The sequence below is a fragment of the Nomascus leucogenys genome, chromosome 22a, assembly GCF_006542625.1.
Source record: "Nomascus leucogenys isolate Asia chromosome 22a, Asia_NLE_v1, whole genome shotgun sequence".
In the NCBI taxonomy this organism is placed as follows: Eukaryota; Metazoa; Chordata; class Mammalia; order Primates; family Hylobatidae; genus Nomascus; species Nomascus leucogenys.
In genome coordinates, this window is record NC_044402.1 from 64,423,295 (window position 1) to 64,484,242 (window position 60,948).

The 60,948-nt window shown below is 41.9% G+C and overlaps 1 protein-coding gene and 1 pseudogene across 3 annotated transcripts; one reads left to right on the forward strand and one right to left on the reverse strand.

Moving 5' to 3' along the window:
• Positions 1–5,856: 5,856 nt before the first annotated feature.
• Positions 5,857–6,264, forward strand: LOC100590331 (annotated as a pseudogene).
• Positions 6,265–15,870: 9,606 nt separating this feature from the next.
• Positions 15,871–45,012, reverse strand: TFAP2B (transcription factor AP-2 beta). Of its 3 annotated transcripts, XR_004027957.1 has the most exons (10): positions 44,953–45,012; positions 44,390–44,526; positions 41,246–41,272; positions 39,544–40,002; positions 34,781–34,841; positions 27,204–27,423; positions 25,395–25,513; positions 23,198–23,339; positions 19,029–20,395; positions 15,871–17,782 (listed from the first exon to the last, which is right to left on the reverse strand). XR_004027957.1 is itself a non-coding variant. In XM_003254168.3 (9 exons), the coding sequence occupies exons 2-9, from the start codon at positions 44,468–44,470 to the stop codon at positions 20,095–20,097; spliced, it is 1,410 nt and encodes a 469-aa protein (XP_003254216.3). In that variant the 5' UTR covers positions 44,471–44,526; positions 44,953–45,012; the 3' UTR covers positions 15,871–20,094. The 3 variants fall into 3 exon arrangements, 2 of the variants coding, with proteins under 2 accessions (XP_003254216.3, XP_003254215.2); XM_003254168.3 differs by having other exon boundaries at positions 15,871–20,395; XM_003254167.4 differs by lacking the exon at positions 41,246–41,272 and having other exon boundaries at positions 15,871–20,395.
• Between the last annotated feature and the right edge of the window lie 15,936 nt (positions 45,013–60,948).

The following is a 60,948-nucleotide window of genomic DNA, read 5'->3' on the forward strand; positions in this document are numbered from 1 at the left end:
ATTCTTTCATGATCCACCTAAATTATTGTAGTCAAATTGATAAGTCAAATTTACTTTCTATTACGATTTGGAGGACTCTGGTGTGGCAGGATGTCCAATGGCAACTAGAAGACTTCCAGAAGGTCAGGTTAAATCTCTTTAGTTGCTTATTGCTGAACAAGCCTATTAACTTTCCTCAACAGCCCTCTGCTTAACTAATTCTAAGTAGTTCATAATATATTAGATAAATTGTTGTGGGGAATTAAATAAAATATATGAAGGCACACTATAAACTGTACAAAAGCTAAACAAATATTAATTATTGTTTTAATTATACTTTTCAACGAAAGCTTTTCCTTCAAGTTTATTCAAGGCCCCAGTCAAATTCTGAAAATATCAGTTAGAAGAAAATACACAGTCTCAAATGGAATGATAAAATGTCAAGATACTGAAGGTTCACTGGATATCCTCTATGTATATCCTGGGAGTCCTCATCTGAAAATGAAGATCTGGTTGGCTCAGTGATCTATTTACAGGAGAGGAAGAGGAAGAGGAAGAAGGAAATGGAGATCTACCTATATATTCAGAGACACACACACATAGAGGGAGAGAGAGAGAGAGAGAGTGTGTGTGTGTGTGTGTGTGTGTGTGTGTGTGTGTGTGTGTATCTTGGCTCCACTTACTAAATCTCTATCAAAAAGAAGAAGAGAAGGGGGATAAGGAAGAGAAGAAAGAAGACTATAAAACACAATATTCCTGCTTCTGGTACCATTGACTAAACACTCTGAGGATTTATTGTAAAAGGGACCCAATTCTAATGCTACTTCTACAGTGTTCCTGTTCCTGATGACCCAGTGTCTTCTGATGAATGTTAAGTGTTAAGTTGCTTGGTTTTTTTCTCCTAAACAAAGAGGCCAAATGCATTGCCAGTGCTTTGCTTTCTTTAATGCCACTATTGTGCAGGGATTCACTCAGCAAGCTAGAGGAATAACATGTGGGTGTTGAATACAAAGAGGCAGCAGATTCCAAATGCAGCCTCCAAACGACAAGGCTGTCTCCACACTCTGCATGGCATGGAATAAAACTGTGTTTTGTCCAAAATTTAAAAGCCTGACCTGCGGGTCCTTAGAGGAGAAAAAGACTTTCTGCAAAGGTGACATCTGGATTCTCTCCTTGCTTCTGCTGCTACTGCTGTTTTTACCACCATTTTCTGTATTCCCATTTCTTTGCTGCAACCGTCAAATTTTAAGTTTGAAAATATTTTATTCTGCCCTCCTGCATGAAATAGTTGGAGGAGGGAAAAGCTTATGATTTCTCAAACGGATATAGTCCTCTTATTGTAAAAGGGTTTAAAGGCCCCACCATTTCTTCCAGAAATTTTAATAAGCATATAGGAATAGCCAGCTGGCTAATCCTAGGAATATCCCTCCTCCCTGATCATTTTATAGAAAGATCCTGTGGTCAGGAAATATAAAGCTTTCAACACATTGACCACAGCTAGGATTATAGCCTCATATGGTAGAGATTTTTCCCACTGCCTTTTTCTGGGTCTTGTCAATATCCAGCCGTCCTCTCAGGGGTGTTGAAGTCACCTTCACCCTTCTCACCGGGGAGAACTTCAAGATTGACTGCACTAATGAGGGAGTCTGGAATTGAGACATTACATGTAAATCCATCACTGTGATTAAACTTAGCACGCACACTGTGTGTGCTTGGTAGTTTCAAAGAGCCTGGCTATTAAATGGCTTCATATTTTTATACCTTTTGGCACCCTCATAAAAGGACTTAAGGAAACAGAATTTTTCCTCCACAGCTACAGATGGACTAAGGCAAATCTATGCTAAGAAGCTATAAAATAAATTGAAATGTCTTAGGTTCATTGATAAATCAAGTCAGTAGCTCTGCAGAGTACTGTTAAATGTATAAAAACATATATATTAATAAAGTTATACATGTATGTAAAGACAGATATATGGGGCAACACCTATTAAATTGCAAATAAAGTAAAACCTCATTAATTCAGACTCACTTAAATCGGAATTTCTGATCTACCGAAAGTCTGGCTAAGCAGAAGTTTTCCTTTACCATATCAATGGACAAAAGACTTGCTGAACAAATCTGTAGTGTAAATAAAGTTTATAGGGAGCATATGTAGACTGTTTAAGAGAATACACTGTTGTCAGCATCCTCAAGTACTTCAGAAACACCCATTTACACACAGATAATTGAGAGTATAATTGCAAAGCATTCTTAAGTATTAACCAAAGTAGGCACTCTAAGGACCTCTAAAAGGAATCTGTAATTATTGCAGGTCCACTTCTTTTATATACTTGAAAGAGGTAAATCTTCATCCTTTTAAAAATATCCCATAGTTCAAATTTCCCACAAATGTAAGAAGCACACCTTTCTCTAGCTAATGCAAATTAATAAGCTGCTAAAACATATATTATGCTATAATACATTAATGTACTAGATTTTTTGTTTTTGCTTTTCAAGTATTTTAGCAAAATTTGGTATTTGCATATTTATGTGATGCCTATGGATGCATACTTATATTTATAGCAGTATGGGATGACAGAAAGAGCACTGAACTTATCAGCTCTGCCACTGTCTTGCAAAGTGAGCTTGAGTGTCAGCTTGAGCCTAGGTTTCCTCACCTGTAAAATCAAGAGAAGTGCTTTGGTAACCATCCTACATCTCAGACTTGTTGCAAGGATCAGATGATGTTATTTAAAGTAATGAAAGTACTTCATAAAGTGAAAGGCAAATATGTTCTAATTATTTTCTCTGCAATGGATACTTATCTTTGATTTAGAAGGAAATGAAGATGACATATATCATATTGAAATAACCAGTTATATATTTTATGTTCATTATTACCAAAAAGTGTACTGTGTCCCACTTGGGGTAAAACTGAAATTGAAGCAATCTACAAACATCTATTCATTCTATTTACCATTTAGAGTGCAGGGGTAGGCATTGAAATCATAAGATTTTTTTAGCAATTTGTAGGAATATTTTAGATTTTAAAAATCTTTGTGATTTAATGTGTCAAGTAAGCGGAGTTTAAATGAAAATCTCACAAACATACAAGTTCTAGAAAACACAGAATGGGTCAGTCCTAAGGGCAGATAAAACAGTATGTCCAAATCAAGACCTCTGTAGCTTGGATCATCTGCCTTCTTGTAGCCAACACCTAGCACAGTGGCTAGCACACACTTAACAATTATTTGTTCTACTGTGATGCCTCTTGGTGAGCTATTAGCAAACCATAGATAGATTTGCAAATGCAAGGACAATATACTTGCCCTCAAGGACAAAATACTGTAAATTTCATAAGGTAAAGGACTAGGTCTGTCTTATTTTCTGATGTAGCCCCAGATTGTAGAACTAGTGATTGTTCAGTAGAATGTGTTGGGGATTTTTAAAAAGAAGAACTTATTTAGGCTGGGCACAGTGACTCACTCCTGTAATCTTAGCACTTTGGGAGGCCGAGGCGGGTGGATCACCTGAGGTCAGGAGTTCAAGGCTAGCCTGGCCAACATGGCGAAACCCCATCTCTACTAAAAATACAAAAATTAGCTGGGCATGGTGGCATGTGCCTGTAATCCCAGATACTGGGGGAGCCGAGGCAGGAGGATTGCTTGAACCTGGGAGGTGGAGGTTGCAGTGAGCCAAGATCGTGCCACTGCACTCCAGCCTGGACAACAGAGTGAGACTCCATCACAACAAGAAGGAGAAGGAGAAAGAGAAGAAGAGGAGGAAGAGGAGGTGGGGTGGGGAAGGAGGAGGAGGAGGTAGGGAGGAGGAGGAGGAGGTAGGGAGGAGGAGGAGGAGGTAGGGAGGAGGAGGAGGAGGTAGGGAGGAGGAGGAGGTAGGGAGGAGGAGGAGGTAGGGAGGAGGAGGAGGAGGTAGGGAGGAGGAGGAGGAGGTAGGGAGGAGGAGGAGGAGGTAGGGAGGAGGAGGAGGAGGTAGGGAGGAGGAGGAGGGAGGAGGAGGAGGAGGAGGAGGAGGAGAACTCACTTAATGAGCAAGCAACTCCTAGAGGTTATGTCTTATGTAAGTTGACTAAGATGTGGTCTTTATACTCAGTCTATCATATGAAGTGACCAGGGAGACAGAATTTTATAGAACTATGGGGCAAAAGAGTAAGTGTCAAGTTATGAAATAAAGTGCTCTGGGAACATGCAGCACTGTTTTGCTATGCCAGTTGCACATTAAAATCATCTAGGGATTTTTTGAAGCAATATCAGTGTTCCAGATCAATTAAAACAGAGGATGGGGCTTGGGCACTAAGATACTAGTATTTTTTTTTGGAGATGAAGTCTCGCTCTGTCACCCAGGCTGGAGTGCAGTGGTGCGATTTCGGCTCACTGCAAACTCCACCTCCCGGGTTCACACCATTCTCCTGCCTCAGCCTCCTGAGTAGCTGGGTCTACAGGCGCCCGCCACTACACCCAGCTAATTTTTTGTATTTTTAGTAGAGACGGGGTTTCATCGTGTGAGCCAGGATGGTCTCGATCCTCTGACCTCGTGATCTGCCCGCCTCAGCTTCCCAAAGTGTTGGGATTACAGGTGTGAGCCACCATGCCCAGCCAGGCACTAGTATTTTTTTAAAAAAAATTAGGTGATTCTAATGTGCAGCCAGCAATAGAATAGTTGACAGAGAAGTTAAAAAGGAGTAATTATAACAGGTAGAGGAGTTAGGAAAGGACATTTTCTGAGGTGAAGTAATATTTATACTAAGTCTGTTTGTCTTTATGATTCCTGAAGTCCAGAAAAAATGCCAAATTTTTCTCCTTCCAAATTTTCAACAGCTCTTCTCTTAGAAGAGAAACGGATTATGATGACAAGTTCTTCCCATGCACTGCTCTTCCCAACCCTTTGAAGTTCTAAATCCCAAAGACTTAAAGTGGTACCCGAGAATCTTTAAAGTCCTAGACCACATCTCACTTCGGAAAAAGATTCAATATCTGGATCAATTCAAGATACTGAATTGATACAGATTCAATTCAACCTAGAGCAAGGTTAGGAAAAAAAAAGGAGAATAAGGACCTTGTGATTCTCAAGTGGATGAATGTTTGATATTTATCTAATTTTCTTCACTTCAAGAGTTCTTCACATGTGGGCAAACCCAAGGATGTGGATTTAATCAGGGCTAGTATGACTTGAGAAGTCAAAGCATTATCCTTATCTGTCATAAGTTTCAATCATGTTCATACTTAGTTATAATAACTTACACTCACTTTTATTTATAATAATAGGCGAATGACTTGGGCCCCATATTGAGAAGGGAAACAACAGGGTTCTTTATCTTATTACTCTGACTTTCCAATACCAACCAAGTTAGAGGAAAAATTTTTCCCTCTTCTTGCAAGTAATGCCAAAAATTGTGTACCAAAAGAGTATCCACTGTAAAGGATCTGTTTTTAAAAATAATTACTCAGGAGTAAACAGACAATCTACAGAATGGGAGAAAATATTCACAAATATCCAACAAAGGTCCAATATTCAGAATCTATGAGGAACTTAAACAATTTAATAAGCAAAAAACAGATAACGTCATTAAAAAGTGAGCAAAGGACATGAACAGACACTTCTCAAAGAAGACATACAAGCAGTCAATAAACATATGAAAAAAATGCTCAAAGCCACTAATCATCAGGGACATGCAAATCAAAACCAAAATGAGATATTATCTCATACCAGTCAGAATGGATGTTAAGAGAAAGTCAAACAACAACAGATGTTGGTGAGGCTATGGAGAAAAGGAAACACTTATACATTGTTGGTGAGAATTTAAATTAGTTCAGCCTCTGTGGAAAGCAGTTTGGAGATTTCTCAAAGAACTACCTCTTTTACCAAGGACTCGCCAACATGGGCCACGTTTGCACCAAAACCATGAAGAAGGCTGCCTGGGTCATCATAGAAAAGTACTACATGCACCTGGGCAACGACTTCCACAAGAACAAGCGCATGTGCAAGGAGATCACCATTATCCCCAGCAAAAAGCTCCACAACAAGATAGCAGGCTATGTCACCCATCTGATGAAGCAGATTCAGAGAGGCCCAGTAAGAGGTATCTCCGTCAAGCTGCAGGCGGAGGTGAGAGAAAGGAGAGACAATTATGTTCCTGAGATCTCAGCCCTGGATCAGGAGATCATTGAAGTAGATCCTGACACCAAGGAAATGCTGAAGCTTTTGGACTTCGGCTGTCTGTCCAACCTGCAGATCACTCAGCCTACAGTTGGGATGAATTTCAAAATGCCTCAGAGACCTGTTTGAATCTTTTCTGCAATGCTGTATTATTTTCAATAAATCTGGGACAACAACAAAAAAGAACTAAAAACAGAACTACCATTTGACCAAGCAATCTCATTACTGGATATATATACCCAAAAGAAAAATAAATCATTCTATGAAAAATACACATGCCCCTGTATGTTCATTGAAGCATTAATCACAATAGCAAAGACATGGAATCAACCTGGATGCCCATCGACAGTGAATTGAATAAAGAAAATGTGGTACATATACACTGTGGAATACTATGCCGCCATAAAAAGGAACAAAATCATGTTCTTTGCATCAACATGGATGCACCTGGAGGCCATTATTCTAACTGAATTAATACAGAAACAGAAAACCAAATATACTTCATATTCTCACAAGTGAGAGCTAAACATTGGGTATACATTTACATAAAGATGAGAACAATAAACACTGAGGACAACGAGACGGGGGAGGGAGGGAAGGCCAGGCACAGTGGCTCCCTGCTATATGTTACTTTTGATGAGTATAAGGTGGATCACTTGAGGTCAGGAGTTTGAGACCAGCCTAGCCAACATGTGGAAGCCTGCCTTTACTAAAAATACAAAAATTAGCCAAGCATGGAGGAGGGCGCCTATAACCTCCGCTACTCGGGAGGCTCAAGCAGTGGAATCGCTTGAACCAAGGAGGCAGAGGTTGCGCTGAGCTGAGATCACACCACTGCACTCCAGCCTGAGTGACAGAGTGACACTCCGAATCAAATAAATAAATAAATAAATAAATAAAATGGAGTGGGGAGGTAAAGTTTGAAAAACTACCTACTGGGAACTATGCTTACTACCTGGATGATGGGTTCAGTCATACCCCAAACCTCAGCATCTTGCAATATACCCACGTAAAAAACCTGTGCATGTAACATATAATCTAAAATAAAAGTTAAAATTGTAAAAATAAAAAATAAAAGTAAAAAGTTATAAGTTTAAAAATACTGTACTCCAGTCCAATTGGATCAGAATTTTTTAAGCTCTCTTTCCTTCAAAACTATAGAAAGATATTTAGAAAAAAATTGACACTAACATCTAAAATAGAAACCTAAGCTCTAACATCTATTGTAGAGGAAAGAGCACTTTGAAACCAAAGTTATAATTGCAGTTCTGTCAAGAGTTACATGCATGAGGTTGGACAAGCCATTCTTAAACATCTTATGATGTTAAAAGAACTCTTTCCAAGCTAATGTTGCATCCTATTTTAAATTCAACATATTAACAACAGTTTCCAAATGCATCCAAGGCAAGTGTATTAGTCTGTTCTCAAACTGCTAATAAAGACATACCCAAGACTGGGTAATTTATAAAGGAAAGAGGTATAATGGATTCAGTTCAGCATGGCTGGGGAGACCTCACAATTATGGCAGAAGGCAAAGGAGAAGCAAAGGCATGCCTTACATGGCACAGGCAAGAGAGCTTGTGCAGGGGGATTCCCATGTATAAAATCATCAGATCTTGTAAGACTTATTCACTACCACCAGAACAATAAGGGGAAAACTGCCCCCATGATTCAATTATCTCTACCTGGCCCTGCCCTTGACATGTGTGGACTATTACAATTCAAGGTGAGATTTGGGTGGGGACACAGCCAAACCATATTAGCAAGCAAGTGAATGTCCTGAGGTAAAAAAGTTAACATCCCTCTAGTATTTTCGGCATTGGTTTACAGATGCCAATATTAAAAATCACTTGAAATTTGGTTTCACCACTACCACCTTTGAACAGGAGCTTTTACATCTCATTCTAAGTATTTAGCACCCTGGCCATTCTACCTGGCCAAGTTATGAAGATCATATATATTACCTTTTTTTTTTTTTTTGAGACAGGGGTATTACTACGTTTCCCAGGCTGGTCTTGCACTCTTGGGCTCAAGCAACCCTCCTGCCTCAGCCTCCAGAGTAGCTAGGATTACAGGTGTGTGTCACCATGCCCAGCTATATATTACTTTTGATGGATATAGGTAGCCCATGTGGACTTTGTTGGTAGTCAGAAACTTTTTCCTACACAGCTATTGCTTATCTAAATAAAAAAGCCACAGCTCCTGCACTCTATTTTTTCTGCCTAAGTAAGGCTGTGTGTGGATAAAATGTTACTAGGCAGTAGAAGGAAACATTAAAAGGGTACTGTTATCATTACGGTTTTAAGTTCCATCATACTTATTCAAGGACTATAAAGCAATGGATTAAAAAGATGCATGACTAGAATAAATGACAAGACAGATCAGTCCTAGAGACACCATACTTTCAGGCCTGCCACTAATAGATCCAACAAGTGTATTCAATTCAACTGTACACTTACAGACCTAACCAGAGCCTGAGAACTCATGACCACTGTTGCCTGTGTAGATTCAGAAAAGGTGCTTCTACTCCCTCCATCCATATATATTTCATAAGTCCTCGTTTTGTATTAATGAGACCTTAAATATTACCTATAGGGCCCATAAACCCTTTGCTATATGCCCTGTGTGGCCAGGTGTTTACGGACCCAAAGACTTGTCAAGGAATCAGCTGGATAGAAAAGGAATATAACATGTGTTTGATTGGCATAATGAATTATATTATTAAAACAACCCAGGGTATGGATGATGGCAAGTCCAAAGGAGAATCAAAATCTCCCAAATCTTCCCTATAGCTGAGAAGGGCCACAAAGGACCTAACTGATTGATTATAAGGTTAGAAATTACATTTTCAAGTTCCCATCTGGAGGCATGTTTGTTTCTTGCTGTGTAAGTTTGCTCCTGAGTTCTTCAATGGCCTGTTTTGAAAGGGTGGAACTGAAACAAATGTCTCTGTCTTAAAGACTTGAAAAAAAAAAAATCATTGAAAACAATGTAGGGATATAAATGTCTGCGCCCACAGCCAAAATAAAAAATGCAAAGTCTGGGCCACCTTGCCTTTAATTTTCTAACTGCTGTTTTGTAAGGCTGTGTCATGCTTCTCAGTTCAAACACGCTTTGGCTCTTTATTATTCATGGACCTTTTTCTCAGTCAGTGGTGTTGAATAATAAAACAGCCTAGGATCAAATGGGCCAATTCTCCACGCCTGACACCAACTGCTACTGTTCGCTGGGCTCTGCCAAGCGTTGCCTCTGATAATGAGTGGGATTTGGTTAAACAGTAAATTAATGAATAATGAAATATCCAGGTTGATCAGTTAGAGAGCACGCTTGCTTTGCCCTAGGCTAAATGCTTGGGGCAGAAATTACTCTCAAACGGCACTTGCCTGGCTGCTGGTCTGGATAACTATTTTACAGCCTATTGCTTGACAGAATGCTGGGGAGGGGGGAGTCAGTGAGGGAGAGGAAAGGAAGGACAGAGTTATTAACAGCAAAAAAAAAAAAAAAAAAAAATGGGACAGAGGAAGAATAACCTAGTTATCACCTTGTAGGTTTCTAAACTGCATGTGTAAGAACAAAGTCACAAATATGACCTGGAGAAGTCAGAATTCCAAAATTCCCAACACATGTTTAACATCAAGGAGAAATGATGAGTGATAACAGTCTTCTGTGTGTGCACATATGTGATTAAATGTAGAATGATTCAACTGCAAACTCATGTTTGTGTATCCATGTTAGAGTGATGACATGCAGGGAAGCCATCCAGTATCCAGTTGACGGGAAAACTCTACCCTCATTTTAAGGTTTCAGACTCTGGTTACTAGACATATCCCCTTCTACAAATTTTAGAACATTAAAAATAGGATGGCTTTTCCAAATGACATCCATTAGGAAAAAAGTTTCACTGCAATTGTGATTCATTGAGATACATACAGAGAGATAGAGGTATAGAGAGAGATATTTTGTCACTTTTCAACCTTAACTTCACCCAAAAGTTTTAAGTTGTTATGGAGTTTTCTGCATGCATGTGTAATAGGTTTGCTCATTCAAGATCGCAGGTATATCCTTTCCAAGAGACAAGCTTTGGATCATCAAAAACCCACAACAGAGTGCCATAAGGACAACATGTACTGAGAAAATGTGTTATTTCACTGTTGACATTTGTTTTGGAGATACATTTCTCTAATTGGTCATCTCTGGAATATCTTATTCTTTCAGATGTTTGACCCTTTCAAATGGGCTTGAGATTAGTGGACTTTGCAGTTTTACACACTAAAGGTTGAAGCACTTTTCAAAAAATTGACAAACATGTAGTGAGTATTAGTGTTTTGTCAAGGTTGGGGTTTGGTTTGACTTAATTTGTTTTTAGATGGATGAAAGAGGGAAGTGCCTTCACAAAACTGATCAGAGAGTGAAAACATATTCCGGAACCTAATTTAATAGTCCTCACATCTGAAAGTAAACCCCAAACAAGGTTGAAGAGAGGCAGACTGTCTTCTGTTCCTGTGTATAGGTGACATATGATAGGATCGTTTTTTAAATGCCCACAGAGTAATAAAGATGGGGAAGAAACACATGAATTACCTATATCTTCAGAGTACATAATTAGTACACTCCATTCCTCAGGGCCTGAGAAGCAGCAAGGCTTAGTTGATGTTATTCCACTCATTTCATCCTGAAAAGCAGTGTCATAGACAAAGATTTAACCTCTGCACACTGGCACCCAACTCCCCCTCCCAAGAAAAAATAAAATGCTCTAATTGTCTTTATTACTTTCAGACATTGGCTCCAAACACAGATGTTCACTCCTGAGAATTAAAGGAAGGGTAAAAGGTCACAGGGACCGAGATCAGCTTGATCCTTCTTTAGATTATTTGGCCCCATTGTCTTGAATGGTCTTCATTTTTGAAGAAGAAAAGAATATTTAGATTGAACATAAAAGTGAACGCATCATTCAAGGGTCTCATTTCACTGGGAGGGCTCATGCCTGTGACCCCCTCTCCTGCCTCCCTAAACATAGCAAAAGGAAAAGCATGTGTAACAACGTATTTTTAAAAAGCCTTGCTTTTGCCCCAATCTTGATAGTTCCCCATCTTTAGGAATCCCTGGCCAAAAGAATTCTATATTGAAAGCAAGAGGAGCAAGAGCCTTAAAACCTAAAAAATGAGAAAAACAACAACAACAACAACAACAAAAATTCCTTCTGCTTAACATATGCGTCTCTCATAAAATTCACATTGGCAAACACTACTTTGTTGTGATTTTTATTTAGTCCTGATATTGGGGAGTTCCCAAATTGTGATATTGTGTGTATGAGAGTGAGTAAGTAGCCCTAACTATAGTCCCCCAAAAGGGCCTTTCGCCTAGTCACTTGGCAAATCATGTATCAGAGAGGATAACATTTACCCAAAATTCTTCCCAAGATTGATGCTTTAATCTCAAAAGTTAGCACTGGCATTTTTTGTATGTTTTTTATTTGTTTGGCGAGGACTAGCTAATGGAGCACTGAGGTTTGATTTGGTTCTATACTTGTTTTCGTTGCATTGCCTAGTACTTTCTCAGCCATTTTGTGAAACACCTACCTGACCCTTTTCAAACTTAAAACAAGCAGCTGACCGTTTAGAAGTAAAATCCAACGCTGTGTAGAAACTGTCTAAAGATCGGATTTCCTAAATCCGAGAAACTCGAATTTCGAGTCGCACTCTCTTTGCCCACGTAACCACCACCAGCCTTCCGCTCAATCAAGTGCTTCTGAGCTATAGGGCATCTGATTGAGAGTCCGGACGCTGCATTTCCAGTGTTCAGGGCCTTATGGTTCACATGGCAAGTGCTAGGGCTCCGTGACTGGACTCGATCCTCCACCCTATTCTACGCAGTAGACCTGTCTCGTTTGGGGAGTTTCCACACTAGAGAAGACTTGAATGACTTGCATGTTCAGTCCCAGTCTCAGAGAAGCTCCCCTTTCCACGTCTTTGTACCCCAGCAGTCATGTGCCAGCTTTTCTCCAGTCATTTGATAAATGTCTGCACAGTTCGGGACATGTGGCTGTTACAGGGAACAAACTGTGACACCCCTCCCTCCCCCCAAATTCTACGCCTATACGCCGTGGCCATGCCCTCCTCCCAGTTAGGCAAATGGTTGGGTGAGCAAGCGTTGGCTAATGACATCTGACAGCCACATCCTTGAAACGTTTGCTAATATCTCCGCGAACAGGCACGTTCGGGACGTTAACTGGTCGAGTTACAGATGACTGCCAGAGTTGCCCTCCGTGCAGCCTGGGCAAGTCATGCTTTGTTAAGTCCATTGGCCATTATGCTGATTTTAAAAATTTTAAAGAGCATTTTTATGCAGAGGACTCTCTCGACAGCAGGTGTGACCCCTATTTGGGCTCTGGACGCCTCTCGCCTGAGTCAACTCCAGAAGGCTGCAGCCCTTAGGAGAGAGGAGGAAAAGCAAAGAGCAGGGTGGACAGGAACTAATAGGTTTTCGAACAAGTGGGCGAAAAATCAGTACCTGACCTTGCTAGCTTGTGACCACCGTGGAACGTGTTGAACTTGTGTGACAAAACTGCTTCCTCAATCTGGGCACACGCAGCTTACAAAAAAAAAAAAAAAATTAAAGGCTTCCCACGCTGCAGCCCCTTCAAACCCCAGTGCCCTGATCCCGAGGGCGCGCCACAAACTGTAGCAGGCGAGCTGCGAGCCCTGGCTAGTCCCAGCAGCTGGGGTTACGCCCGGGGGCGCCACGGCGCGTGCGCCTGCGTGGGCGTCCGCGCGTGCGCGCTTGTTGACACCCTGCTTGGCAACCTGGAGAGCGTGCCTAGACGCGGGCTCCGGGCGCCGTGTGCGTCGGCTCGACGCAGGCTGGCGCGGCGCACGCGCGGTTCGTTGGCCCGCGGTCCCTGTGCCCAGAGCGTGGGTTATTACCCAGTCTCCCAACTGGTGTCGGTGATTGAGCTCTGGAAACCTGAAGGAAAGACAGTGGGAGTGCGCCGGCATGTGACCCAGGGGAGGGGCATAGCGGGACCCAAGCCGGGAAAGTAGACCTGGGGAGATGTTTGACTGACCTCATCCTGAGTAAGCCCATGGGGTTATTTATGAGGCCTGATTTAAAGTAGTGGCTGCCAGGAAAGTGAAAAAGGAGCTCACCTCAAGCTATGAGAGGAGCTACAGTCGCAAGAATGCTGTTTATGACTATATAAATCACCGTGGAGCGTGTGATGGGAAATATGGAGACTGCGAGTTTAGGATAGAAACAAGGAAACAAAGTCAAGAAGGAAAAATGAGTTTTCGCCCTCCCTTTTTTATCCACTCCCTCTGACCGCGCGCAGTTCCTCCCTCCCCTAGGAGGCCGCGATCCCTGCGGGGAGGAACGGGAGGAGAGCGCACCCCCCGTCGTGGGTCGGGTCTGCCCGAGTCTTCCCCAAGTTTACACCAGGATCGTTAGAGAGCCAGGGAATACATGTAAATAAACAACTTGGAAGATTTATGGGAAGGAGTTCAATTTTATAGGACTGTATTTATAGAGCAAGCGCTGGCTCACTTATAAATAGATTAATGGGAAGCTAAAATTAATGGACTTGTGAGCTGCACGTTTAATTTCTGAGGCTTCAACATGACAGACAACCGCCCTCGAAGTCCAAGCATGGAAGGGAGCTTGCCCCGAGAAGCCGTGAGCGCCCTCAGGAAAGGACACTTACCACCGGGCCAACAACTCTCAGGTGGCTCCTAACTCTGGCGCCCAGGGTTCCTGGGGAGGAACCCTACCGAACTGTTATTTGCAAATGAAGAAAAGGAATGTGGCTTCATAAAAAAAAAATCGGGTCTTCCTTCCAGCACTATTTTTAATCAAGCCCTTAACCCGCTAACACGGGCCGGCGGGTGCGTTGTGGGGCACCGTAAGTCGCCCACCGGATCTGGCGGTCTCAGGATCCCCGCGCTGGGCCGGTCAACGACCTAGAGGTTCTAGCTACTGCTCTTTCCTTACTCCCTCTACAGCCTCCTAACACTGTAACAAAGGAGCCGGGGAGCTGTGACACGCAGCCCAGGGCTGTCTTAGTCAAGGCTGTCTCCAGCTTCCAACCCCTTTTCTTTCCCTTTTTGGTTCTTCTTGGCAGGTCTTTCCTTCAGTTATTTTCAGGCTCCTCAAAATCTTGGGTTTTACTTACTAAAGGTGATTGTTTCAGACCCTCTCTTTGCCAAGTGGCGGTGGTGGGTAGGAGTATCCTGGAGCTTACCTGTGGGATAATAGATTGCAGGTCGGTTTATCAAGGGCTCGTGCTAACCTTGAGCAGGAAAAATTGCCATAGGATATGGAAATTACCCACCACCTGCTTTGTATAATCCCAGTGGTAACCAACTCCCATCCTCTGTAAAGCAAAGGAAAAGGACACTCAATGTAACAATTGAACCAGAGAATAAAACATATCTATTTTTTTCTAGATAAATGTATGTCCTCATAAGAACACATCCCTTGGTTTTCTCTGCTTCCTTGTTTCCTTTTATTCCCCCCCCCCATTTTTTTTATTTTTGCTTTTCTTTGATTCCACTATTTATAGTTCTAGCCGTGATCTTCCTGCTTTTAATTAATAGGACAGGAAGGGGGAAATCTCACATAGAGCAGATTCCATTGTTCCTTCTGCCTTTCCCTATAGGGAAGTCCAATTGAAAAAGATTCATGTTTAAAAACAGAAAATTGGTATGGGAGGTATATTATTAACTGAAAACAAACTATATGCTAAGCACTCATATATAAATCTGGGATCATCATGATTTAACGTTTCCAATTATCCTTAAACTCATATACAGGTTGCTGTTTCTGCTTTTTATAATTAAACTATAGGCAATATTGAAGTAAAGGACCTTAAGAGGTCCATATTTATTTTTATGGATAAAGACCTTGAGGCGCAAAAAGGAACAGTGACTCATCCAAACTGTATAACATCGTGGATGATTTTGCTTTCCTGGCCTCAAGGAAGACACCTAAGCCTTGGAATAAAATACAGATTGAGACGATGTTTGATCACTGCAGCCCATTAGGGCCCGGCTGAAGCCTATTAACGCAGGTGTGAAAAGCTCTGGCTTCTCTAGGCAGCCTCTGAGCCTAATGTAGGAGCCCCCCAACTTCCTAAGACATGTACACTTTTTTCCTCTTCTCAATTGAGGGAGCTTTTTCCTCCATAGTTTATGGAGGGCCTTGCACTGCTAATGAGATCAGGGTCAGGTTCAATCCTGAAATGGGGGTTAACTCCTTCATATCCCAAGTTGAGGGGTGCAGGAGCCCACACCCAGCCCTGAAGACTTCTCCTGCACCGTGCACCATCTCCTTCTTAGAACACCATGCCAGAATGCCAACCCATGAACAGTGGGAAGGGAGCATCACCTCTGACAGCGACCCAGAGTCCTCTAGTTACCTGAGAAGTAAATTTGACTCCTCGATTTGTAAAGGGCAGAAGAAACCAAAAGATTCAGTTTACATTAGCTTTTATTGCAAATCTGGTTAGAAATAGGAGAGAAGAATGTAAATTTGGAATTTAAAAAAATCAAAAACACTTCCTAGTGAAAAAAGTGTTCATTTTTCTGAGAAGCAAAATTTATTATATTTCTGTTGTAATGAAAGCGCTGTGGGTGCTTCGGTGGGGGAGGACAAAAAGTAAAAAGCTTCTTCTTATACTTTTCCTCTGTTGGTGGAATTAAAAACATTGTCCACATTTAAGAAACTGAAGATGAAAACACAACAAAAACACAACAATCTTTTTATTTATGTAAATCAGATTAACACTGAACAATAAACCAATTTCTACCCATTACCATAACAGCTTGTTTATAAAGAACAGAAAAATTCAGATAGGATTCTATCTAGGGTCAAGCGGTTTTTTAACCACCCATTCACAGAGGTATAGATTCACAGATAAATAATCCCAAACTACTTGCTCGCCATATTTACACATTCCCATTAAATTAAGCATAAATAAATATATACAAACTTAACATGAATACCCTCCAGAGCTCTTCTCGTGAAGAGTCAATAGATTGATATTTCTTGATTGTGTGGCAAAAACGATGTTAGAGAATTAGAGACCAAGTCAAAAGAGGAGTCGATTTTGGCATTTAAAGAAGGATAGTGTTCATTCCGTTAAAAAAAAAAAAAAAAGATACTTTTTTTTTTAAGCCAGTAATTTCACATCGTCAAAGGTGGGGAAACGCCGTTTGGGCTCTTGAGGCAACATCAGATGGTTTAAGGTTATTTCCTTTCCACATAATGTATTACAAGTACAGGATATCAGATGTGATGACAAATTCTCTATAAACACTCTTAACTAGGAACGCATTGTAGCAGAGGAACAGTGTGTAGATAAGCTCGAGGTTTCGAGTTTTCCATTCGGCCAAAGTTTTCATAGGATATGAAATAATTGCTTGAGAGAAAGTGGTTTCCTTGGCCAAAGAAAACAAAGCAGCCAGGTCTTTGAAAGCCTCTTCGGTTCTTTAAGTGGGAGTGGAGGAAGCGATGGGTGTGGAGGCCAGAAAGAAGGAAAGAAAATGCAAGGTAATTGGGGGTGTAGGAGTGAAGGTGGTGGGGAAAGGGGGGAGAAAGTTACCTTCCCACTTTGGGGGAGAAGTTAAAGATCTTTTTAGATGACGGAACCCTCACCCAAACAGGACATTTCTTGCTCCCCAGAGACCTACAGTACGTGCAGGAGGTGGCAGGGTTAGGCAGAGAATGGTCTGGAGATCTTTGGAACCTTTAAAAGAACTTGCGAAGTGGAAAGTGTGAAGGCAGCACTGCCACATCCTGACTCCTCCTGTCTTTAGCTATTTTGTTTTGGGACAGAGCGTTTAGGAGTGGGCAGGGACCAAATGTCTGAAGAGTGCAGGGGCCAGGGGGGAGAGCTGCAACTCACCTGTTTGGTTTGAAAACAAAGCTCAAAGGGGCTTGCATTAAACGTTTCCCTTGATTTAAAAGGCAAACTATTGCGTTAATCCTACTGTTTATTGATTTATAGGCCCAAGGAAACCAAATCTTTTAATAACTCAATTATCAGATAAAGGTAGCGGGCCTGGCTAAGGAAAGCAAGGGGGCAGGGGTCCTACATGAAAGGAGAAGTGAGGGAGGGAGAAGGGGTAGTGGGCTCACTCCACGAAACGGAGTTGGGGGCGCAAAAGGTTCTATCTCGCTGGAGCAAGGAGGAACACACAAATGAGAGCGTCTGGCAACGAAGGTACCCTGCTTTGCCAAGTAAGACAATTCCCATCCCATCTCCCCACTTTAGGATTGTGAAGGTGGGGTGTTTCCGTACTGGCAGAGGTGGAGGAGGGGAAGCTTCGGATTCCTTGGATATTTCTAGGCCACTCTCCCTCCAGGAGCAGGCGCCCGGGGTGGCCGCTGGCAGCGCTGGGAGCCCTCCCCACCTGCAGCCCACCGGGCGCCGCCCCATTACCTACTGGAGAATGGGGTTTTCTCGGTCGCCTTAGCCCTTAGGGTGAAACCGAGAGCGGGAAGGGCCCGCGCAGTCGGCAGCCCCTCCAGAGGCTGATTCTATGTCCTCAACACGACTGGGCGCCTGTGGCCCACACGCTCTCAGGACCTGCACAGTAAGAGCAAGGCGCGTCCATCGCGTCTCTCGCACGTCACACGCGTGGGGCGCGTTGCCCTGCAAGGAAAGGAGACGATCGTTTTCAGTGTGGTCTCTCCTGGCCTTGGGCAATCAGAACACATCTAATGCGATCGGCCAGGCTCTCGGACGAAGGCGCAGGCCTCTGAGCTGGGAAAAGAGAGTGACTACACTCTCCATAACGTTTAGTTCTTGGCCATTGTATTCCTCTCAACAGTTCTAGGGCTGGGCCCTGAAGATCAGAAGTGCTAAACGAAGCTAGGGGTTGGAGATGGGCTGCAGTGTGGCCCTAACAATTGCTTGGGCCCTTTTGGTGACCTGAGACCAGCTTCCTAACTTCCCCTTCCTCTTTCAATAAAAATGGGCAAAGCTCTGAGCAGGTTCCTAAAACCCCAACCCAATCCCCACCCCCCCAGTCCCCACCCCCACCAAGGCAAACCGGGAGGGGCGCAAAACCGGGAGTCCTGGCGAATTGAGTGGGTCCTAACTATAAATCCTGCAGAACAACATCTATATCGTTATCTTTAAGGGGTATTGCAAAGATCTTGTCTACTTTGTTAAATAGGTGAGTGTATCTACACTATATTTAGAGACCTCTCTCATTCACCCCTATCCTGGGATAATTTCTCACTGCTTTTGCGGAGGTGCAGACAATGGATTCCAGATCTTATTTCATGATAATGCAATGACGGAGCCCAAGAAAGGAGCTGGGCTGCCAGAAGTGAGAAATATTAAATGCATGAAACTTTATCCACTGGGAATAGTCCCAATGTATCCAGACGGTAAAAATCAAAGCTGAAATACATCTCCCTTCACTTTGCATTATTTTGCCATTATATGCCAAAACAAGCGCACGTCTGGGAGGGAAAAATGCCTCATTCATAAAGCATCTTTTAAGAAAGCAATTGTTACAGAAATGTGGGCGCTTGTGCCGCCCTCCTCCCCACGTCCACTCGTAAAGCTGCTTCTTTCCTCGCTTAAACAGCAATCACCAAAGAACCCAGGGAAATCAAATCAATTTTAAATGCAGGGCAATACTATTAGAATATAGGGATCTAAGAATCGTTACTCTTTTCCCTTAAAATTCATTTTGCAGACCCCCTCCCCTGCCACCTCCACCGGAATTGGAGTGTTGAGGAATGTTAGCATGTAGATTCAAAGCTGCTTCCATCATATTGGCCACTTTCTAAATTATTCCCTTTGAGCTTCTTTAAAGAAGTGCACCTGCAGAATTCTGACACACAGGCTTTGATTAAAAAGGGATCGGATTTTTTTTTCTCTGTACCTTATAGATTGTGTAGGAAGCCCAAGTCCTCTTTGAAGAAGCTCATAAACCATGCGGGCAAAGCTTTGGAAAACAGAAGAGAATGAAATGGTACATACCCCTCCGAAGGAATTACATACTAATCAACGTATTCATATTGTGTGTGTGTGTGTGTGTGTGTATGTTTACTATAGTTCATAAAATTAGTATATGACACAAATATAATAAATGTGAGATTCTCTCTATGCAGATGCTGGCAAGGCTGGGAGCTAGTAACATTTCTGAAAGGAACTGATGATGAGTCTGAATCAACTTATTGGTCCGGATTTTCCTCAGCCTCCAGAACCTGCTCTGTCGGCCGGCACGAAAAACTGCAGCCTCTGCCTGGTCTCCGCAGGCCTCCCGCCCCGCCCTCGCCCTCCCTAATTATGCAAGCGGCCGGGGAGCCGGTCCCGGTGAGTTAAGATCGCAGGGCTGGGCGGGGGGGTACCGAGAGGACTGAAACAACGCAAAAGGGCCAACCACACTCATTTTCATCCCAGAAGATTCCCGTAACAATCTGAGGAAGGGAGGGTAACATGGAAAAGGGTGGCTGGGAGACGGGTGAGGTGAGATGGAGGGCGGGGACTGCGAGAGAGTTTCCTAAAAATATATTTAAAATTAAAAAGTTCGTGCGTCTCAGTCAACCAGCTCTCAAAGCATTGACACCAACGTTTCTCCGATTTTCTTCCAATAAGTTAGCGTTTTTCTCATGTTTAGTCTTACGTTTATTTTCCAAAGGGAAGGGGAAATCATGGTTTTCTTTTATTATCAGTATTACTAAACTCGAAAGAACCGAAGTGGAAAATCCGGACGGTTGTCTCCAAGTGTATCTTGAAATAGACACTGAGAACCGATATTGTTGCTCCGTTGTATGCCTCAGTTTTTTTTTTAAGGTATTTAGCTTTTTTTTAAATTTTGATTGTATGTGTGTTCTACCTAATATAATTCTTCCAAAGCCAATCCAATATTTTAAAGCTAAAATTAAATTTTTGTCTATTTTTCCTTTTGTATTTAAAACATTTTTCCTTCTGTTTTTAAAAATTTTTCATTTCCTGTGTTTCTCCTCCTTGTCGCCAGTTTTACTACCTGGGCCTTCCCCAGACGTGTGCCTGTTAGTGGTGCTGTTGTTCAAGAACATCTTGTCCATGCCTTTGAGCGCCTCGGTGAGATAGTTCTGCAGGGCCGTGAGCGCGGCGCAAATGGCCGGGGCGCCGAAGCCGTGCGTGATGAGGCTGAAGTGCGTGAGGCAGCTCTGGATCCCCGGCTCCAGGATGGGGCTGGGTCGGCTGTTCCCGATCGGTGTCCGGTCCTGCGCCAGTAGATCCGTAAATTCTTTACAAAGTTGCCTGCAAAGGGGTGGGCGAGGCACAGAAAATCACCCTCAGTGTCGTTGTCATTGGCATTAGAAAGGAGACGCTCACACAAGCCCAGAGGCGCCGGGTCACCGAAGAGCGAGGCTAATGTGGGCGATTCCGCTCTGTTTCCTTTCCCAGCGCTCTCCCTTCTCGAGCAGCTGGGACTGAAAGGAAAGCGGGGGTGGGGAGGTAATGCACCCCTTCCACCCCAAAGCCCTGCCTTCCCCCGACTTCAGCCTTTTTCCCCTCCATTCCAGGACCGCGTGGACTCTGCTTTGGAATATTCGCTAGGCTTTAGCGGTTGATTTTGAATACTTCATAATGTTGAGCTCTTACCTGGCATTTCTTTTGAGCTATTTCCCCCGCGTCCCTCCCACCTCTCCAACCTCTTGGTGATCAGGAGCAAAAAGCCCTGAAAGATTTAGGCCCCTCGGCCACAAGCCTATCCCTGGCACTGAAGCAGATTGCTGGAGCCTTCCATGGCTCAGGGCAAGAAACTGTTTATTCTAGAGAATGCTGATTCCATTCAAAGCAAAAACCTGTTTACCTGCAGCATTGGGGGAGGGAGATAGTTTGTGCTTTTCCTCCCTTTCTTTCTTCTAAGTGTAGGGTACTGAAAATCTTTGTATAACCAGACTGTTGTCAATATAAAAGGATCCCATATAGTATAAATAAAACCTAAAGGTAGGCTGTTAAGACACTAGGGAGGATAGATTTTTATTTGTTGAAGGTTTTTATTTCCTCAAGCCACCTACAATTTAGAGGAATCTCTCAGCCTTAGAAATCCTGTGTGCCTACCTATGGATTGAGCTTATTTGAGAAATTTTAATATAGGAGCTGGATGGGATGGTTTTAGCCCTAAAGGTCAAATGGCTGGCAGGCAGACACACAGCATCCCAAAGGCCACAGCTTTTCACAGATGGGCAGATTCCTCATGTCCACCTGCCTGTACCCAGCCTATGGGTCTGTGGGGTTTAGAAAAAAAAACAAACCTACAGCACTCCAGTCCTAGACCCACAATAGGTTGGCCTGACTGACAGATACCTGGCCACACCTGGCCTAACCAACAGGTAAACAGGGCAGGTGATTGGACTCGAAGAACCCTGGGGCATCCTTTCCTAGGGTGCTGCCACTTTGGGATAGTGGCTAAATCTGATGAGGAATACCATCCAGTCACAGCAGCTAAACAGTTGCTGGTTTTAAGGTGGGTGGATAGAGAACACTAACAGGCACCCTCGATTCTCCCTTTGAAATACACACATACATCCTCACAACCAGGAAGAAATAGATAAGCGTTCTGACCAAAGTGGGGCAGTTTTTAAGCTCTTAAGAGGTACACCTTAGAAACACCTGTGGGGTTCAAACACACACTCCCAGGCCCCCACCTCCAGTAATTCCAATTTAGAAGATTTGAGGATAGCCCCATACAGAAATGTCTTGAAAAAGCTCACCAGCTGATTCTGATACCCTAGGTTCAGAAGTGCTGGTCTAAGAGAAGCCACAGTGCTTGGACAGGGAGTAGTTAGATGCATACTTTAGAGAAATGAGAGTCATTTGTGGGTCCTATCTGTCCTATCTGATTTATACACTTTGGTTTTATTTTTTTCCCTAAAGTACCCTTCCTCTTTTATAAAGCACAACTGATCCCCCACCCCCACCCTCACCCTGCGCCTCACCAGACACCAGTGCAAGGGGTAGGAGGGCAATCTACTGACAAATATCTATTATACTGCTGGTGGATACAGCAGATGAAAACCTTCAAGAAAGAGGGTGGATGCCAGGTTTTGATCATTGGGAGAGATGGGTAAAGTCTTTCCTCAAGTTTGTACCTATTACCAAAGTGCCAAAAAAGATATTCTGAACTGAGGAGAACAAATGCTTAGAGTCAAACATTTTAAATCTTCAAAGCCCAAACCAGGGTCTGTAAGCAATTAAAGTTCTGGGACATTAATATTTTTTGACCCTGCGGAAAGGGGCAATCAAATTCCAATCACGTCTCAAAAACATCTGGACAAATTTGAGCAAATGATTTTTCAGCCTTCCATATATTTCTTTAAATTACGCTGTCAACGGGACAAACCGCGTCCTCCAGCACTAAATAAATGAGCGCCGCTGTTTGGGCCGCGCCTGCAAGAGAAACGTGCGGGCGCACGCAGCGCCGCCCACTGCAGGCCTGAGCCGGCCATAAAACACCAACAATATGACACTGAAGCCAAAGACAGGAGTAAATCAAATAAATAGAAAACCCACTGTAAAAGTTCAAATGAGCTCTAGACCTAAATTTAGCCAGAGATTTACTATTTTCCCCTCTGGAGTTGTAGTAAATTTTACAAGTCTGTGGAAGATGACAAACAGCAACGTTGGAAACGGAGTAATTAGAGCTGTGGGTAGAGAAGGGTACACGTGGGTTTTATAGACACCCTGAGCGAGCCCACATGGCTATGTGGCTACGACAGAGAGATAGATGTGAAACCCAGGCAGAAATATGCACCTTGGGATCCAGGGAAGAGCTGGAACAAGAACTCAGAAAAGATCTGCCTGACATCCCCAGAGTGATAGAAGAGAATTGTAAGAAGCCTGGATTCGGATTAACAAAGCCATTTTCCCCAGAGAGGACACCTGAGACAAACCTGTAGCCCATCAACTCTGCCCACCTTGCTTGCCAGAGGCTGCAAATGCTACTCCTAGACAACTCTCTGGATTCTTTCTCTGCCCCTCCCCATCACCTACTCCAAAGTCGGGCGGCCTAGCCAGCTGGGAGTGAGATGAGGGCCTAGAGTCTAATAAACTCACTTGGTGGCCAACAGCATATTCTTTCGGGAGTGCAGGTCACTCGGGTCTGTGTGCTGCCGGTTCAAATACTCAGAGACGGCTTTGGCGGGAAACTCCGTTTCGCAAATGTACCCAAAATCCCGAGCTAAGTGAACAGCTTCTCCTGAAAAAGACAGCAGTAAAGGTAATAATCAGCACCCAGGCCCTAAATATCCCAGGGCAGGAGGCATTCCCTTGTCAGCTTTGTTAGTATTTCCAGAGAAGGCCAGCTGTTGGAGCCAAAAGCAAAGGTGAGAGATGCCTAAAGGAAAAATGATATAATTAAAACTGGTGGGACCAACTTTGCTCCTGTCTCTCTTTCCTGCCTTTCCCTGAGCCAAGTCCTAGCTAGACATCGCCTGAATAGCTACGGGGTCTCCTACACCCTAATCTTTTTGTCAAGAGCCACCTTATAATTGAATTTGGACATTTGGCTGGACATGTAAACCAGATTCCTCTTTCTTTTTAAAGCACCTGTCACACTTGCTTTAAATAAAATTTAAAAGTCACCATCATCTTGATACAATTGTATTCCAACAAATATATAAAAACAAGCCCATGTATATATATGTCCACATATATTAAAGACTATATGTAAAATGTATATGGAAAGAGTATTTCTATCTGCAATGAAATAATAATTCTCCTTGTCACTTTTCCTGCTAGTCAAGTTTCAGGTTTGTCCCCTTCAGAGGTTCCTGTCATCATCCTCCTACTTCAGGACTTTTCACTGCACAAAGATGACACAGTAGTTACAGAAAACTGGGGTATCTAAGGTATTACTCAGTTTATGTGAAAGCCCCTTTCAAGTAAAGCATTATTACCCTTTAAACACAGCCTTTTGGTGTTCAAGGAAAGACCCCATACATGAAAAACAGATATGTTGAAATACCCCATAGCTACATTATTTTTAAGGAGGATGACTTACTTTTTAATCATTATTATCATAACAACAAAAGACTTCAGGCATGGTGCTTACAAGGAGTCACAAAACCAAAAACTGCCAAACAAATATTGGAATTTTAGTGGCGTTTCCAGTTTCCTCCCTTCTCCACTAAAATTCCTGTCTTGAGCTAAGGTTACCTTGATTGCTTTTCAAAATGAGGACTATGATATTAGCAATTCCCTGAAGGGTAAAATGTGAAACTTCCAGGCCGAGAGTCAACCACTAGTAAGTGTGGTCTGGAAATTTCAGTGATTCTTGCCTCTGGAGGGGGTTCGGGCCAAGCAACTTTGCCTTAAAAATGGCCAAGTATAAGGCCTGTAACTGTGATGATTAATGATTGCTGCTTAAATATTTTAATGTTCCATCTTCTAAAACCAACTCTCTACAGGAGCATCATAATATTACACCCATACAAATGGAATTAAAACACAAGACCTACAAGCTAGATGCTAGAGAAAATTCTGCATCTTCCTCTATTAGGACCATCTGACTGTACTTCATATTATTTCCCACAAATTCAACTGCAGATCTTCTTGTTCTAGACTGTGTAGATGATTTTGTTTATTACATACCACAAATATCATCCCCAAACCCAAACTGGTGAGTAAATTGTAAGGTGCTTATTGCAATTATCACCCTTTAATTCACAATTGATGAATCTACATTGAAGATAATACCGGACTCCCCTACATATTTCTTCACCCCTCCTCCCCAGTCTTCCCCTAGCTATCATTGGCCTTACTAAGCTATCAATATTTCAATAACAACATGTCCCAGGTAATCTGCAGATTTGGCCCTAGGAGTGACAAAAGTTTTAAAATAACCATTAGGGGTCATGAATGCAATGTGTTTTCTACTACTGACAATTCAAATCTGGCAAGGTGAAGGGGTATAGAATGAATTATTGCTTAAAGAGTTACTCTTGCAAGAGTTCACATAGAGGATGTCCTGCACGTGGCAGCAGGAGTGACCCCTGCTTTGGCTTGGAGGCTGGACCTGAGCACTCTTCAGAGCACAGGAAATCTCATATACTTCCCTTGCCCTGTCTACAACTGCTGGCTTCCTCTAAGTAAAAGGACCTTTGAACCTCTCTCAAGCAGCCGCTTGACATCCAGCTCATAAGAGCACAACAATCACAATGATTTCCAGTTAATCATGAAATGTGTAAAATGTCAGCCTCCAGCCGACAGTTAAGCTCAGCCACTTCGTGAAATGGCCACACGTCTTGCTTACCTTCCACCAGGGAGGTGAGTAACGTGACATTTGCTGCTTTGCGCCTGCCCGCGGGTAAATTCAAACCGATTTTTTCTAGCCTTTCTCGCAAAGATCTCCCCCCATTTTTCGATTTGGCTCTGAAATTGCAAGAATTAACATTCTGATTAACCTTAGAGTGTTCCTGAAACAAAGTTTAGACTTAGCAATCTAAAGCCCAGTGGAGCTTGAAGAGGTTTTAACTTGAGGTTAGCACATTTTTCCCCCTTCCTTTTGGTTATTTGCTGATAGTTTGCTGAGGTTTGCTTAATTTCTGCAATACAGAGAAATTTTTTAACTGAGTTTTCTTTTTTTATCTTGTGAGAAAAGAAAAAAAAAGATACCAGATGGGAATAATTAGGTGTAGGTTACGGGTCTAGAGAAGGTAGAAGCTGCACACGCACGTGCATGTTCCTTCCTTGCCATGGAGTCACTGAGGTGAGCAGAAACTGGGCAAGCACAACCTTGCCAAAAAGAGGGAAAGAGCCAAGTGGCTCAGAGAGGAGAGCGTGCTTGCTGCAACAGGTGGGCTTTGTGAGGAAGGGGTCAAGAGTTGCTGTATATGGTGTTATGTTAAAAGGAGAGAGCAGACTGAAATAGAAATGGTGATGATCATAATAACAGTAAAACTAACACTTTTGGAAGTGTAGTTATGTGATAAGCACTTTATATTGATTATTTTACTTCATCTCAGCAAGTTTATATATACAGGCTTAATGTTCAGGGGGCGACTGAAAACTTCCACACTCTGAGGCTCAAAGCACTCACTTGAAAACTGAATCAAAGGAGGGCAGAGCAAGAGGATTGAAAATGACAGTTTCTGGGTCACACCCTTAATTTCTCCCAATATTCTCCTTGTATGTGCTAAAGTATGGACAAAAGTACAAGTAAAAATCCTCAGTTACTGTCATCTCTTTTGCTGTACTATTCATACAGTCACTTTTAGGAAAGAAAAGGACTGTCAACCCCCAAAACGGGTTATCTTGGAAAGTTTTGTCTCATACAAAGTCACTTTCGTATCAGGGACACTGCCAAAGTGTTCAGGCATTGGCAGGGACTTCAAGGGAGGCATTACATCTTAAGATAAAAGCCACATTCTCTCCCATTTCCACGAGGAGGAGTCAGTCTCTGGGCTGTGGAATACTGTGAAGCACCTGAATGGCTCCCAGGAATACCTATAAATACTTCTAAAGTGGTATTATTGCTATTATTGATGGTGGTGTTATTGAAGGAGGGATGTCACAAATTTAGAAAAAGAGTTTATCAAACTGGGTTACAGTGCATCAGCAGGTTGAAAGACCAATTTCACTGGGTGCCAACTGCATTTAAAACATGCAATAAAAGAGAAAGAGTACACTGAAGGTATGAAGAGAGTTGCTTCATGAAACTTATGGGTTTTTTTTGGGGGGGCGGGGGGGTGTTAGTTTTGCTTTGTACTCAGGCTGGAGAATGCCCCCTGAGATGTCCTGGGGGTGAGAGGAAGAGAGGCGCCAGGCGCAGGCCCAGGAAAGTGAAAGGTTCCCAGGGCGGCAAAATCTGCGGTAGAACGTGCGCGGCGCGGGCAGGCCTGGGTGCAAGGGCACTAGAGTTTGTGGGTGAGCACGTGGCGGCCGCGGATCCTCACAAGCGCTGCGCGAAAGCAATGCTCGGGCCACCCGGTTGCTAGGCAACTGCGTCAGACTGCAGACTGGGTTTTGCTGGAACCTTCTCCTCACTGTCCAATAAATAAAAACTGGTGGTTTATTTTTATTTGTTTTTTGTTTTTGTTTTTGTTTTTGGTGGTAGGGTTACCTTCTGAGGACTCCGCCGAGGAGAGATGCATTGAGGCATTCAGGAGGCGACAGCCGTCTCTGAACTTCTCCCACAGTTACTTTGTACTTCGAAGTTGAACTGAGCAGAGACAAACGGCCTGGGACGGAGCAAAACACCTCTCCAGTGTTGACAGACATGCCTCCCAGGAAGCCGTCTTTATTCATCATTAGAGAAGTCACCGATTTGGGAGGAACCGGAACTAGAAAGAGAGAAAAAATTGCCTTAAAGGTGACCAAGTTTCGATCCTGGTGACTGGCTGATAGAATGTGTCTCTGTGTGAGGCCACAGGACAGACGCCAAGTGGAAAGCTGAGGGAGGAAGTGTTTGTTCCAGTGGGGCTGCAGTGCGTTCAGAGTGCTGTAAAAAACAGACGGCAAAGCCAGACCTCCTCTGGAAACTTACTTCGTGTGTAGACATATGAGTGTCATTTGCTACTGTCCTGCTTACTACCCAAATCAAGAAATCAAACAACCCAGAGTTTGGACTGTGCTGGGAACCAGGCAAATCCTATTCCATCGTGTGCTAACTCTGTGACCTTAGACAGCTGATCGACTCTGTCTGAACCTCCTCAGTTTCCTTATCCGTCTCCTGAGTATAATAATGCCTATCTCATTTGGTGCTGAAGCCTGACGGTGATTATCACCATGCAGTGATATAAAATGGTAATTCCAATGGAAACCCCTTCCTCCTTTCCTATTGGACCCAGATCTATGGTCATAACTAGAAAGGATAATGAGGCTGGACCCTATCAGATACTATGCCCAAGAACAGACAAATAATACCATTGAGCTGGGGAGCTGGGCCTAAAAGAGCTGCTCAACTCTTTAAAGTAGGCTCCATTCTTCCCTACGTAATAACAAATTCATTTAGAAAGGAACCCAAATGCTCATCTTCAGTGAAAGCAATTCCGCAGTGACATGAATTTTGTTTACAAATTAAAGCACCGGCTGGTGATTGTTTGGAGCAGTTATGATTTACAACAGGTGCCCTGATCAATCAACCAATCACTCTAATTCATACGAGCGGCGGTCTTGCCTTGCCCCAGTTGTTTCTTTTCGGCAAGTAATTGATAACAAACCGCACTCAAGGTATGTTTTATGCAGAAGTTAATAAGAGTTGACAGCTGGTTGCCACTGCTACCCTGGTGCATTCAGCCTCTCCAGCCTGTATTTCTGCTTAATTGTGTTTCAGTGTCATCTGCATGTCAGAAAGAGGCTAGGCTCAGTGGAACCAGAGGCTGGGAATGAGGAACAGTCAATCTCCCAGTTCCCTGGCAGTATTGTCCCTTGGACTTCACTGTTTAAGCCCATTTTCTTTATGTAGGTTTTACAGGCCCCTGAACAGGTGACTCTACCTCCTGACTTTCCCTGTAACTTTGCTTCTTTCACTGGGATATGAGGCCTCCAAATCTTCATGGCATTTGTTGATCACCAGTCCAAAAAATCTATGGAAACATTCATCTGGTGTGAAAAAAGAGGTTTCCAACCCTACCTATTTGATAAAGTCTATCTCACTCTGTAATTGTGTGGAGGAAAGATATGCTGTTTCTGTCCTCTGGAGCCTAGAACCCTATATATCAAACAAGATGCATAACCTCCCTTCTATGGAACAGACTAACCAATACTGTGTATTTCTCTAACAGATTATTCTCTCTACCACAGATTCCAGTATACAAACCTCCATAGTTGTTTAGAGACTCCTAAAAGCCAGGTTGGTCCCAAATCTTTTATTTACTGTGAATTTCATTAGATCCTTTACAAACACCTTGTGGAAAAGAGCTTTATTACAAGAGTGGATGAGGAGACTAAAGCATTCCCTTATGCTACTACCTGGTAGGCACTTTAGGATCTATGGATCTGTCCACAGAGCCCAAAACCTTGTCCCAGATGGATGAATGATGTTGGCAACAGAGTAAATATTCTGCACTGTCATGGGGTGGGGACAGGGGATATAGAAAGGTGTTCCTTCTTTTTTGTTTGCCTCATTTTCTCATCAGTGAATCTGCTTCCCATTTAAGAATGAATCAATGAAAAGTTGAAGTGTGAATGTTAATCATATTTAAGTAAAATGTGAAGTTAAAGTCACTTAATAGCCAGGTGATTAGTGGGGGCATATATTTCAATCTATCTTATTCTTCACAACAGTGCTGATATCCATAATTCAGACTCATAGTGAAGGCATTATAAACAAATAATTGACAATCATGGGAGTTGGCATTATGAAAACTTGGAAAAACTTATTTTCCAAAATATAGATGGCCCTTTGTAATTTTAACATTATATGAATTATAGAAATAAATTATATAAAAATCTCACCTCTATACTTAGCAACATATTTATCTCTAAATACTATTTAGAATATTTTTTTAAATAACAACCAACTCCACTAAGCTGAAAGTACTAAATTCAGTTCCTGCTTCCTACAGTGGATAACCAAATACCCACTGAGTATTGGAATCTTACCTGCTTCTCCCTGTCCCAGAAGCTAAACCTCTGGAAAAGCCGGGCCTTTAAAGAAATGTTATAAACCACCCTGTAATTTCGCTATGTTAATTGCCTGATTCACCTGACAAGAGCTATTTCCTTTGGAGAATGTATATTGCTCACTGCCATGGGTTGAGTACCTTTCTGTATATACATTATCACCTGCATACCCCCAATCCAGTCAGCTTCTGTCAGTACACTGCCCCTCTCTGGGAAGGTTTTGTTTTTGTTTTTGTTTTTCCCCCTCCAGTCAAAGCACCGACAATGTCAGAAGATGTGCTTTGGACTGTATTTCCATTTTCTAATTTAAGTATCACAATTGTGTTCCCAGCCTCCTATCCTCATGTTCTAAACCTCTCTCCTTAGTATTGGTCCCCTAGACTAGATCTGACACATTTCTTGTCCCAACTTTCCTTTAGGTCCATAACTCCATCATCATCTACTTTCCACTTTCACACCTGCTTAGCTCACCTGATTAACCCCATATTCTACTTTCTTTGTCTTTTCCCTTCTGCTTTCTTCCAGTTTATCAATAAACCCAGAGCTCAACAGGGCCTGGTTGATTTGTTAGTAATTATGAGCACACCGTTCCTGCTCATGGAACCCAGAGATGACTGAGATAGGTTTAAAGCGACAGCAGGAAATAGTAAGGAAATGGGGCATGGCAAAGCTCAGCATGAAGCTTTCAGTTCTTTACGTGTTTACAATTTTCTGTTCATACATTAAAAGTGTTTTTTTTCCTCTTCAGTTCCCAGTTGGGTGTCAAGGCCAAGTTCTGGATGTAACACCCACAAAATTCATTCCCCTCCCTTTTTTGCTGCATTATGCTGGGGAGAAGTAAAAAAAAGGCTAAAAACATCAATATTTCATTAACATGGCTGGAGTTTTATTTAAGAGAGAGGAAAGAAAAATGATTAGAGAAAATATTATTCATTAGTGGACTATAGAAGAGCTAAAGTGTTAATAGGCTAGCTTTTAATCTCTACTCTTTAAACTTAAGTGTGAAATTATAGTTTTGAGAACTTTGTGTTTGATTCGATCTGCTGGTGAGGAGAAGGGAAGAAATGAACCTATCTTATAGATTCATGGGGTAAGTGCCTTCAAAAGGCACTCTTGACCTAAAGATGTAAATGACATTGGGAAACAACCAGGAGGCTTAGCATTGACTCAAAGTGGCCCCTAAAAGTTAGCACTCTTTTTCTCACCAGCAAAGCACCCTTTCCTCAGATCCAAACACTTCCTCATGTACGTGAGCGTAAAATTTTATTCCACAACTATAGTGCATGTATAAGTGTGGGGACTGAAATTGTGGAAAGAAAAATTAAATAATTTCCACAAATAAAGCAGGGATATTAAAAAACTCAAACATCCAGTATTGGCATCTTATAGGGACAGAGTCTAAAAGGCTAAAAGGCTGGAAACGGAGTTGGGTCTCATCACTTACATGGTGTATAGGACCTTGAGAAAGTCATTTACTGTCTGTCTCAGTTTCAGCACTTGGAGTGTTGAAGAAGACTGTCTACCCTGCCTGACTTTGAAAGAGTGGCTGCAGTGTTTCTCAGGGTCTCTAGTTGATAAATAGCTATTGGGATCCAAGTCCAACCTGGAAATGGGAACTTCTTCCTTTTGAGAGGAAACCCATACCATTCAGAGACTCTGACAGACTCTCAGAGCATTTTACCTTCTAGGTCAGAAGAATCCCAACAGAATCAATTGTAATAGAAAGTTGGCAATTTTTTTATTTCCCATGAAAGAAAATCCACACCAATCAAAGTGTTTATGTGGGGAAGGGGCCAGAACTAAAGGGAAGGAAAGTGGGAGAGAATGGAGGTTGAACTGAAACTAACCAAACAGGATATCCCTAAGACCAATGAAAATGCCCCACAGTCACAACATTTGAACCTTGGATTCCAGCCACGCTAGCCTTTCCAAGAAATCCCGGCATATTTTCTGCTGTCTAAGGCGTTAAACAGATTGCATATTGGCCTCTTATTGCACCAAAAACTTTTTCTTAAAGTTTAAGTGAGCGTTTTTTTGAGTTAAGCAACATGATGGTGGCAGTGATCATTTTTATTAGCTGGGTACACCCTCTTCCTCCCCCCAGATTTCTAATCTTAATGGAACTGAGAGTTAAGAATGATTTTTTAATGTCTCGTTGGATTTTTAGACTGTTAATGTACCGAATCCTTCTCATTATTACTTTATTGATTGCTCATTGACCAGCCCCCTTCAAATCGTATTAACCACCCTCTGCCGGTTTAGATTAGGAGAGTTTAAAAAGCACCTTTCATTAGTCCCCCCGCCCACTCCCGCCATGGAGTTGAGACTAGGCAGCTTAATGGGAGCTCTAATGGGGCAGCTAAGAGGAGAGGGGCCACGGTCCCTGCCGATTGCATTAATAGCTCAAAGGGGGCCAATACAGAAAATTAGCCGTAAACGAGCTCTGGAGATCTTCAAATGAAAGAGCCATTTATCACGCTGGCTACCTTCACTCCACTCGTTTGCTCTCTCTACTGGGAACAACTCATTTCCTCTTAACTAAATTACTTCAGAAATGTCAGCTAAGCCCAGATAGCAAACATAACAAGAGAGGGAGCCCATAAGCTATGGGGTGATATAAACACAGGTGAAAAATTAGACTGGTTAAATTTTAGAAGGGGCCTTACCATAACTGGAGAAAGAGACATAGAGATAGAGACATGTATCATTTATGACTAAGTCTTCTAGTTTCGTAAACACAGAGTCAGAGACCCCCAAACCTAGACCACTTGCCAATCTTTTACTAATGAGGTAGAATTTTTTTTATCTGCCTAAAAGCCCATTAGAAAATATATTAAGAAACTAAGCCTTCTTCCATGTGTTGAAATTTAGAATATTTAGTTCACAAGGCTTTCTCACCTCTTTTACAAAATTAATCTCTTGGAAACGTCTCTCATAATTGGGGAGATGGTGAGCAAAGAGACTAGGGTGCAGGAAAGGGGCTAATGAACCCACCACAACTTTAAGTGGCTTATAGTGAGTTAGAAAAGTAAATCAACCTCGTATTCTTATTTTGCCTATGGCTCTCTAAAGAAAAAAAAAGACAGGATCTTTTCTTCATGTAATAAAGCAAATATGTCAAATACTAAATAATGCAATTGACCTACCATTTCATCATATTCATACCACACCCTCTGAATCAATTAAAGTAACTGGGATGCTACTTAAATATTTTAAGCTGCACATTTTTTAAAAAGCTGTACATTTGGGGGGACATAAAATGTACTCTTCTGTTTCCAAAAACAGAACCATCAACTTTAGCCATTATTTTCCTTTTCTTATTCCTAGAGACAACCTTGCACATAAATATTCACATTTCGCTGACAAACATATACAAGCTCTGAAGCCAAAGCATCCCACATCTAAGAAAATCTTCAGCTCTGTTTTGCTAGGCAAGCTAAGTTACAAATATTTTTATTGGACTGGCTATTAATAACATTTCTGATTGGTCATCTGTTGGGCATGTTCCCCTACCAGCCCAAATGATGTTGCTAGGATACAGAACCCTGAGCTAAGGGGTTCTAGCTTTCCATGAAAAGAGAGGAGGAACTAAAACAAACCAAAAAAAGCCAATGGAGAAGCTCCTCCCCGACCCCACCCTAATCAACCAGCAATTAACCGAAAGAGGAGACCCAAGAGAAAACGGGAAAAGTGAGCTGTCAGTCAGCACAGTTGCAAATTTAAGCACCGAGCCTGGGTATCCTAGCAAACCCAAAAGCTGGGATTAAAAGCCAAAACAATATTATTTAAAGATGAGAGAGAGAGAGAGATGTTTTAAGCAACCACTAAAATAAATAGTTATGCCCCAAACCTTACTATACTTTAGGATATTCATTCCAGGGCCGAATGGCATCATTGCAAGTACAGCTTCCCCCACCCACCTTTCAAAGCTACTCTTCCTGCCTTTGTAAAAGAAGGCAATTTAGAATACCTCACCCTGTTTGGAATCCTTATTCCACAACCCTCCTACTATCCCATTTGAGTCTGGATGAATTACTTCCCAAAGCATTTTTTCTTTTAACTGTTTTTGTTGAATGTCAAGTGGCTCAAGTGAATCATAAATGATTGAAAGCTGGGGATTGTTGACACTAAATATAGGGACAGAATTTCTCCAACATCCATAAGAAAGGGTTACAGTATTAAAATTTTATCTTCAATGCCAGTTTCTGTGATAATTAAAGATTGCACTGTTTACACATTTAAGCTCCTAAATTTGTGGCATGTGAGTGACATTCAGGCCTCTCAGCAGCTACGCTAATCGCCAGGCATTCTCTCAGTGACTGTCAGAGAAAAGGAGAAAAAATTAAGCAGCTGCAATACGACCAAAATGAGTTATTGTAATTACATTTAATTAGTTTAATTAGTTAATTATTTTGCTTACAGCTGTACAAGAGACTGCAAACATTTGTTAATATCACATGCCCTTTAACAGTATGGGGTGATTCCACAGTCACACTAAATCATGAATGCATATGTAGGAAGATTTAGAAATGTGCATAGGCTGTCTCAGCTTCTCAGGATGCGCATATTTAGCAACACATTTGGCACAATGAAAAAATAAATTAAAAACAACTCATAAAACATAGAGAACTGGAAACAAAATTATCACCAAAAAAATCAAATACAAAATGAAGAAAGAGCTATCTCAATAACATAGGATTTAACTCAGCAAACTCCAGTTATCACTGAAATAATTGTAGCACCTTCTTGAAACCAGTGTTTACCAGCCAATTCCACACATGATGATAGCTCAATTATTTAAGATGTATCGAAAATGGCTACCAAATATGCCATGAGAAAAATTGCAACAGTCTGTCTCACTCATCTGAATTTGTGTCTGAGGTTTTCATTCTCCCTTGCCCAACTTCCGTCTTCCCAACATGCCCTTTCCCCTAATCTGACAGCCATTGTCCTATAATTGTGAACAAACATTTATGTCTTGCCAAATAATGAATTCCCCCAAAGTGAAAACTCATCATAAGGACGTTAATGCATAAGAAAACTTTGCTTACTTTTTGGGGGAATAATCCATACCTTTTTTAATGACAGACTGGTCCAATAGATTCATGCCGCTGTTATTGGCATCTTCAACTGACTGTGAATATAAAAATATCACTATTCAAATTGACTGGATATTAAAGAATTGCACACATAAATCATGTTATTCCAAACTGGAGTTTCTGTTATTTCCATTTATATTAATTCACAAAGGGCTGTTTTATTATTATTATTACCTCCAAATCGACATAGAAATGAAATTTACTCAAATTATAAATTTTTCCAATGGAAGAAGTGGAGAAAGAAAACTTTGAGAGACATCTGGGACGCAACATTGGTTTAGTTACTATATAAAACGTCGATATTAGACAGATAAACCTTTATATTATTTGCTCTTATGAATTGTAAAAATTTGGCAACAGCTGACAGATTTTCACCAATATTAGTAAGAGCAATTTGTGTTTTCCATTCTATCCCAGTGCATCTTAACCCCAGAGCCATTTTACAATCCATAATAGTTTACATTATGGGATTTTAATTAACGTCTGAGCGATTTGGAATGGAATGCAAACAGCAACACATAGGAACATGTTTGCAAGCCTCTAGGACTGCACACCCATCACAGCCCATACACGTTCCTGTAAACTATGAGCTTCCTGCTGCACAATGACAGTCTCTTGGAGGAACCTTCACCATTGACCCTTCCTCCCAGTCCTGCTCATGCTGCTTCCCAGCAAGGAGCACACCTGTCAGGAAGGCAGTAACTACAGACAAGCAGACACCCACAAAGGTCTAGATCCTCCCAGTCAGCACCTAGGTAATCGCAAGGAACGTTCATCTTCTTTGCCACAGTTTCATTCCAGAGAAGGAAAGTTTCAACTCTGAGCACTGGTAGCACTTCTGAGAGGAAATAGCCGTTGGAGCAAGTTTCTTACTGTCAGAATACACATGAACAGTTCCGGCTGTGCATCCCAGGGCGTCCAAAAGCAGTAGATTCCCTTTCTCTCCCCACCAAGAAAATAAGTGCTAGGTCTTTCTAAAATCTACAGCTACTTTCTTGACCCTTCAAAACCTAAGTTGGGACCAAATTGTTATCAACTTTATAGAGAAGTAAAAAGCAAAGGGCTTGAGCGTGAGGAGCTGTTTTCACAGCACTCACACCGACTCATGCTGCATCCTCTCAGTGTGAGTTCATCACAAGGAAAGGACTGTCTACCCCAAACAAGCAAAACTTTAGAAATGAGATGATAGAATCAGAGGGGGCATGTTAATTTGTTTCTTTTCATGTTTAATAGTCACTCTTTTGTTCTCAGAAAGGTGAGCAAAATTGTTGTTCTCCATAGGAACTGTTATCCTTGCTGCAACAAGCCATGCACATCTTAATAGTAAAAAGGTGTTTTAAAAATATTTCATGTGACTTGTTCATAACTCCTCAGGGGACCCTGCCACACACAAACACACACGATTCACACCTTTCTATGATCATGTGTATACAGTGACGATGTGTCCAGGCAGGACAGAAATATTCTCCTGTGCCTTGGGCAGCCAGACCCCCTGACTTACACTGGCCTGGACCCGGGAGCCCTCACACCTTACCCTCACTTTTGTACGTAAATATGTATAAACGCCTCATCAGCGACGTGGGGTAGTTGTGGTAGTTAATGAGAAGGCTCTTGTCTGATTTTCTATCTAATTACGGCCGCCTGCTGGGTTTTTGTACAGGATATTCACGCAGCATGCTGGCGCTTAATCGTCACAGGGAGGATCGTAAAGATTTAATTAGGACTGCATGCGGAAGCTCAGAAAAACAACTCAGACTCGTAATTACTAGACTTCTTTAGTTAAAAGTGATACCAGGGGTTGCTTTAAGACACTCGGGTGTGTTTGAGTGTGTGTATGTGTTTGGGGGGAGTTGACTTAATATCCTTATATGTTTATATTCATGGGTGGTAGAGGTGATGGGAGGTAAGAGAGCAAAGATGGGAAGAAGAAAAGAGGTGTACATGGCAACTAAAGAAATCCCAAACTAGGTGTCATTTCACTCCCTCTGTCTCTCTCTCTGTAGGTGTTTTCCTGAGTTTTTAACACTTGTAGCCCCCTCCCCAACCAGACACACACACACACACACACACGCACGCATGCACAATGGGTGAAATGTAGCATACCCAGAACCCAAACAGTGATTTGCTAGTTTAATAGCCACTGTGAGTAAATTGAAATAGAAATTGACAGGGTTTTATAGTTTCATTTAAAAAAAAATATTAGAAGCATTTGGTTAATTAGCTCTCCTCTTTCTCTTCTCTCATGGTGGGGGCTGTGGCCCTGAGTGTGGTGCATCTGGGTCACACAACAAAACCCTCGACCCACAGGCAGGGCAGCACCCTCAGGGTCTGCCAGCTCCCTGACTCAGGGGGATCTGGAACACACACGAGGTCCTTGAGATCGGAACAAGTAACTTTAAGGTCCAGGCCTAGGCACTCTCTGGTCCTTTTAAAGACTGGACCAGTGCAGGCCACCCATTCGATAGTTGCAGGAAGAGCGCTGAAATCCCAACCTGCTTGTGTAACTTTAGCCCCCGCACCCCAGATCCCTAACTCGAAAGTGGATTCTTCTGTGTTGAGCAGATGATTGGAAGCCTTTGGATTCGAGACTCTGGTCCTGGAAACATAACCCCTGGTCTTTGTCATCTGCCCTCCATCAGTCAACTTCACCCTGGCCTCAGGAGGTCTATCATCTTTGCGGAGGCAGAGACCATCCCTGTCTTTGCTGTTTCCCTCTAGGGACAGGAGCAGGGTGTGTCCCTTGCACTATAGGGGTCGTCCCAAGAAGGTCCCGTAGGCCTCCCGGCAGGTGACGAAATGAGATAAAGCAGGGGAGGAACAGGGTGGGAGTCGGGTGAGTGGGGAGCCTGCAAGTGGCTCCAGTGTGCTGCCTGCTGCTTTTCTCCTTTCAGCTCTCCACCTCTGTGGTCTGTATGCCCGACAGCAACAACTTGGCCCCGAGGTGCTCTGTTCACACAAACACTAAATCCTTTCCGACGCTTTGACAAGACTATTCTCCCAAATGTGCACTGATCTGGCCCTGTTTTTCTCTCAGACGTTGCATTTCACCAAACACAAAAAACTCTCTCAATTATTTCTTTAAAAACATTTAACTAAAGAAATCTGCTCCTTCTTCTGGGGGAAAAATTTCTGAGTTCCTTCGCTAGAGTCACTTGGCCTGTAGGGTGGTGGTGACAAGCCCGGCATTAGCATCACCAACAGTAATGGTGATGAGTTGATCTACTTTCATTATCCAGCACTTTGAACCATACTCAGAAAGGTTAATTTAAAAACTTTTCCCCCCGAGACACATATTACCCCAATGCATTAAAAAAAAAACTATTAAATACTTCCTTTCTCATATGATATTCAGAAATGAGCAATATCTCTAGACAGGAACAGTCAAGCTCAGTTAAATCAACAAAACCATCATCACTCTTATTACTATCAGTAAATCCAGGCACAAATCAGGTAATTCTGTCCTTTTTTAAAAAATAAATAACTGAATTTCTTTTAAAACAATAAACAATCATAGACCACACAGAGACAGCATTTGATGCTGTCACCACATTTTAACTATTTAAAACTATTTTTTTTCAGCAAGGTACAGAAGAATGACTTGTGCACCCTCTTCTCTTTCCCATTTTATTTTCCTTTGCTTCAGAGGTATGTCAAAGGATGCATAATAAATACAACTATGCCAATGAAACTGAAGTGTCAATTACATACCTGTAAACTATATTTATCTTTTCTGCCGACTATTTAACTTAGGGTGAAAAAGCAGACCTGCTTAGAATCACCCAAACAGTTTTTAGGAATCATTTCTTTGATGTGTCTTTGTTTAGTTTAACCAAGTATTCTCAACCAAATCAGGCTCCATTGTGTAGACTGCAGATGGGATAGTGGGTGGGTAGGGGGAGTGTTTTGAGCCTTTTGTTTTAAGAAATAAACACGTGATGCCTCTCAACTGGGATGATGGCAGTGGGGAGAGAAGAGTGTTAATATAGGCAGAGGCCAGGAGAGGGAGGTGGAGGATATTACACTACAGTCACTTAATGAACAAAAAAGTGAAAAGAATTTCCAAAATGGTATCTACCATCATGGACTCCCGAATTACGGCGTTCTGAGTTTCTCCTTCACATATATTCTATTTCTCAGATGAGGACTGCAACTCTATCTTGGGAAAAAGCTCTGTGGCTTATGAGACATTCAAAGCAAGACCTGGCTTAGATGATCATAGCTCATTGTCATGCTTAGCAAAATCTTTGCAAATCCAGCAGCAACCTCTGGAGCATACAGAGGCCCCTGGACCTTCATGCTGAAGCTCTAGCCTCTAGGCAGCCAGGTTTTCACCTGCCAAGTCAGCAGGACAGCCCCACTATGGGGTGTGTGTGTTGGTAAAGAAGCGGTACCAAGCTTGCTTCCACAAAGCACTAGAGAATATGCAGGAGGTGGTAGCTGAGGCAGGACAAAAGCATTCGCCTTTATTCTAATAATCTTAAGGTATCAAAACAAATACATATTTTTCTTCTTCAAGATTTAATTTCTCGTGGTTTGGATTATCATAATTAGACCTCTGGAAATCGCCACTATAGAGCCATACATACAGACACACATAAACAGTTCTATATGACTGTCTAGTCCTCTTCTAAACATGGGAACAAACTCCCCCAAAAAGAGACAGAGCTGCCCTCTCCTGCCCTTCCCCCCTCCAGAAGCATTCCTTATTCGTGTTCTTTTTTGTTTGTTTGTGGTTACCTGCACGTCTTCCATTCCGGGATGGCCGAGGCCGTGCAGCGAGAGGCTGTCACCCATGCCCGCGTCCAGGCCGTGGTGCGCCGAATGCAACAGCACGTCCGGCCGGCGGACTGAGTGGTAGTCCCTCCGGGGGTCAAGGCCCGAGAGCTGGGGCAAGGCGGCCCGAGGCTGGGGCAGGAGAGAGCCGGCTTCCGAACCCACTTCTTGCCGCTGCCGTTGCCCCCAGGGATGCTGCTGGGGCTGGTGCAGTGGGTTCAGGGAGTAGGGGTCGTTGACGTGGGAGTACGGGTCCTGGCTCTGGTGGTAGGGGAGCGGCTGGTAGGGGGGTGGGAAGTAGGGCGGCTGGAAGTCCGACGACGGGGTGTGGGACAGCGGCGGGGCGCTCGAGTAGGGTCCTTGGGACACCGAGCCCAGCTGGGAGAGCCGCGAGCTGTGGCTCGGGACACCATCGTGCCGGTCCTGGGAGCGGAGAGAGGAAGGGACAGAGAGCCAGAGAAGGAGACAGAGAAAGAGAGAGAGACAGAGGCAGAGAGAAACAGAGAGTGCAGAGAGGAAGAAAAAAAATACAAGTGACAAATGGAGAAGCCCGGCTTTTGTACGCTCTTCCCGGGACAAGGGAAGCAAGGATCTGAAACTTAGACCCCCAAGTTGACTCAGAGGGCCACATGATTTCAGCAATTTCAAACCCCAGGCTTGGGGAGAAAATGGGAAAGGAATCACCCACTTAACTATAACATTTTAGCCGCCTTTTGGGGAGTGCAAAGCAGGCAAAAGGCAGGGGTACAGGAACAGTGTGTATGGAGGGAGATTCTAAATGCCTTAATTAAAATTGTAGGAGTCTTACACATGGTGTTTGCTCCTCTGGGTGTTTTTAACTACTTTTTTCTGACTTACAGAGGTACAAATCACAACAAATAAAACTTCATAGTCTTTGCTGTGCTGCTCCCCCGATTAAAATCCAACTTCTGCCTTAGCTGGAAATGCAGCTGTCTGATCAGGAGGAGCTTTCCACACAACCTGACCATTCCAAGAGCTCCAAGGAATCCGCCTGGTCTGAGTTCCCAGTCACTCCTCCCTCCCCAGGAGAAATTAAATAACTTAAATAGTGTTTCACTGAAATGGATCTCATGCGAAATCATATCCTAAGCCAATGTTGAATTAAGTTGAGTTGTGGTTCACAGGAGTTATTTCTAAGACTGTTTTTCTATATCTAATGCTGTTATACTCAGGGTGTGAAAATGAAGGACCTAAAGTTGGGGTGGGGGGAAATAAAAGCCCAGACAACTTATTCCTGGTCCTATCTGGAGTGTGAACTAAGTGAAAGAAGAAGGGGGAGGTGTGTATATGAGGGAGGTGGACTTTGTTTCTCCCTCTCTTCTCTGGAAACACCATGGTAAACTCCCCATGGTTCTTTCTACAGAAATAGTCACCTAAATTTCCAAACTGCAATGGCAAATAAAAAGTTTTTCTTTTCGGCCTCTCCCTTCCCAGCTGACTCATGGAGCTCAGACGGAGAACACACAATGCAGAGAGAAGCAGCTGCAGCCTCGTCCAATTATGGTGCTAAATTACCAAGCCAAAGGCGCTCAAAGGAAGACAGAGAGAGACAGAGAGTGTGAGACACACACACAGAGACGCAGAGACAGAGAGACAGTGAGAGGAGGGAGCATGCAATTCTGGTAACACGTGAATCCAAACTCACCATGGATGAATAGGTGTGGACTAACATCTGGAAAAAAAAGCCTGGTTACTGCTCAAAATCAAACAATGATTAAAAAAAAAAATCAAGGAGTCCAGCAGAGAAGCGAGCTGGACACAGGAGCTGAGCTTGATGTGTTTCCAGGACAAGCCATCAAAAAAAAAAAAAAATTACACCCCCCCCGCCCACCCCAACAAGATTGGCGATGCCTGTCACACACAGACAGAACTATTCATCTGTCTCTTTGCTGTCTTTTTGGCCTCTTTTCTTCTGCCGTTCTTCGGGGCTCCAGATGCAGTCCTCTTCCACCCGAAGCTGGGCTCAGACTGCTCGGGCGCCCCTTCCTCCCTCCGCTTGCCTACACCGCCTCATAATAATTGATATTCATGACTATTAATATTACACGAGTACTTTAAAGGGAGAATGGAGGACAAATGGAGCGTGAAGCAGCAGCGAGCGCAGAGCTCCCCTACTATTGTAAATGACGTTCATTCAGTGGAGAATTACTAGATGTAATCAGACGAGGGGGCTGGCAAAGGCAGACTGGGGAAAAAGTTTAGCAGGAAAGAGGCAGAACTTCAATTAACTGTGCCGGGGACACGAGTAAAGCAGCCCCTGCCCCTTTGGATAAGGCAGTGAGGGAGAACAGTGCTGGGAGGTTGTATAGAATGGAGGTGTCCTCCTACCTGGAGAGAGACTTTCCTAATCCGGAGGAATTGATCGCCCTGGGTGCTTTGTGTGAGGATTACAAAAACAAAATAAAAAAGATTGCTTCATCATTTGGAGGCGAGAGAAAAGAAAATTGGTGGGCCTGGTTATTTACAGTGACTTTTGCAGACTTTTGCTAAATGTGGAAGATTATGCTCATTTGTTAAAGGACAGAAGCGAGATGGAGGCTTTTCATTCCTTGTGCAGCCTTTTCCTGTTTAGTGCTCACATAGTTTGCGATTTTTACCTCAATTTAAAACATACGCCATCAATCTTCAAATACACTAAACTTATCCTTTCCAGGCAAAGCCAGAGGCAACAGAAAACCTTTTTGGATGTTTCAGGAACCCGTTCAACTGGCCTGACTGCCATTTCTGTTAAAGTTCAACCTTAGTCCAGACTTAAATAGGCTCCTTCCACCGAGCTGCGGATTCTGTTTTTTGAGCAGAAAATTTAGGCAGACAGGACCACCTGTAATATTCCCTCTCTCTCCCTGTTTCTTTCTCTTTCTCTCTCTCCCTCCCCTCTTTTCTCTTCTCTCTTCCCTCCCTTCCACTCCACCCCTCCCTCTTCCTCTATCCCTCCCTCCTTTTTTCTCTCCCTCCTTCCTTTTCCATTTGGCTACTTTACTTTCTGTAAAGAACGAGTGTTACCCTGGTTACTTTTTAGAACCCACTGAAATGCCTCTGCATACATATACCTTGAGCTGTTTTCACCATGGCCCCACGCTTGCTAATGTCATGCCCACTTTGGGCGCTAATATTCTTTAGGGCAGTTCTAGCGCCTTCGACTTTACCATTATCCCGCCTGTTAAGGAAAGAAAAGGAGGCCGAACCGAAACAATCACCACCAGGCGCTTAGGCGCGGCTCTTCGTTACAGTCGATACACAACCACAAAGAGGAAAGGAAACCCCAAGCATCATCCAGCAACAAGACGAATCTCTCTCCTCTCTGCGCTCTCGCGCTCTCTCTTGCTTTTCTCCCTCTCCTCTCTTCTCTCCTCCTCCTCTCTCCTACACACCTCCACACATACACACACCCCAACATTAGGATTCGGGGCGCGCAGGAGGTGTGGGCGCCAGGCGCTGCCTGTGGACGCTCGTCGGAGCCCGAGTCCCCCAGGAGCTTGCCGGCCGCGCCTGTGAGTCGCCCACTCTTAGAATCTTCGAGGCGGCTCCCCGCCGGGCTTTCAGGAGCTGTCCCGATCCGGAGGGGTCGCGTGTCTTTCTCGGCTCTTTGGGGAGCGTCTGCATCCCTCCACCTTTGGTCTGACCTAGCGGCCCGCGCCCGCCACCCGGGAGTCTGCTTCTTTTCCTTCCTTTTCTCTCCAACTTTTCCTCTTAGCAATCTCCACGGCCGGCTTCGCCCGCCTCCACTTCCCCCCTTTTCTAACTCCGCTTCGCCTTTCCGAAGTTTTTATTTCCTCCCTCGACGTCTCAGCAGAGCCTTCCCTTCTTCCCTTCCCCTGGCAACCACATGGGGCTGTCCCAGGCCATTCGCTTAAGAGCGAGGCTCCGCGGGCTTCCCGGTCCCCAGCCCGGCCCGCCGCGCGCCCCGCGCCTCGCCCGCCTCGCCCGCCTCGCCCGCCTCGTCCGCCGCGCCCGCGAGTAGCGGAGCCTCCTGGCCTCCGAGTCAGCCCTCGCCCGAGCCGGAAAAGGGCTTTGGCGAGGGCGATCCCGGCCCCGGAGGCGGCTGGCCTCCTCCGGGCTGGGCGCAACTTCTGCCCCGAAGAGTTGAGCTAGCCTCAGTGCTAGAGACCCGTGCTCATTGAACGTGGGCAGAAATTTCCGTGAAAGATGCCCACGCAGGGGGCGGCTGCGATTTCTGTTCGGACGCAGTGACCCTCAAGGAAGCAAAACACAAGAAAACAGAAAATAACAAACTGCTACGACTTCTTCGATTTTGCTCTATCCATCCGTATCTCCATCCATCTACCTCTTTCCCGCTAATTCTCTGTCCTCTACTTGGAACCATTTGTTATCAATTTCAGAAATTTTATTGAAAATAAAAATTAAAAGCCCGAGTCTGTTACAAATGAGGCTTGAAAACCCAATTCTCTTCCACACTTAAAACGTGAAAAGCCCCTGCCTTTATCAGAATCTCGATTTTCTCTGACAGCGTGCCCACATTCAGTAGCACCACATTCCCCATCAGAGCTTAAAAGGGTGGGGTGGGGTGGGGGGAGGTGAGGAAAAGAGAAAGAAAAATAAAATAAATAAAAACATTACTAAATTAAAGTTGTCAGATTTCAACCTTAAAGTCCCTTTTCAGAACAGCGAAGCCTTCCCTAGCCAGCTTTTCTAAAAGTTAAAGAAAGCTGAGAAAACCGACCGGAAACCTACGAGTAAATAGCTTAAAAATATATATCAGTTGGGGTATCAAGAAGCTCAAATTCTCTATCTGCAAAGCTCTAAGATGCATCTGGGGGTGTCGACTCACCTCATAGATATCTTCGTACTTGACATTCTCCACGAGCTTCCAGAGCATGATGGCAGCCTGGTCTCTAGGAGGTGAGTGCATTCATGTGAGGAGCAGATGTCTGGCTTCTCAGGACTCCGCTGTCTGTAATGATCCATCTATAATTGGAAATGGGGGATACACACCAAATCCGACGCTCCTCTCCCATCGCAACTTATATCTGTTGTCTCAAACAATAGGCTGGACAAGTTAGCCTCAGCAAAGAGAAAAAACATTATTGCACACACAGGAGTTAGATGCAACCCACAGACATATATATTATAAAAATCATAAACCCGTATTTACACCCAGACACCCACATATAGTTATATAAGCACCTCTGGGTCACACAGTCTGCAGACTCCAAATGTGCATTTAACAGAGAGTTGTTCAGGGTGGTTAATATAATACATACATTTTAAAACCTCTATATCGAAAATGACAAATCATTGTAGCCACTAACTGAAGCCTTTGCAATTCATAATGAGAAACCAGGGGCCATCAGTCCCCTATTTTCTATGTAGATTTTAAAGGGGGACACTTACCAAGATTTTTAAACACAAAAGCTCCCTCCTATTCATGTATGTTCCGGAAGAGAGTATTTTGAAAGGCTGGATATGGGGGATTTTAAGGACTATCTCTCTGTGTTGATGACTACACAACTTTTTTTTTTTAACTTTATCTCTGTCACCATAGAACAAAAAAGCTAGCCACCATTGGTGACCATTTCTAATATTTTCTGGTCATTTTGCCTAACACCTTTGGAAACTTAAATACACTTCATTTTGTGCTGCTTGTTGTTTTAGGTGTTGTTTGTGTGCATTTTCCACGGATTCCAAGCACCATTCCTCTTGGCTGGAGTCTCCATTTTATCAAGTTTTTTTCAGATGTTGGAAGCAACGTACGCACACGTTCACACAAGGTTAATTTTGAGCCTTCTTTGCAGAGGTCAAGGACATTTTATATTTGCATCTGTTGTGTATGACTTGTAAGTAGTTTTAATCATGGAGAGTCAAGAAACGGCCACCCGAATCTTTGAAAAGGTTTAAGCAGAATGTCTTCAAAGAGATAGTGAAAAATATTTTAGTGCATGTGGAGTTTCTTTTTTTTGTATAATTTTTCTTAATAAGGTGATTCATATAGTTTTTTAAAAAGGAAAACATCATCAGCAACAAGAACAATATTAACCAGACTTAGAAAATGGGCACCATTTAAGGCGCAGGGATTCTGAATTTTATCATGAAATGAATACTCATCTGTTCCCCTGTTCCCCCTTTTCCCATCCCCTCTGTGAGAGCTCCTCATAGCCGGAACAGACGCCCAGAAGAGGATCTCTGTCCCTGAGACAGACGAGAAATGCCAGGAGGGACCGAGGAGGGATGGGGCAATTTGGGGTGGAAGTTATTAAGCCTGGTGAGAGTGAATCTGCAAAGGGTGATTGTCTTTAAATCCAGGACTGCTGTGTGCAGCTCTGCGCGAACAGGGATGGACGCTGTTTGAGTAGAGGTCTCCGGACAACCGTGTTGGACGTCGATTCAATCAAAACCAAGGAGAAGCTTCATGAAGTGCAGAATAAACAATTCTGCAGATTTTTAATTTAATTTTTAAAGATAAGTCAAAGGAAAAGAACACAAAGAAGGTGATTCAGAAGGAACTTCAGAAATAAACCCTTTATTTCCGGTTGAATTTTTTATGTTTCGTCTTTTCTTTTCTCCTCTTCCTCCCTCCTTTTTGTTTTCCTTTTTTCTTTCCTTCATTTCCCTTTTCCTTCCTTCCTTTCTCTCTCCATTCCTTTCTTCCCCTTTAAATGTTAACCTTAAATCATACACAATCTATACAGATTTTTCACTAGGAGCATCAGCAAAGATTTTCTTCTTGGCTTCCAGTGCTAGTTAGGAGATGGGAAGGGATTTTTCTTAATCTTATTGTGTGGTGGGACTTGAAACGGGTTCCACACCCGCTGACTTCTAGAACTAAAATCAGTGCCAGATCAATACTCTGAAAGATAAATATTATAGACTTGGAAATTCAGATTCTCCAGACACAAGACATTTCATTAATGGAAATAATTGTTTTCTCCCTTTCAAATCAATAATTCTATCGTTGTTATTACCTAAAGATCATTACAACCCAAATAAAATGCATTTGGAAAAATCTTACTTTTTTTCTCTAAATGCCTTTAACACCTTTTAATATCTTTTTGGTATATTATTGCCTAGTCTAAAATAAATAAACTCTGAGATTTAACAAAACAAAACCTGCAAGAGGTAATTTTACACATAAATTAAAATAATGTAACGTATTGTGTTAGTATAACTATTTTATAGCCTTATATATGAATAATTTCAAACTTTTTATATGTAATTTTGTTTTATGCTAGTATTAGGTATTTTTTTAAATGGAAATATCTTGAGATATTTGGTTAAAATTTAAGTTCTTTAGGAAACCTGAAAATTAACAAATCTGGTTTTATTAAGAATGAAGCATAAACCTAAAAATATACACATCTATATAGAGAAATACCTTCAAAACACATAACCATAATTAAAATCCTGGTTAATTTTTTTTAACGTGGGCGTTATTCGAAAAGTCCTAGACATTGCAAGGTTAACCGTTCCCACGGAGCGTTCCCTGTCATTGAACGGGCAACAGCGCCCTCTGTCGGAATTTTATAGACGCAAACCCTGCAAGGCTCCTTGACTTCTTTTTCGGCAAAGGTTTGTTTCCGTTCTTGAAAACCTGTTATTGAGAAGAACATTTTTAAAGTTCACTGCTTATAATATTTACTAATTTTAGAAACGATCGTTCTAGCATCTAAAAAGTTCAAACGCCGGAAGAAACGCACAATAAAAGCTCAGCCGCTACGGAGAAAATTTTTCCTAACTTGAACCTACCTCTCTTGCTTTTACTTTCTATTGCCTTTCGCGTTATCGCTCAATCACATGACGTAGGGAAAATATTCCCGCAATAACTCAATAAATGGAAACACAAAGGCAAAACAAATTCTGGATTTGAAGGAAATTAAACGAGTAAAATAGGCATTTTCCTCGTTATCTTGCCTTATGTCCATATTTCTTTTTCAGGATACGCACATGCACTCCTAGGTGGAACCGCACTTCAGACATCCCAGATAGTTAACACTCGTACTTTCCTCTTTCGTTTGCATTTATTTCAGTTTAAAACAGCAAAGAAAAGAATTATTGATACCCTCTTTTTTTTTCAGCCTCAAATAGAGGGAATATTATTCAGTAAGTGTCGGAGTCTATAATTAAAAGCAAATGCACCCAGCATGAAGCCCTCTGCTGGTGATTTTCGAAGTAGGTTCAGGACTGTTTTTTAAAAAATGTAACAGAAAAATATCATTATTAAATCAAGGTCAACTAGGAGCACTTTCATGTCTTCTTTCATCTTTCTTCTAAAAATCTAATTATGAATTATCTAAATTTATTTGACTTCCTTCCACTAGCCCTCACCTTTGCACCTGTGGGTTAAGACTCCATGAGCTATCTTCCTTGGCAGATGCCCACTGTACCACCTTTTCTTTATCTATTACACAGTCTCCCTGGGTTTCCCCTTTCCATCTACCCAACACACAAAAATAATAAAATTAGAAAAGTCAATAATTAGAATTATTGTGTCAAGTTTGCACCCTGGCCTTTCTCATTCGAGGCGGTGGGGCAGGCTATTTAATAGCCCGAGGTTCAGTGTACTGAACTGCAAAATGGAAATGATTGTGAAAATTTATTAAAATAATATCTGTGGGAAAATATATGTGGTACTATTGCTTCATAAACAATTTAACTTATCATTGTCTCAAAACACTTAGCGGGGGGTCAGGAAAGTGGAGGCTTCTAACAACCAGGGATTTGCAATAAGCTCCTGGTTAGAAAGTGGAGGTGGGAAACCCAATATAGGTCTTCAGACTATGTACTCAGCGCTTTGCCCACAGTCTCATGATGCTGTCTTACTTCTTTCCTTCTGAAGTTAAGAAGACAGTATTTTTGGATCATTGAGTATGTCCAGGGTTATTTTTTATAGTCCTGGATTTATAAGTAGGCAAAGGAAAGAAGAGGGGAAGGAAAAACTGTCTTACTTCAGCATCCTCAGATATTACCCCACCTCTTACCCATCAGAAGCATTACTGTCTGCTGAGATGAATAATAAGACACGACATCCATATAACAGATCTTGATAAGTTAAAAAATGATAAAACATGACAGCTCGATTTTTTATTGTTGCAGTCTGGCTCCTAATTTTCCTAGCATGTTTCTGTCTTAAGCTTTCTCGTGATTATATTTTTGGGGAAGATTCGGAAGGTGTTTTTATCATCAATTTGGAAACAAAATACTGTTGAATGTCTGAAAGTACGATTTAAGCACCTGCCTTCAGATTTCTAGGGCTTTGATACCATGTAGGTTTCAGTGACTTGGTATGAAGAAACAAAACAGGAGGGACTAATGTTCACACAGGAGTGTTTTTAAAAAATGAAATATGGGTGGGGTTATCTTTAGATTGACTCTTCATAATTATCGAGATTGAGGCAAGCACCAAAGAGGAAAGAGCATTTCTTACTTCAATCATAATATTTAGTTGATGGCACATTTGTAAACTTGTAAAAGATACTGGGTTGAAATCACTTATGAGAATAAAAATAACTGTAACTGTGAAAACTCATCCTTTCCCTGGGACTTTTGAGAAGCAATGGTAATTTTATTATAGATTTTAGATGTCCTGATCCCCTTAAGTTTTCTGTTTAACTATGGGGGTATGAAGTGGCTAAGGGGGCAGTTTTGGAATTCCTATCTCTTGGAGGTAAAGAGGTTAAGGAACGGAAGATGAGGGGCTGAAGCAAATAATGCAAACAGCCATGCAAGAATTGTTTTCAACACCAATGGGCATTTCACATACAAAATGTGAGAGGTGTGTGTCTCCTCTGCCATAACTAATGCAGGAGGACAGGTACTTTCATCATCGTGGATGCTTTCCATATTATTGCTTTAAGAAGGAGCAATCTTGAAGGGTGAGAATACTAAACAATTTGGTTTCAAAATGCAACCAGTAGACCAGTACACATCTGTGAGGAAAAAAAATTTGCAAATAAAGACTTTGAAAGACGTAGAGCAGAAATATAACCTTTAAAGCATGAATAAACACATACAATGTATAGCATCAGAGCTGAAGTGTCTCATAAGTACAAGGGACATTTGGGAGAAATTAGCATTATATTGGAACTACTTCCTAAAATTCACGATTTGGCATTCTGATAAAAATAGGGAAGGATCTTCATTTTATGCCTCTTTTTTATTTCTTTGACATAAGATGAGTTTTTCACTTACTAGTTATATTCCCTTGGGCAAGTCCTCTGACCTTTCCAGATCTCAGTTTTCTCGTTGATAAAATGAGGAGAATTCGGCCAGAAGCTCACACCTGCAATCCCAGCACTTTGGGAGGCCAAGATGGGCATTTCACCTGAGGTCAGGAGTTCAAGAATAGCCTGGCTAACATGATGAAACCCCGTCTCTACTAAAAGTACAAAATTACTCGGGCATGGTAGCACACGCCTGTAATCCCAGCTACTTGGGAAGCTGAGGCAGGAGAATCGCTTGAATCTAGGAGGCGGTGGTTGCAGTGAGCCAAGATCACGCCATTGCACTCCAGCCTGGGGGATAAGAACAAAATTCCGTCTCAAAAAAAAAAAAAAAAAAAAAGGAGAATTTACTAGGTGATATTCAAGCTTCTTCCATAGGAATGGACTTTATGAAACTGATAAAAGCATCAAGTAGTAATTAATTAAATTTCTTATTTTAAATATTATTCTTTTGAGAAAAGGTCTCACCCTGTTGTCCAGGCTGGAGTGCAGTAGCATGATCACATGAACACTGCAGCGTCACCCTCCTGGGCTCAATAAATCCTCCCACCTCAGCCTCCCTGGTAGCTGGGACTACAGGTGCATGCCACCACACCTAGCTAATTTCTATTTTTATTTTTGTAGAAAAGGGGTCTTGCTATGTTGACCAGGTTGGTCTTGAACTCCTGGCCTCAAGCAATCCTTCCTCAGCCTCCCAAAGCACTGAGATTACAGATGTGAGCCACTGGGAGCAGCCAAAAAAATTTAAATGAAAGTGTTCTTTCTGAGCAAGCCTCATCTTTCTGGAGCCCCTGGAGCCTTCTGTGAGAGAGTTTAAAAGAATTGGTCCCAATCTTTTAATAAATGGTAACCACAAAAATTTTTTAGGAATACGATCTTAGAAGAAAGCAAAGAAAGAAAGGACAAGAAAACAGTGTCTTAGTTTGTAGAAGCTGCTATAAAAAAAATACCTCCCAGCTGTGGCAGGAAGCAACATGACCATTCATTCCTATTAATTATGCTGCCATTAGGACAGAATGTAAGATGCTGTTAAATTCTTAATCTTATGTGTTGTATTTCTGACCATTTTCTCTCTTTCTCTCCTTTTTTTTGTTTGTTTGCAATAAAAATAAGTTTTTATGTATGGCCAAAAAGAATACCCTAGAATGGGTAATTTATAAACAGCACCATTTTATTGCTCACAGTTCTGGAGGTTGGGAAGACCAAGATTAGTTAACCAGTAGATTCAGTGTTTGGTGAGGGCCTGTTCCAATAGATGGTTACCTCACATGGTGGAAAGGCAAAAGGGGCAAACAAGCTCTCAGGCTTTTTTTTTTTTTTTTTTTTGATGGAGTCTTGCTCTGTCACCCAGGCTGGAGTGCAGTGGCACAATCTCAGCTCCCTGCAACCTTCACCTCCCGGGTTCAAGCGATTCTCCTCTTCAGCCACTTTGAGTAGCTAGGAGTGCAGGTGCCTGCCACCATGCCCAGCGAACTTTTTGTATTTCTTTTTTTTTTTTCTTTTTTTAGCAGAGACAGGGTTTCACCACATTGGCCAGGCTGGTCTCCAACTCTCAACCTTAGGTGATCCACCTGCCTCGCTCTCTCAAACTGCTGGGATTACAGGCATGAGCCACCGCACCTAGCACTCAGGCTTCTTTTATAAGGGCGCTAATCCCATTCACCAGGACTCTGCCCTCCTGACCTTGTCACCTCCCAAAGGCCTCATTTCTTAATGCCAACACATTAAGAGTTGGATTTCAACATATGAATTCCAGAGGGACAGAAACATTCAGACCATAGATATAGCTTGAGGGAAGAGAATATTATTTTAATAGCTAGTACTTAATAGGCACTTTGAAAAATTCAAGGATGTATGTCTACAAGAATAACATCTTAATTTACTAAAAGAATTTGCGGTTATAATCTTGAAATTATGGTTAGTAATCTTTGATAAAGTATGCAGAGTGGAACCAATGTCCAATAGCAAAGGCTGGAAAACACTTCATTCTTCAGAAAGAGTGATACTAAAGCCAGGCTCAGTGGCTTATGCCTATAATTCCAGCACTGTGGGAGGCTGAGGCAGGCGAATCACCTGAGGTCCGGAGTTGGAGACTAGCTTGACCAACATGGTGAAACCCTGTCTCCGCTAAAAATACAAAAATTAGCCAGGTGAGGTGGTGCACACCTGTAATTCCAGCTTTCCAGCTACTTGGGAGGCTGAAGCATGAGGGCTGCTCAAACTCAAGGGGTGGAGGTTGCAGTGAGCCAAGATCATTACACAGCACTCCAGCCTGGGCGACAGAGTGAGTCTTGGTCTAAAAAAACAACAACAAAAAAAGGTGATACTAGACGGATACTAGAAACTACAGATGGGGAATCATACTATTGTTTCCCTAAGAAAATGATAATTTAGTTTGTCAAAGTGCAGTTAGTCAATTCTGGAAGGGAATGAAGAGATCTCAGAACTAGCATGGATTCAGGAAGAACAGATAATTCCATATGTTCTCATTTCCTTTTGCTAAAAATTCACTAGGCTGAATATTGGAGACACAGTGTATCTGGAGCTCATGAAGACATTTCAAAGGTTTTTCATTGGCTCCCTTATCTGGGCTGAGTGATGTTATGGTATTTGGAGACTGTCTTTCTCTTTGATGAAGGATATGAGCTTTGGAGTAGGACAGATGTGTGTGAATTCCAGATCTGCTTACTATCTTGGACATTAAGAAAATTACCTAACCTCCCTGAGCCTCAATTGCTTTGTATGATACATATTTCCTTATTAAACATATTTCCTACATGAAATATGTGCATGGCAATAGCCATTGTGTGGGAATAGTCATCATGATTGAGATAATACATATAAAATGCTTTTAGTGACTGCAGTATAAGGACACCACTCAGTATATGTTGTATCTACTGGTTCCATCTCAGATTTGCAGTTATTTGAATAATTATCTCCCAAAGAAATTAACTGATTAATAAAAAACAATTTAAGACAGTAGCTTTAATAGTTAGTTTGCCACAGGACTTTGTCCTTAGTCTCATTCTTGCTAATATAAAAGACTTGAAGAATAATTACAAGACATGTTAGTTACATTCTAGGTGCTAAACATCAGGGAAAATAGTACACTGGATTACAGAATGAGGATTCACAAATATTTTAACAGGCCAATACTCTGGAACAAATCCCAAAAGCTATAATTTAGCAAAGATAAAAATAACAAAAATATGAGCAAGAAGTGGGGGCCTCATAGACCGACAGAGGAAGACATGAAAATACCCACAGATTTTTACCACTCAGGGCCCTTATGGTTTCTGGACTGTAGTAACCACATCAGCATCATGCCCAACAACTTAGTGAGAATGAAAAACCTATAGAGTAAGTGAAATCCCAGGTTGCATTAGTAAACCTGGTTTAAGTGCAGAAAAGTTGCAATTATGTTTTATGCAAACAACATAAAAAATCCAACAGTTTTTTATGTTGGTAAAACTGCATTTCAGGACTTGTGTCCAACTGGAGTGGCTTGCTCTATGACTATCACTGATAAACTAAAATGTCTCAGAAAGCATTCAGGCTAGGTACAGTGGCTGTAATGTCAGCGCTTTGGGAGTCGGAGGCAGGAGGATTGCTTGAGCCCAGGAGTTGAAGACCAGCCTAGGCAACATAGTGACACTTTTTTTTTCTACAAAAAATAAAGAAAACTTAGCTGGGCATGGTGGCTTGTTCCTGTAGTTCCAACTACTCAGGAGGCTGAGGTGGGAGGATCACTTGATCCCAAGAAGTAGAGGTTGTAGTGAGTCAAAATTGCACCATTGCACTCCAACAGAATAAGACCCTGTCTCAAAACAAAAACAAAAACAAGAAAGCAATCAAATTTTAAAAAGTTCTGAAAGTCATGCCAAGGGAGAAAGAGTTGAGAAAACTGAATTTTTACACTAAGAGAAAACTTGGGAATGTGAATGCTATCTTTCAATATTTGATGATGGTCTTGGGGAAGGAGAATTAAGACTGAGGAAAAAACTGGCATTTGTCTCGTTCACTGCTATATTGCCAGTGTATAGCAAAGTGGCTGGCTCAAATGTGTTCAAAGCATTTTAGGCAAAATAATTTTCTTTTTCTCTAAAGATACAGAATAAGATCAATAGAGAGATTCTACTAGGAGGCAGATATAACTCAGTGTGAGAAAAAAATTTCTAAAAATTTCAAGCACTAGAAAAAGCATCTTTGATTATGGTGAACTGTCAGGTGCCGTAGGATGCAGGCAGAGTTTGTACGACCTCAGTCTAGAATGGGGTAATGCTGGGGCAGGAGGTCTATCTATATAACACTGGGCAGGAGGTCCTCTGCAACACCAAGATGCTGGGATTCTACTACAGGTGCTCAGCTTGATATTGCATTGTGAGTTCAGCAGATTAATCATTGTAAAGGACTGGCATTGAGAGATACATGTGGAAGATTCCATTATTTCTGCATCTGTAAAAGTGTTATCTGATTGGGGAATTGTACACATTTCTGAGCCCATGTTTCCTTGTAATGCATATGTTATCTGATATCTATTAGTAGAAACAACATCACAGTAATTATACTCAACAGCTTTATTGGTCTGTCAGTCTGATTGTTTTGCTTTTGTCATTATCACTTTTTTCCATATTTAATAGGATTTATGTGAGTAGCTTTATAGAATGAAGAAAAGCAAATTTATTTATTTAGGGTATGGATGAAGGGCCTTTTAGGCTTTTATTTGCAATAATTTTTGAGGAACATTTGTTTGATCCCTAAAGAAATAAATGCTTTGCAGAACATTTCTCCAATGAACACACTCAAAGCCAGGCTCCCTTTGAGGGAGTTTCAAAAACCTTTAAGTTATTTAAATAAGCATACAAGTAAAGAGAAGCAATTATTTCCAATTCCCTCCTTAATTGCAAAGGAATGTGAAAACTCTTTATAAAACTTTCACTAGTATTTACAAAGAAAGTATGAAGAATGTTCTTTTCCTGCTGTATTATAAAATATTTTTATTAACCTCATCATTACAACCTAAATTAAATTAAAAAAATATTTTAAGACTCAACTAAGCATGAGCAGTCACTTTTTCATGCTCTTTCTTACTGGCTGTCTTGATAATTTTGGACAATACACTGTAACCTCTGCCTCCTGGGTTCAAGCAATTCTCCTGCCTCAGCCTCCCAAGTAGCTGGGATTACAGGCATGTGCCACCATGCCTGGCTAATTTTGTATTTTTAGTAGAGGCGGGGTTTCTCCATGTTGGTCAGGCTAGTCTCGAACTCCCGGCCTCAGGTGATCCACCCGCCTTGGCCTCCCAAAGTGCTGGGATTACAGGCGTGAGCCACTGAGCCCAGCCAGAAAGTTTTTTAAAAATAAAAATTGTGATTAGTGATTGGTAAATTAAATGCATGTGTGTGTGTGTGTGTGTGTGTGTATGGATTAGTTCATTTTCACATTGCTAATGAAGACATATCCGAGACTGAGTAATTTATAAAGAAAAGGAAATTCAGTGGACTCACAGTTCCACGTGTCTGGGGAGGCCTCCCAATCATGGCAGAAGGTGAAAGGCACGTCTTACATGGCAGCAGACAAGAGAGAAAAGAGAACCAAGTGGAAGGGGAAACCCCTTATAAAACCATGTGATCTTGTGAGACTTATTCACCATCATGAGAACAGTATAAGGGAAACCACCCTCATGATTCAATTATCTCCCACCTGGGCCCTCTCACAACAAGTGGGGATTATGGGAGCTGCAACTCAAGATGAGATTTTGGTGGGGACACAACCAAACCATATCAATAGGGGTTTCTATTTGCTTCATTTCAGGCTCTGAGATTCTGCATTTCTTAGGAGAAACTCTTCCATATTCTGCTAGTGGTGACTTTCTCCCATGAAGTCTCACTCTGAGCATTTCTAAATCTTGATTTATACACTTGCCAATGGAAGCCTATCTCCAGGGTCACATCTTTTACCACCTTCTTAGGTTTTGGCTCTTGGTCCAAGGAAAGCAAAGAGCATTGGTCTATGAACCAATATGAAGGCTAGCCTTGGCCTCGACTCCACACATTACCTAGACTTGGCTGGTCTTTTACCTCAGAATCCAGGAGCTAGATGTTGTGAGTGAGTGTTCAAGCATATTGAATGACAGCTTTTCTAAGCCTTTCTTCTGTGGAAATACAGCTCAGGGAGAGAGCAGATCAGACAACAACCAGTCATTGGAGATGATAGAAATGATCTAGGATATACAGCTTTACTTGGCAGCAACTTTTCTGGTTTTCACAAATCCGTAATGAAAGTCTGACTATGGTTTCTCCTTAACCTGGTGTTTTAGGGCAATGGGTCTTTCTTATTAATGACCTTGATATTGTTTCTGCAAATAGTTTTTATTTCAGTTCTAACTAGAGGGACAGTCCTAGAAAATGATGAACACAATTTTAGAGAATGTGATGACAGTGGCTCCAAAGTGACCTTGTACCTAAGCAACTCAAAAGAAAAAAAAATGACTTTGGCTAAAAAGAGAGACCAGAATTCCAGGGACCTCCAAGTCACATGAGATCTGAAAAGAAGCAGCATACCAGCTCTAGCCATTTATCCAAATATTATCTAGTGCCTTAAACTATTATTTCCAACCAACATTTATTTTTTTCTTCAATGGAAGAAGAACACCATTTATTCTGGAGTGATTATTATATTAATATACCCTATACCATCAACTTACATTTGAGAATAAATGCAATTACTCCTATGTGAAATGGTCACATTACAGACACTTCAATTAAATTAGCAGTCTGTGGATTTAACTGGGCAGAAAGACACAAAGGACCACCATCATTAACTCTGCCTTTTACTCCACATTTATTTTATGTACACTGATTAGGATTCTACCTGTTTTGACAACAACAACAACATTGCTTTACTTTTTGTTATGGTCTTTTCTACTCTTGAAGTTGCTTCCTTCTGTCTAGTAGCCTAAGAGTATTAACTAATAGCTGCCACCTATTGAGACCTTACCATGTCTCATGCCCTAAATGAAGCACAGTACCTTACTTTAGCTCACTTAATTTCATCTTCACAGGGTCTACGAAAAATGCACTCTTACTTGAGTTTTTCAGATAAGGAAATCAAGCCCAAGGGGATTAAGTAACTTTCATCAATTTTTATAGAACTTTTAAATGACAGAAATAGGATTTGAGCCTAAATTTGACTGCAAACCTGTCTCCTTAGCCATGTAAACTTTCAAGGCTCAGAGTCAGCTTTACTCTGACTTCCACAGGCCAGTGGTTTGGACAATGGCAAAACCACATCACATATAAGAGAGACAGAAGAAAAAAGTAGAATAAAAGAAGGAGGAAAGAGAAATCAAATAGAGGAAAGGAAAGAAAGATGAATAGAGAAAGTGTAAAATTTTAAAGAAAGAGAAGAAAACAGACACAGCATGTAGTAGGCTGCTGATTTTCTGAATAGTGGTACTCAACATGCAGGTGGGTAATCTTGATCCCCTGAGCGTATCTGGAAATGTCTGGGGACATTTTTAAATTCTCAGTTGTCATGGAAGGTGGTGCTGCTTCTGGCATTTAGTGGGCAGAGGCCAACAATGCTGATAAACATTAAGCAATATGCCAGAACAGCTTCTACAAAAAGGAATTATCAGTATGTCCATAGTACTGAGGTTGAGAAACCCTGGTCTAGGGTTTGCTTGTCCAACCTCCCCTAGCTAACACCAATCATTAAAAAAGGACATTTTGGAGAGAGAAATGAAGAGATCTTCAACATCTAGGATACAAAAGAACATGAACGAAGACTTAGTATGGGTAAATTCTTCTGTTTTCCTGCAATATCTGAGAAAAAATTCTATAATGTAGTTTTAGAGTGGCACACTTCATATATTTAATACAAATTGAATATGTTATTCAATATAAATTGCAATTTAATGTCAGTGAACTCTAAGGAAGCAGAATGTGGTTGAATAATCAGTTCTAACTCTCCTCTGTGAGGACTTTAAAATCCCAGTGTTGGAATAGAGAGGACCATAAGGAACGATTATAGCAGGCCTGTCATTTTACAGAGGAGGGAGTCAGGGCGCAGAAAAATGAAGTGACTTGCCTAAGGCCATAGATGGCTGGGTTGAGACAAAACCCCAGTTCTTCAACCTTCTAATTCTCAGTTCTTTCCCTCTATCAAACTTGGTTCTGCAATTTACTACTAACACTAACCATCAGAAATGACTTAAGCATCTTTTTCTTTAATTTATCAGGTCTATTTGTTAAAAGCACACAAGACGCAAGCAAAAACCCTGACACTCAGACATAACAACTTACAGATTCCTTTCAAAGTTTTGTAATAGTTAATACAATATCCCCTCTTTCTTCTGGGGAAAGAAATGTAATGATAAGAAAGTATTGTATTTGAGTAAATCAGATTATAATTTTGCCATGATGATAGTTGCCAAGCCTTTATAACTCACAGTAGTAGTAACACTTTGAATTCACCGTTTCTCTTAATTTAATGCAGTTTTCAAATATGTCTTTCTCATCAGTGTAACTTAAGCATTGTGAAAATAAAGCACAAAAATTAAAATCAGATACATGAATGAACTATGCATTAATATACAAATATTTATTAGGTGCCAACTGCTTGTGTTGAGCACCTCAGATTGTGCCAGTGACAGCTAACACTTAAGTGCTTCTCTGTGCCAGGCAATGGTGTAGGTGTATGTGTTATGTGTATTAACTCATGTACTGTACTAACCACGGTAGGATCTGGAGATGACAAGAAACTAAAGGCCAGTTCCTCTAACTTTTGAGAATATGTATTTAATTAGAGAAGCAATGCATGTGAGGCTGGTGCCCACTTGTACATAGAAATGTCCGATCAAGCCTAAAAGTAAAACCAATAGGAGATAAAGCTACTATTAGTAAGAGCATGATTTTAATCAGAGAGGGTTTCTGGGAGAAGGTAGATGTACAACTAAAACTGAAAGGAAGCAGAAGAGAGGGAAAACACAGAGAAGCACAGGAGGATTGGGTGTCAGGCATTGTGAAAGTATAAAGAACCCTTTTCCAACTGCAACTGAGAAACCATATTAATGATATTGTAATATGTGTTTGATTAACTGCTATTTTTTCATAGTTATATTCTAAGGCAAAGTTCTAAAACTAATTAAATGACTCAAGGTGAATTGAATTCAACTTGACCTACCTTAACATGATACTTGAAGCCTTTATCTGCAAGCCAGAAGGGAAGCTTCCCAGAACTGGGAAGGGATCCAAGCAGAGGATCCGGGGTTCTTCCTGAGTGTGAAAATGAATGTTATTTTTCCCTCCAGGCTGCTTCTAAGGACTTAGCTCACACCTCCAAAAGGCATCTAGTAGTCTGTCTCTTCAGCTAGCCAACAATTTCACTTGGTGGGAGATAAAAATAACAACAACAAACCACTATTTATTTTCCTGGGTAACTGGAAAGGTGTATAGGATGATGGATTAATTTGCTCACTGATATAGTCAAATATTTCTTGTCAGAGGTGCAACTCACTCAAATATTATGTATAGAGTGAGGTGATAAAAAAGCAGCAATAATACCACCTTTGTTTTAATATCAGTTAATTATTCTAAAATAATATTTTAGAGGAATTGTAATAAAATCCTAAAGCCTAGATATAAAAGTTTCATGTGTGGTTGACTACAGATATGTTAAAAATTATTCTACTACTTAAATTTACAAGAAGAAAAAACAACACCATTAAAAAGTAGGCAAAGGACATGAACAGACACTTCTCAAAAGAAGACATGCATGCAGCCAACAAACATATGAGAAGAAGCTCAACATCACTGGTCATTAGAGAAAGGCAAATCAAAACCACAATGAGATACCATCTCATGCCATCTCATGGTGATATATATTACAAAGTCAAGAAACAATAAGCCAGGCGCCATGGCTCACGCCTGTAATCTCAGCACTTTGGGAGGCCGAGGCGGGTGGATCACCTGAGGTCACGAGTTCAAGACCAGCCTGGCCAACATGGTGAAACCCCGTCTCTAATAAAAATACAAAAAATTAACTGGGCGTGGTGGTGGGCGCCTGTAATCCCAGCTACTCAGGAGGCTGAGGCAGGAGAATCGCTTGAACCCGGGAAGCAGAGGTTGCAGTGAGCCGAGATCCTGCCATTGCACCCCAGCCTGGGCTACAAGAGTGAAACTCCTTCTCAAAAAAAAAAAAAAAAAAAGAAAAAGAAAAAGAAACAGTAGATGCTGGAAAGGTTGTGGAGAAATAGGAATGCTTTTACACGGCTGGTGGGAATGTAAATTAATTCAACCACTGTGGAAGATAGTGTGACAATTTCTCAAAGATCTAGAACCAGAAATACCATTTGACCCAGCAATATAACTACTGGATATAAATCATTCTATTGCAAAGATATATTCACGCATATGTCTGTTGCAGCACTATTCACAATAGCAAAGACATGGAATCAATCCAAATGCCCATCAATGATAGACTGGATTAAAAAAATGTGGTACATATGCATCATAGAATACTATGCAGCCATAAAAAGGAATGAGATCATGTCCTTTGCAGGGACATGGATGGAGCTGGAAGCCATTATCCTCAGTAAATTAACACAGGAACAGAAAACCAAACACCGCATGTTCTCACTTTGAAGTGGGAGCTGAACAATTAGAACACATGGACACAGGGAGGGGAACAACACACACTGGGGCCTGGCAGTGGGTAGGATGTGGGGGAGGGAGAGCATTAGAAAAAATAGCTAATGCATGTGGGGCTTAATACCTAGGTGATGGGTTGACAGATGCAGCAAACCCCCATGGCCCACATTTACCTATGTAACAAACCTGCACTTTCTGCACATGTACCCCGGAACTTAAAGTAAACATATATATAATATATTATATATTCTACTGATTAATCAGAACAGTTTTGGGGAGAGGTCTACAACTAGTTGAACAAATCCAGCAGAGGCTTGCTTATAATTGTTGCTTTGTAGAGAAAATGGAAAGAATGGCATGGTTAAGAGACTATTTTGGGTCCACGGAATAAGAGGCATAATTTGTACATTATGCTGTTTTGAAAGCAAGCCTGATTCTATTTTTACTTACTGATATATGTTGGCTCTTGGCTTTTACCTCTTTGATTTTTTTTAATGGGTCTCGCTTGCCCCATTCATTGG

What these genes read in the sequence shown, in the direction of transcription:
- TFAP2B (XM_003254168.3), bottom strand. Translation starts at nt 44,470, where the DNA reads ATGCACTCACCTCCTAGAGACCAGGCTGCCATCATGCTCTGGAAGCTC. An exon ending in AGTACGAAGATATCTATGAG is followed by an intron (nt 41,273 to 44,389) that starts GTGAGTCGACAC and finishes TTTTTTTTCCAG; the next exon opens with ATGTTAGTCCACACCTATTC. An exon ending in CCGGAATGGAAGACGTGCAG is followed by an intron (nt 34,842 to 39,543) that starts GTAACCACAAAC and finishes TTATATTCACAG; the next exon opens with TCAGTTGAAGATGCCAATAA.